The sequence below is a fragment of the Hyperoodon ampullatus genome (assembly GCF_949752795.1).
Source record: "Hyperoodon ampullatus genome assembly, chromosome: 4".
NCBI lineage: Eukaryota > Metazoa > Chordata > Mammalia > Artiodactyla > Ziphiidae > Hyperoodon > Hyperoodon ampullatus.
In genome coordinates, this window is record NC_136917.1 from 139,924,420 (window position 1) to 139,995,538 (window position 71,119).

Sequence of the window (71,119 nt, forward strand, 5' to 3'; positions counted from 1 at the left end):
GTTGTCCGCAAGTCCACTTTTCATATGTCATGAGAATAGGGCTAAAGTTATATAACAGTTAATAGGGAGAGGCAAAGGACAAGATCTCAATTATCTAACTTATCTAACAAAAGGGACTGTAAGGATACCCTGATGTCACCATGGATGCAGAATATCTTCATCCTCAGATAAGAAAGTCTTAGGTAAGGAAAAGGAGTTAGCCATCATAAAAGTTCTAAGGGGAAATAAAGGGTGGTGAATGCAAACAAAAGCCTGGGACAGGACTGGAGCATCTGCTTTAGTGGCACATATAGGATAACTGCTGTTGAGCGTACAGTTTGTGGGGCTTTCCTATGCAATAGAAAAGACTGGGCAAGAAGTGACTGACAACTACCTAAAAAAAATGGATTTTTATGTTATTGGCATTACCTCATCTAATTTTTAAATTGTCATCTTGTCTTGTCTTTGTAATATATGCTCAGTGCTACAACATACTTGCTTTATACATGAGGAAACTGAGGCCCAGAGAAGCTAAATCCCTTACTTACCCAAGACCGCACAGGCATTAAGGGTCTAGGCCAGGATCCAAACCAAAGCTCTGGCCTACTTTGAACCCTACATTCTTTCTCAACACCAAGGAACCACACTTTTTGCTGGCTTCCTTCCCTGACTCCATTATTTTTGCCAACAATCAACAGCATGAATCATTTATTCACGATTGCCTTCATTAGAGCCATTTTCCTCTTTCATTTGGGTGAAGATGTCAGTGTTTTCTTCATTAGCAAGAAGAGAAAATGGTTAAAAAGAGTTTTCTTAACTGAAATGATTCTCAAGATGACAATGGTGAAAAACATTAAGGCTTGCTTAAAATACAGGGTTACAATTAATTTGTGGAGATGTTTCAATCTAACAGTAAAGGAATCATTTTCCCCCCTCTTTTTCATTACTTATATTCATCCTTCATTTGGCTTTAGCACCGTCAGGACTGATTAAAACAATAATTTACACATAAATAATGTCTAGAACTTTGTTGTGCAATGCGGTAGCCACTAGCCACAGGGGGCTATTGAGCACCTGAAACGTGCCTAATCCCAAGTGAGATATGCAGAAAATGTAAAATACACTTTGGATTTTGATTAGTATGAAAAAAGAGAAACTCTCATTAATATCTTTATATTAATTACATGTTGGAATGATACCATTTGGGATCTACTGGGTTAAGTAAACTATATTATGAAAATTAATTTCACCTGTTTCTTTTCACTCGCGTAATGTGCCTTCTAGAAAATTTATAATTACATAAGTGGCTTGCATTTGTGGTTCGCATTATATTTTGATTGGACAGCACTGGTAGAAGATGAAAAGGAGGAGAGTTTCATTGAAAGGTAGGGTATTTTCTTAAAATTTCTGGAGGGGAAGAGAAAAGGGAAGAGAGTAAAGCTTGGTCACAGTGTGACCTACTGTGATAAATATCTACAGTGAATTGAGATGGGCCGGGGTGGGGGGCATTTTTGATTCTGTTCCTACTCCCCTCCCCGCGGCTAACGTAGCAGGTGGCAGAGCAGCTTCCAGAGCCCCCTTCCCGACCAGTCCTTCGGTCTCGCCGGCGCTGGGTCATTGAACACACCTGCGCGCCCACCGAGGTGCGCGTCCGCGAACTCTGGCTCTGGCTCCACGCCCCCTCCCCTCGTATTTTTATTTTCCTGGCATCAACCATCACTGTCTGACTTCTCTCCATAGCACCTCGTGTAGGCCGGGCCCGCCAGGGGTAAGCGCCCCCCTCTGCCCCGAGCCCGGCCCCGGGAACCGACATGCCCTCGCCCGGCCCGAGGCGAGCAGGGCTGTCCAGCGTTCTAGCTACCCCTCTCCCGGCGGCCGGCAGGACCACGGCTGCCGGCCCGCCGCGAACGGGGCCTCCGGGCCGCGGGGGGCCGCTGTGACCCGCCTTCGCCCCCGACGCGCCGAAGGCGGGGGAGCTGGGTTTTGGGGGAGAATCAGAAAGCGGAGGGTAGCCGTGGGGGCCGGGCGCTCCGGTGCGGCGGCTTTGGCGGGTGCTCCAGCTGCCGTCCGCTCCGCCGAAGCGCGGAGGAGCCGAGCAGGGGCCCGCCGCCCTCCTCCTCCATGAGGCCCCAGTGAGCTCGGCGGCGAGAGCCGGCCTGCGACGCCTCTCCCGGCGTCCTCTTCCGAGCGCAGCGGCGGTGGCCCCCGCAGGAGGAGGAGGAGGAGCATGTCGGACGGTTTCGATCGGGCCCCAGGTGCTGGTCGGGGCCGGAGCCGGGGCCTGGGCCTGGGCCTGGGCCGCGGAGGGGGCGGGCCTGAGGGCGGCGGTTTCCCAAGCGGAGCTGGGCCTGCTGAGCGGCCGCGGCACCCGCCGCCGCCGCAGCCCAAAGCCCCGGGCTTCCTGCAGCCGCCGCCGCTGCGCCAGCCCAGGACGGCCCCGCCGCCAGGGGCCCAGTGCGAGGTCCCCGCCGGCCCCCAGAGGCCTCCCCGGCCCGGGGCGCTCCCAGGTACGGAGCCGCTCTAGGGGACCCCGTCCTCCTGGGCCAAACGCTTCCCCACGGCCCTCCGCGCGCGCGCGAGGGCGGCGCTCTGTCTCCTCTTTCCTCCCGGTTCCCCGAAAGCATTCCCCGAGGGGCCCGGTTGTTACGGGGTGGGGACGCGCCCGGAACGGGGTTTGGAAGGTGGCCGCTGGAATCCTTTGTGCGCCCGGGCTGGGGGAGGGGTCCGGTGCGCGGTCTCCCGAGTTCTGTTGTCCCGGGAGGAAGTAAAAATCGCTTCCCCCTCCCCAGTCCCCGAGAGGGAGGCCTTAGGCGGGCAACCATCTCTTTTTAACCGACTTTAAAAAATAAAATTAAATTAAAAAGTGTTTATTCAGGAAACAGGTCTGTTCATAAATGAGCTAAAGCAAGTCTATTGTTCCTTTTTGTAGGCTCTCTGCGCATATCCTGGCGATAACCTTAAATTTCGTGAGGGTTCTTGTTTGACTTAAAAACCATCCCTGCTCAGACGGCTTCTCGGTGTACAGTAAGTTGTTATACAGGGGAATGAATGCATCTAACACCGATTTTTTTTTCCTTTCTCAGAACAAACGAGGCCCCTGAGAGCTCCACCTAGTTCGCAGGATAATAGCCCACAGCAGAATTCGGAGTCAACAATGGCTAAACCCCAGGTGGTTGCAGCTCCTGTGTTAATGTCTAAACTGTCTGTGAACGCCCCTGAATTTTACCCATCAAGTTATTCTTCTAATTATACAGTAAGTACACTTTTATTGCAACCCTAGGTTAATATTATTGGAATAATATGGTTATTGCATCATTTATCAGTATACTGGGGTGCTTTCTGTACCACACATAAAACATTTTATGAATTTATTGAAATCATGAAACAAAATTGATTCAAGAATGTATTTCGTAGTTATTAAATTCAAGATATCATAATGTAAGCTTGAGAGCAGACAGTCTTGTCTATTTTGTTCACTGCTGTATTTCCAGCATCTATAGACTGTCTCTAGGCTAATAAATTTAAGGTGGTCAAGGACATCTTCAGTCTATAAAGCTAAAGTCTGTGTCCTGACTTTATGGACAACCTATAGAATAGTGGCCTGGCAAAGTTAATTTTTGATTTTAGCAGGACAGCTGAATACTCATTGGTAGCTTTAGGGTAAATTATCAGTGGTTTTGCTGCAGACTAATTCAGGTAGGTTTTTGAATGTTGAGAAATACACATCTGGGCTCTGTTATGTTAAAATAGAAGTGTTTCTGGTTCTAATTAACAGTTATGTAAAAATGTAGGGAGTTTTGATGAAGTGTTTTAAACTTTTGATGAAGTGTTTTAAACTTTCAGAGTCATCTTTGTCAATAATGTAAGAATTTTAGAAATCGGTCACACTTAAATGGCAGGAAAAAATGCCAAGCACGATTGGGATATATAGAAAGGAATTTGTTGTGATATGTAAATGCATAGTAATTAATTGTAGATAAGTAGGGCAGGGACCATTCTGGATTGAAGAAATGATAATACTTCAGCATAAGTCCTACTTTTCCTGTATTCATTTTTTGACATGTAATATACAGGATAGTGTACATTAAGTTATCAGCATCCCCAAAGCCCGCTCTGTCCCCTTCTAATCATTACTGCTCTCCAAAGGTAACCGCTATTTTGCTTGAACAATAGTTTTGCCTCTGTTCAAAGTTCATATAAATGGAGTCATATAAAATATATTTTTCTTTCATTCAATATCAAAATTAATCCATACTGTAGCATGTAATTGGAGGTGACTAATTCTCATAGCATTCCATTGTGAATATTTGTCTGTTGATGAGCATTTGGGTAGCTTTCACGTTTGGGCTTTTACGATTAGGGCTGCTATTCTTGTCCATGCCTTGGTGGACATTTGCCCTTGTTTCTGTTTGGTATATACCTAGGAGTGGAGTTGTTGGGGCTTAAGGTAGCCAGCTTTAGTAGAGACTGCCAAATATTTTTCCAAAGAGACTGTTCCAATGTATGCATTGAATACTGTTTGGTTTCCAGTCGCTTTAATTCCTGGTCAGCACTAGGTATTTGCTATTTAAGTTTAGCCATTCTGGTGGATGGGTGTTAGTTTTTTAATTTGAATGTACCTGATCAACTAATGGTGGCACACCTTTTTTTGTTACTTTTGGGGCGAGAATGGGGGGACTTGACTTTCATATTTGATAGAAAGTATGGGAAAGCTTTATTCCATATTTTAGAAACTTCATGCATCTTAGACTGCATTAAGAAGAACTTTGGGGCTGGAGAGGGGAAAATATAAGCATGGTAGGAAGAGCAATTGATTTGGGGTGGAATGGGCCATCAATCAGGTAAAGTAGAAATGAGAGCAGCTGGATTCTTGCCCCAAAACTGTATTTGGCTTAGAGAAGACAGGAACCATTGGAGAGCTGTGAGTAGTTGACTAACTCTTAAGGATACTTACCTTAAGAACCACAAATGGTTCCTCATTTGTTTGTCTTCCTATTGATTTGGGCTATCTTATGGTGGGAGGGATGCAATTTTTTTTTTTTTGCAGTTCTTTACCAACTAGTTTTACACATAGTTCAAGTGATTCCTGAGAGCAGTGTGTTGAGCCATGTTAGTCCACCTCCTTTGAGCCACGGCCATCTTTTAGGTGCTCCTTGGTCTCCTCAGCTCCTGCTGTACTCATTTTGCCAGAAAAGATTGCAAACTGGAAGCCTGTGGCTCACGTGTACCCTGCAGGTGTGTCTTTTTTGGCCCTGAGTTTTTTTTAAAAGGGGCTTTATAATTTACCAGTACTTAAATTAGATATTGCAAATCTGAATTTTTTGGTTTCTCTTGAAATCCATAAGATCTGGCCATACTGGACTGCTGTTTTGATAGAGCAGAGTTGGCTGGAGCTGAATAGAGGCAGCCCCTTTACATGGAATGTGTAAGCTCTAATTTGCTCACTGGCTTACTTCATTTGCCTGTAATCCACCTGGATTCTATAGGTGTTCAAGCTTGCTACCCCTGCCCTGATATATTTTCGGGCCTTACCCTTTTACCCTCTGTCAAAGCTAGGAGTTTTTCTCAATCCAGTTAGTCACAGAACAGCAAAATCCTTGTTTTTCCCGAGTCTTGGGATAAAATCTGGTTATGAGAGAAACTTTTCCTTGTAGTAACCATAATCCAAAGTCACTCACTCATTAAGAAATAGTTGAGGGCTTCCCTGGTGGTGCAGTGGTTAAGAATCTGCCTGCCAGTGCAGGGGATGCGGGTTTGAGCCCTGGTCCGGGAAGATGCGCGGAGCAACTAAGCCCATGTGCCACAACTACTGAGCCTGCGCTCCAGAGCCCGTGAGCCACAACTACTGAGCCCGTGTGCCTAGAGCCCGTGCTGGTAAACAAAGAGAAGCCTCCACAATGAGAAGCCCACGCGCTGCAACGAAGAGTAATCCCCGCTCGCCGCAACTAGAGAAAGCCTGCGTGCAGCAATAAAGACCCAACGCAGCCAAAAATAAAATAAAATAAAATAAAAAAAAGTCGAATGCTTGCCACGAGTCAAGGGCTGGAGATACAGCAGTGGATAAAATGGACAAAAATTCTTGTCTTTGTAGAGCCTCTATTCTAGTGGTCTTCTAGCTGGGTTTCCAGAAATTCCTTGAGTCTGCTTTTGTTATACACATGAGAAGCTATTGCCTGGTATCATTGAGCTGGATCTGCTCTCAAGAATGCATACTTTTAAAATTTTTTCTGATAGTCTTTTGCTGTGTTTTCATAACCCTTTTAAAACTCCAAGCCCTTTTATCTTCAATCCTTCCTCTAATCCCACTGCTAGAATTTTACTGCTTAACATGCCTTCTTACCAATGAGTTGTTGTATCCATCTATTCCTGGCCATTGCATCTTCTCAGGTAAGCCATTACATCTTGAATATTTAATCACGGTTCACTTATGAGAACCAAAAATTCCACATAGGAGTTGATAAAGCATTTATTAAGAGACAACCCCCCCACCCCACCCCCATGTGCACAGAAAAATCCCAGCTTTTGCTAAGAACATCCTCCTTCAACTTACTGCCCAGTTTTTCTTCTGCCTTTCAATAGTGATGTTCTCCAAAATGAAAAATTATTCACTGTTGGCACTACTTTACTTCTCACTGACCGTTCAGACCTCTGCAGACTGATCCTCTTAATTGTACTGATACTATTTTTGTGACAGATGCTGATGTTGTTTGGGTTTTAAAATCTATCGTCCTCTTAAACCTCATCTAAATAGACTTTGTTGACCACAGTATGATCTGTAAGATTTAATTCCCAGTGTGGGTCGTGTTCTAGGTGCCAAGGGTACCTTTTCAGTCTTGCAGTATTTCCTCCTTTTTATAAAAACTGAATACTTAAGATACTGATTTTCTCAGTTGTCTTCTCTGTGTGCATAGTTCTGATTCCTAAGACTCTGCAACCATCATTCTCTCAGATTTTAACCAATGAAATTATTCTGTAGCATTTGCTATTATGAGCACCTCTCCTCATTTACCTTTTCCTTTGGCTTCTGTGGCAGTACTTCATCCTCCCAACTCTGAGACCATTCCTCCTTCCCTCAGACTGCAGGCTCTGAGGTTCTGTCTTCTGTCTGTTTTATTACCTCCCTTAGTGATAATAGAATCCCCTAGAATCTGACCATCACCAACCTGCCTGTTGATAACTCTGGAATCTAATGCTTCCTCTTAACTCCAGGCTTCTGTTTCCATTTGTCTTGACCTCTTCTGAGGATCTCACATTCAAACTCAAGAACGAAAAAGAATTTATCTTTTGCAAACCTCTTCTTATACTTTTATATTCTAACTAGCTGCTCAGGCTAAAAGCTTGTGGTGTATTGACTCACTTTCCTCTTTCACACTCTTGCCCGCTTTCAATCAAGTTAACTAAAATAGTCTCGACTGTCCCACCTAAGTGTTCATTTCCTTTTATCCCCACTGCTTTGGATTAGGTTCTCAGCTCTTGACAGTGTATTCAAAGTACCTACTGGGGGGCTTCCCTGGTGGCACAGTGGCTGAGAGTCCGCCTGCCGATGCAGGGGACACGGGTTCGTGCCCCGGTCCGGGAAGATCCCACATGCCGCTGAGCGGCTGGGCCCGTGAGCCATGGCCGCTGAGCCTGTGCGTCCGGAGCCTGTGCTCCACAACGGGAGAGGCCACAACAGTGAGAGGCCCATGTACCGCAAAAAAAAAAAAAAAAAGGTACCTACTGGGAAGTGAGTTTTCTTTTTTGTTGTTGTTTTGTTTTTTGGTTTTTTTTTAAATTAATAGACTATTTTTTAGAGCAGCTTTAGATTCACAGCGCAGCTGATTGGAGAGTACAGAGAGTTCCCATATACCCCTATCCTCCCATATGTACCGCCTCCCCCCAAAGTGAGTTTTCTAGTTGATGTCCCTCCTAACCTCTTGTCACAGAACTCTTTTTTTTTTTTTTTTTTGCGGTATGCGGGCCTCTCGCTGTTGTGGCCTCTCCCGCTGCGGAGCACAGGCTCCGGACGCGCAGGCCCAGCGGCCATGGCTCACAGGCCCAGCCGCTCCGCGGCACGTGGGATCCTCCCAGACCGGGGCACGAACCCGCGTCCCCTGCATCGGCAGGCAGACTCCCAACCACTGCGCCACCAGGGAAGCCCCAGAACTCTTTCTAAGAAAAATAAAACTTAAATATTCCTCTGCTTGGAAGCCATTTGACTTCACATTGGAGACTGAAGAAATGTATACTTTAAAAAATCTGGTACTAGAGAACTAATACAAGCTTTAATTCAAACACATTGGAGTGCTCATCTGTTCAGAATACTCTGTCTCCCTTTTTGCTTGAAACAACAGGCCCTGAATCCCCTTTTTAGCTTTTTTCAGAACAGCTCTACTTTCCTCTTTTACTTTCACACTTCAGATTCTCTTAAAAGAGTTATGCTTATTTGGGAAAAAAAAGACTGAGATCAGTGTTCTAAACTGCATTTTGCTACAATGAATGACGTTTGATAGGAACAGTTAGGAAATCAGTACCATCAACTGGGACCTGTAGACTTCCTGCTTTTCATTGTCATTAATAGTAGGATACTACAAATCTGTAAAACTCTAAACTGTATATCAGAAACAAACTAGTTTTTAATTGTAAAACTCACACGTTTGTGGTTAACATTAAGTAATTATTTAATATACACACATTTATAATGCTTAACTGCTTTCACAATTTCATAATAAGGGGTCCGTATTTATAACATAAATGTTTCCTCACTCCAGATGTAACTACTATTATCCCTTGTCTATCTTCCCAGAAATTTTTATTGGCTGTAAGTCTCTCTAAAAATTAAATAATACTAAAATATGGTTCTGTGTTCTTTTAATTAAAAGGTTGGGAACTACTTAAAGGTGATAGTGGTATATTTTTTAAAAAATTTTATTGGAGTATAGTTAATTTACAATGTTGTGTTAGTTTCAGCAAAGTGAATCAGTTATACATATATCCACTCTTTTTTAGATTCTTTTCCCATATAGGTCATTACAGAGTATTGAGTAGAGTTCCTTTTGCTATACAGTAGGTCCTTATTAGTTATCTTTTTTATATACAGTAGTGTGTATATGTCAGTCCCATTCTCCCAGTTTATCCCTTCTCCCTCCTTTCCCCCCTGGTAGCCATAAGTTTGTTTTCTACATCTGTGACTCCATTTCTGTTTTGTAAATAAGTTCATTTGTGTCATTTTTTTAGATTCCACATGTAAGTGATATCATGATCTTTGTCTTTCTCTGTCTGACTGACTTCACTTAGTATGATAATCTCTAGGTCTATCCATGTTGCTGCAAATAGCATTATTTCATTCTTTTTTATGACTGAGTAATATTCCATTGTATATAAGTACCACATCTTCTTTATCCATTCATCTGTCGATGGACATTTAGATTGCTTCCGTACCTTGGCTATTGTAAATAATGTTGCTATGAACATTGGGGTGATAGTGATAGATATTAATTGGAAACTGTTGCTACTATCAAGATTGGCTGGAAACTTGGACATAGAAAGTCTCCTACCACTGTACACTATGATATTTTATAGTCACTTAACTGTATATTTATTTCCATGTCCTTGGGGATTGACACATGACAGACTTCTTTTTTCAATATAGAAATTGTCAAATGTCTACAAGGATAGAGAATGGTGAAATGAATGCCCATGGCCTCAATAGTTAGCTACAGGTGGCCATTCTTGTTTCTATATCTCTGGTCCCTCTCCCTCTCCCATTTTGAAACAAATCCTGGATATTATTGTATCTATAAATATTAATTTTGATATTGGTATTATAATGAAATATTGGTTTAAACTTTATTTCTCAGCCATCTTTTAAATCTACCAGAGGTGAGAAGACAATTCTCTACCCAGCTAGATGAAGCCCTTCTATTATAACATTTTGGCTATTGGGCAAGGAAGAAGTGGACTTAACTTTTTGAAGAAAATAACACATTTTATCAGGTTAAGGATTCTTAAAAATATAATTTGAGCTAGAGACATCCCAACTGAAAGCTGCTTCATGTTTTTTTTAGCCAGTTTCATGGATTAATTTTTTTTTAACCTTTTGATCTATAGGAATCCTATGAGGATGGTTGTGAGGATTATCCCACTTTGTCAGAATATGTTCAGGATTTTTTGAATCATCTTACAGAGCAGCCTGGCAGTTTTGAAACTGAAATTGAACAGTTTGCAGAGACACTGAATGGCTGGGTTACAACAGATGATGCTTTGCAAGAACTTGTGGAACTCATCTATCAACAGGTAGGTTGGCTAATAGCATGGGGCAATCACTGGATAGCTTCCTTGCTGCCCGAAGGTGGTGGCTGCTCCTTGAGGGGGGCCAGGTACGTGTTCACCAGCCTCCACACTCCTTGACTCTTTATGGTTCATGAGAGCTTTTAAGTCTCTGTTGTACAGAATTTCTATAGTTAGGGATCCAGGACTAGAGCCAGACTGCAAATTTTCCTGTGTAGCCAAGGCTCTGTACAGGCAGTTGGAAGGAGCTTTGGACACTTCTGAGGACACTACATGAGTATTATGCCTTTTATCCAAACCCCTGTTTTATAAGGATCTGCCATTATTGGAGTAGGGGAGAAAAAAAGTCATGGGAAAACTTTTTTGCCTCATAAATGATTCTTTATTTTTTTTAAAAAAAAAAAAAAAAAAGGACCACAAAACACCTTGATTTGAGTCTTAACATTTCTGCTTGTCTTTAAAAATTTCAAGGATTTACATCTCAATTCCTTTAAAAAATCTAATGTCAATCTAGGTTGTTCACACAAAGTTTAGTTTTAATAATTCTAGCATATTGGTCATTGACACATTAATGCTATTCTAAGGGGGGAAAAATAGACAACACTCAATTCTGAAGACAAATTTGAGGTCAGTGAGGAGACTGGCCAAAAACAGAGTAGGAGATAAATTCCACCAAAGGTTGTATTTCTGTTTCAGTCATTGCTGAAAGAGCAGTTCAAACTTGAAATATATGTAAGGGTGACTTATGATAGCAGGTCGTGTTTTCTTAATCCTACCTAGTGTTTCATTTGACTACTTTTCCAGTTTGTTCTGGATTGTTACTGGACCCCAGTATTACCTGGCCAACTCTTAGATTTCTGAAAATGCCTGAGGTTTTAAGAAGATAGATCTGCTCTATTTGTCCTGATTCCTACTTTTGCCATCTAAATGGATTAAAAAGGAATATTAGATAAGAAAATGGAAGAATTTTACTTTTTTCTTTTTGCTTTTCTGGCTCTATTTAGTTTCAGCTCTTCAATAGGCTGCTTGATTATAGTTCTTATATCAGAATTATATTATTATAGTTCTTATTATGCTCGTATTATATCAGGGTTGGTTAGAAAGGCTCTAACCTAACAAACTACAATTTCTGTGATTGTCTCAAAGCCAACGCTTCAAATATGTACTTAGTATTATTTTAAGTTCTAACATTCTGCGGTCAGTGATATAGATTTACCAACAGTTCTTAAGTTTCATTGAGGGAGTTTACTCATAGCAACTAACGAGAGGAGACCTATTGTTTAAAAAAAAAAAAAAGGCAGATTAAACGTACATATTCAGTTTTGATTCCTCACCAAATACTACTAAAATGACAGTGTGGGGATTTTAGAACACCAAAAGCCCATAAGGACTTATATGGTGAAAGGAGATAGAAGTACCCATTTTGGAGACTAGAACGCAGATGGGTGAGTGGTAACTGACCTGACGGATTTTAAAAAATGTTGAATTCCAAGCCAGTGGGGAAAGTTGAGAATCGCCCTGATTTATGATGCAGAATCTCCAAAAAGGTTCTAGGATAAGGATGGAATGAGGCTAAAAAGACTGCTTGAAAATCTAAAAAAATTAGGCTGTCTAGATCTTTTTGCACTGAGTAACCAGTTTGAAGTTTTATCATAATCCTTCTTGAAGTTATTGAAGGAGATACTCCACCAAAAGGACGATTTAAGGATGAAGACATGGGAACTAGGAAACAGGGAGTTTTACAGGAGAGGCTAAGTGAATCATCCAGATGATGGTGAAGGGAGATCCCAAGATAGTAGCCATGCACATAGTAGGCCTAGAGGTACAAGGCTTCACTGGAATCGGGCAGAATGCTCCAGGAAAGACTTCCCTGGTAAGATGAGCACACTCCCTTATGTTTGAAGATATTAAGAAGAACAAACTAATGAGAAGTCAGTGAGAAATATATTTTAAAAGTAGAAAAAATTAAGTCTAGGGAAAACAAGGTTGTGCAAGAGAGGAGAAATCAGCATAATACATGGTACAGCTGTAAAGGGAAACACAAAACTAATTAAAAAAATCACGGTGTATCTACAGTTATACCATAGTGGAATGAAGTAAGGTTAAACAGGGTGAAAAGTAAATGCTCATCTTCCTTCGTGGGGAGCTAGTAAGAAATGGCTAAACTCAAATCATGGAGCATGGAGATACGGAGGTTAAAACCTTTTCAGCTGAAAGAATTGAAAGTGGTTGTCTGTGGAAGTAAAATTGAGATATAACAGGGAAGCAGGAAACTTTAATGACCAGCCTTGTTGACTTTAAATTTACTTTAAATTTTAAAAGTAAAGGAAAACAGGCAATGCCAATAATGGGAAAAGTATAAATTTTGAATTTCAAGTCTTTGGGGGTACCAGATACACATACATGAATGTCAGGAGAAATCAGTCTTTCTTCCTTGCTGAGAAATGTACAGGGTCCTGTGTGAGCAAGGAAATAATTAGAAATAAAAAGTTCTAACTATAAAGTACTTACTCCATGCCAGGCAATGCTAAACCCTTCACCTGTAGTTAACTCATTTAATCCTCAGTGGTTGCAAGGTATTACTCTTATCCCCATTTTATACATAGCTTAACAGAGGTTAAATGACTTGTCTAAGGTTGCACATGAGTAACTATACCCAACATAGAATTGGAGGGGCATCAGGCCATTTGTTAGATCTAGACTCTGGTTAACTACTACCTTTGTGAGATTGGCCAAGTCCCTTAACCTCGTAATGTGTGTGTTCTATTGTTCTTTAAAAACTGCAGTTAAAGTTAAACTTCCTGAGTACTTCTTTGGCTATGTCACACAGTCTTTGATACTCAGTGTTTTTCCACTGTCTTCTTATTAAAAATAGCTTATTTCTTTTGATTTCCTCTTTTATTACCCCAAGTGTTTGGAGTGTTGTTGAAGTGTTAATCTTTTGCATCAGGTACCATTAATTACCTCTTTAGGAATCAAGAAACTGAAGCTCAGGGAGGTTTAGAGATATCCAGGGTCACAAAACGGGCCTGGGATTCTTGTTCTGGACTGCTAGATGCCAAAGTTGGTGCCATCCTATTCCTGAGAAATGCCATTTGGCAAATATACTTCATAATTGGCACTATGCAACTGGGTACATGTACATATTCTGTGCAAAAATTAGTTGGTGTAAAGAGAGATTTATCTCTTTGCTTTCTGCTAACCTTGGGTAAATGGTGGGGAGAGCTTACCTTAATGTTTTTCTTTGTACTTATTCTGGTTCTTGGTGTAAGGTTGGGAGGGAGAGTTAATATCCTTATGCCTAACAATTACAAATGACTTGTACATTTTTCTGTACAGTTTTGGAGCAGGAATGTTTTTCCTCTTTAGAATATTGCTGTTAAGTGTTTGCATTAATAACTTGATGTGTCTGTGTCATATAAAACTTTTTTCTTTTTGAAAGGCCACATCTATCCCAAATTTCTCTTACATGGGAGCTCGCCTCTGTAATTACCTGTCCCATCATCTGACAATTAGCCCACAGAGTGGCAACTTCCGCCAATTGCTACTTCAAAGGTTAGTGTGTATATATAAAATTAAAGGAAAACTACTTCTAAATGTACTAGAATTTGACCATTCTTCTTTGCTAAAGACTGTTCTTTATAGAAAGTTGCAGGGGAGAATAGGGCAAACCATTCTTCTTTTTTCTTTCTTTTTTTAATTAATTAATTTATTTTTGGCTGCATTGGGTCTTTGTTGCTGTGCAAGGGCTTTCTCTAGTTGCAGTGAGCAGGGGCTACTCTTCATTGTGGTGCACAGGCTTCTCATTGCAGTGGCTTCTCTTGTTGTGGAGCATGGGCTCTAGGCACGCAGGCTTCAGTAGTTGTGGCTCACGGGCTCTAGAGCACAGGCTCAGTAGTTGTGGTGCACAGGCTTAGTTGCTCCGTGACATGTGGGATCTTCCTGGACCAGGGCTTGAACCCATGTCCCCTGCATTGGCAGGTGGATTCTTAACCACCGTGCCACCAGGGAAGCCCGGCAGGTGGATTCTTAACCGCTGCGCCACTGGGGAAGTCCAAGGGCAGACCATTCTTACTTGTATAATATTAAGTTTATAGTCATATATCTGCCTTTTTCTTATGATGGTCTCTCCCTTTGGTTTTGTGCCTAGAAAGGCCTTTTCCTTTTCCAAGATCTTAAAAATGGTCACTTTACATATTTTTTAGTACTTTTGTACTTTTGGCTTGAGTAAGGATCTAATTTCATTTATTGCCACATGTTTAACCAATTTTTCCCATACCATGTTTTTGAATGATCCATTCCTTATTAGAACTGGTGCCTTTATCACACTACATCCTTATATTTGCGTTGATTCTGGACTTTCATTCTATTCCATTCATTACTTGTTCTCTTCCTGTTTTATTACCAGGCTATTAAAAAACTCATTTTTTCACAACTAGTCTAGTTAGTTCCCCATTCGTGTGTGTGTGTGTGTGTAGTCTTCTTTGCTATTCTTGCATGCTTATTTTCTCTGAACTTTAGAATCAGCATGTGAAATTACACAAATGTTGTTGTTATTTATTTATGTTTTGGGATGACATTGAATTAATGAGCTAATGTAGGGAAATGAATTTTCTTATAATCTGAGTGCTTTTATTCAATAACAAGGTTGTCTTTGAGTTTATTAGAGTTTGCCTGTTAGTTCTTTAAAGATACTTTTAATGGTTGCAAAGTATTCCATCGTGTGGTTAGACTGCACTGGAACAGAATAAAGACTCCAAAAGTACACTCCAGAGACACTTGAAAATTAAGCTTTTAATGAAGGTGACACTTCAGATACATAAGTAAAAGACAAATTGTGCTGCTGACAGAACTGGCTAGTTGTTTGGGGGGAAAAAAAACCAAAGATGGGTTCCTGTATCATTCTTTACACCAAAATATACTTCAAATACAAAACTGAAACAGTAAATACTAGGGGAAAAAATGACAAAAATATTAGGTTGGTAAAGCCTTTTTAAGCAAGACATGATACCTACAGGCCCTAAAACAAGAGATTAAACTTAATTTCATATAGATTATAATATTGGAGGGGTCATAAATTTATAAGAAGTGAAGTAAAAATAGGGACATTTGTAACACATGGCAGTGAGCTCATTTATTTAATAAGAAAAGAGGGGCCTCTTAGGAATGAGTAAGAAAAAGGCCAGAAATATTTCTATTTTTAATAGAAGTATTTGTAATGACTCTGGATAGGTGCAGTTTGGAAAAATATAAATGACAGAGTTACAGAAATATCTAACCTTACCTAATAATTAAAGTACAAATTACAGCTTTTGGAAAGACGTGAAAGTTGGCACTTTGAGGAGGTAGGATGGTAGAAAGGCTTGCTTGTCCTCCCTTATGCTACTCACCCCTGGCTCTGCCTTAAGAGTTACCTGGAGGGGCTTCCCTGGTGGCGCAGTGGTTGAGAGTCCGCCTGCCGATGCAGGGGACAAGGGTTCGTGCCCCGGTCTGGGAAGATCCCACATGCCGCTCCGCGGCTGGGCCCATGAGCCATGGCTGCTGAGCCTGCGCGTCCGGAGCCTGTGCTCCACAACGGGAGAGGCCACAACGGTGAGAGGCCCCCGTAGAGCAAAAAAAAAAAAAAAAAAAAGTTACCTGGAGACTTAAAATGGGGCTAAGCCCCCAGTCTTGGAAATTCTGATATAATTAGACTGAAGGAGAACGTGGGCATGGTTTATAAATCTCCCCAAGTGATTCTACTGTGTAGTCATGGTTGAGACTCACTCTTCTGGCTCTTTTGACTCTGTATCCCCTGTGTGTGCTTCTCTAGTACTAGGATACTGTCAAAGCTATCAACATGGAAAAACACTAATCATATAACAAGTGAAAAGTTCATAATTCTGTTAACTTAAAAATGTAGAATACTTTGAAACAGATAGAAGTTACCTTCACAGCAGTTATTTCTGGGCTGCAGTGTCTTTATTCTTTATATTTTTCTGTTTTAACCTTTTTGAAATAGCCATGTATTGCTTTTATAAGTGAAAATCTTTAACTTAAAGTTTTAGAGTCTTTCCTCTCACCTAGATAATCAACCCTGTACAAGGGTAGGGATTTGCATTTGTACATACATTAACATATATTAATATATAATTTAATAGTAATGGCGTTGATAAAACAAAAAGGTCATTTCATCGAAGCTCTTACCTGAAAAGTCATAAAAGGAAAGACAGAAAGGAAAGCAGCCAACAAGGTGCCTGGATAACTGAATTGGCATTAATTAACTGATCCTTTCCATTATTAACTAGTGTTCTATTTATAGATATCCCAACTTTTTTTCTGATGAGGAATTAACTTAATATGTATGAGAAGATAACCAGTATCTTTCTGTCTGACTCAAACAGCAGATGTTGCTCATTTAATATAGCTTGAAAGCATTGGCACATTAATCTAAGCTGGGTTTACGATTGATACATAAACTGAACCAAGGTAAATTCTTGGACAAGAAATGACTTTTTTCTTTAGGTTCTTTTTGAAAATTTTTTTAAATTGGTACCTCAGGTATGAAAGCCATTAAGCCTTCGTAAGCTGTTCCCTTGGTCTTTAATAGGAGAACTATCAAAATCATTTTTATAAAACACATGACTTTTCTAGAATGTTCTTACACCTTATCAATAAAAATTTTAAAATCTTCAACACCAAAATGGTGAGCATTAAAAGTACATTTTAAAAATCCATTTTAGTAACAGTAGCTGACACCATAATTCATTGGTATAGACAATGACAGGCTTATTGTGATTATTTTAGATAATAAGAACTATGTAAGCTCTAAGGTGAATGCACCAAGTCAGGGAGAAATCAAACAAGGGAAAATAAATTGACTCCTTTAGTCTCTATTAGAAACAAAGACCCAAACAAAGACCAGATTAATTGCCTTCTATGTTTCTGTGTGGTTTCAATTGGGGACTTCTCCTCTTACTTCACTTCCCTGATTTGTATAATAGAAATTCTAAGAATAATGGGCTTAATAAGAATTCATTTTCAGCTTAGTTGGATGTTGTCTGTATTTATATATATATTTTAAAGCTCTGTTCAAAGTTTGTATTTCAGCAAGAGCAGAATATTTTAGAGATACTTCGCATAAAAACAGTGCTCTCTTAAAAAGCCTATGAGACAATAAATAAGGTGAGGCAGTGAGGTTTTTTGTTTTGTTTTTTAGTGCCAATATACCACGAACCTCATGAAATCTATGTAGCTGTAACTTGTTACAATTTGTTCTAGTAATAGGTTTATTTTCAACTATTCTTATCAGTTTCTTAAAACTAGGAATCTTTGTATGAAAAGATAATACATATTCTGATCGCTACAATAGACAGGAACACTTTTTATTACAGAAAATCAGAGTGTTGGTGCATTGTACTTGCCTCTGTACTGCTTGTGAACAACCAAACTGACAAATGGTCATCTTGTTTGACTATTTAAAAAACAAAGCAATGTGAGATTACAAAAGGTATGTCTTTATTAGATGTCGGACTGAATATGAAGTTAAAGATCAAGCTGCAAAAGGGGATGAAGTGACTCGAAAACGATTCCATGCATTTGTACTCTTTCTGGGAGAACTTTATCTTAACCTGGAGGTGAGGAGAAATTTTTCTTCTTAGTACTGACAAAGCCTGAGAATATAAATTGATCTCAATAAGGGATTTGTGTTTACTCTTTTATAACATTAAGAGTGAAATGGGAGATAAAGAAAATAGTCTCAGTACCTACTCATGGTAGTATCTGTCCTCAAATGGAACATATGTACCATTTTGTCTTCCTGTTCATGGGCAGTGTTGGGAGATAGTTACTAAGCATTTTAAAGTCTTTATGTACTTTTGGAAAGCCATGATTTACATGTGATTTCAAGCTTTTGGTGTACAGACAGTCACACCTTTTTGAATCCTTGTATCATAAATATTAGCACATTTAGTATGTTGACTTTCAGATGGTGACCCAAAAGCAACTTGCTTACAGAGCATAAAACTTTGAAGAGGGGAGAGACTAGAGTTTCTGTGTTTTTTGTTTGTTTTTTTTCACCTAATTCACCTACAGTAGTTCTTTTTGGTCCTATTTTATATATTAATCTTCTATATAGAATGTATTTATACAAAGTCTACAGCTAAATTGGTAGTATACTTGAGTATATGCTTGTTGGTAGGCAACATAAGTGCTGAATATTACTTTGTAATGGATTTGCTTGATTTTTTTTTTTTTGACTAGTTAGTCCCAGATATCGGTATACCTTCTTAAACTCTGATTTGAGGACTTAGTATTGTAAATACCACTGAAAAGACACATGAATCCACCGTCAAATGTACATCTCAGTCAGTGCATCTAAAAGGTCGTTGTCCAGTCTCGTGCCTAATTTACTATCCCTTTTTACCACAGATGGCCTTAATTTTAAAAAAAAATCTCATGCCTTAATCTTTCTCAGTTTATTTTTGTATAAGCCAAATAAGAGCACCAATATAAAATGTACCTTAAATGAATTGTCACTTTAAGAACGCTGTTGAACTTCCTATGTAGAAGTCATGATGATATGTGTGGTGGGAGTTATAAAGATAAGGCATGGCTCCTGAACCTACAGTTCTTCAAGCCAGAGAGCTGAGATACATATTCTATTCTGATGCAAGTTAGAGTATTTTTAAATAGTATAAAAAGCAGAAAAAAGCTCTGTGTTCCCAAAAAGGTGTTAATAGACTAGAGACTGCTTTATGAAGCAGTAATATTAAAGGAGGCTTAAATTATCCTGACCATATGTTTTTTTTATATATATAAATTTATTTATTTATTTTGGGCTGTGTTGGGTCTTTGTTGCTGTGCGTGGGCTTTCTCTAGTTGCGACGAGCGGGGGCTAGTCTTCGTTTTGGTGCGTTGGCTTCTCATTGTCGTGGCTTCTCTTGTTGCAGAGCACAGGCTCTAGGCGTGCGGGCTTCAGTAGCTGTGGTACGTGGGCTCAGTGGTTGTGGCTTGCGGGCTCTAGAGCGCAGGCTCAGTAGTTGTGGAGCACGAGGTTAGTTGCTCCACGGCATGTGGGATCTTCCCCAGCCAGGGCTCGAACCTGTGTCCCTTGCATTGGCAGGCAGATTCTTAACCACTTCGCCACCAGGGAAGACCCTGACCATATGTTTTGTATTGTTTAACTTAAAACACTTATTTTGCCAGCACTTTGTTAGACCACTTGTATATCTGTGTTATATTTTGGCATAGTTGCTTTTCATTTTCTTTTCCCCAAAAGATCAAAGGAACAAATGGCCAGGTTACAAGGGCAGACATTCTTCAGGTCGGTCTTCGGGAGTTGCTGAATGCCCTCTTTTCTAATCCTATGGATGACAACTTAATTTGTGCAGTAAAATTACTGAAGGTAGGTTTTAATTATTTTTTTCTTAAAATGTAACTGTTTCATCCCTTTAGTGTATAATTTCAAGGAAGGGAAGTACATATAATACACAAATAGATCCAAGAGTAAGTTATTTAAGTTAAATATTGACATTTTACTTTACTCTCGAATTTAATATTGGAAAGGCAATATATACTTATTGTTTAATAAAAGAAGCAAAATTTAAAAGTGAAAAATGGAAGTCCTTCACTCCACCCCATACGTCAAGTCCCTTTCCTTCCCTTCCTCTATCTGCATGTGTGCTCTCGTAAGATCTTACTCGTTGTGGCTTGCTTTTTTACCACCAAATGAAGATCTTGGATTTTTGCATGGCGCTTCTTCAGTAGCTTCCCAGTGTTCCATTGTATGCATGCACATTGTTTAGCCATTCCATCCTTGAACAGTTATTTTCAGTTTAGCCACTGTGGCACTGTCAGTAATCTTTCACTGTATCTTTATATATGCAGTTGTTTATGTAACTTAAATTCTTACCCATAGATTTGGTGGCTCAGTGAGCATGTATACCTTAATTTGATAAGTAATGCCAAATTTCCCTTCCAAATGCTGAACCAGAGTGTGTTCCCACCAACAGTGCATGAGTATACCTCTTTTCCCATATCCTTATCAGTGATGGATAGAATCAATCCTAGGTTTTATTTTGTCATCGTGATGAGTAAAAACAAAAAGCTCATTTTAATTTGCATTTCTGTGACTAAAATCACTAGTGAATTAAAGCCTTTTTTTGTTTGTAAGCCATTTTTTTTAGTTTCTGTGAATTACCTGCTTATATCCTTAACTCATTTTTTCCTGATTGTATTTTTTAAGTTCTGAGTTTCTATAGTTGTTGGATGTTGCATATTTCAAAAAGTGATATGTTGATTAAAATTTTATAGCCTTGGTCATATAGCAAACATGCCATATAGTCATTGGTGTATAAAGCCTATGATTAAACTTCTGCTATAGTTCATTCCTTTTCCCTGTCAAGAAAAAGTATAGCGATTCCTGAATATTAGATGGTAGAAAATAATTAGGAATATTTAACTTGCTAAATTCATCTTGTTTAAAGAATGCTTGAACTGCTACTAGTATCTTTTTAGAATTTCTGTACTTTATTGAATTCTTTATTTTACTGATACTTGCTTTTTTAGTTGACAGGGTCCGTTTTAGAAGATGCCTGGAAGGAGAAAGGAAAGACTGATATGGAAGAAGTTATTCAGAGAATTGAAAATGTTGTCCTAGACGCAAATTGCAGCAGGTAAGAAAAGAAGTAATATAGATAGCCAGTAGATCTCAATTCCTTGCTTTTTCTTTGGGGTTGTTTTTAATCTGTTGTGCTTCATCAGAATACTCTATATAGATCTACAGAAATTTTTTTTTTACCTATGGCTTCTGCTCACCTAGGCACTTTTCTTCAATTATGCTTATGAATGGAAGAAGTTAAGATATTCCTGTGGGAATATGAGTCCATTAAAAAATAAAATGATTAATACTTTTAAGCTCAATAAATATTTGGGTAAAGTACCACTATAAGTCCAGTTGGAGGTATAAAAGTGTTAGCAGGATCGCATTGCCTTTAAGAACCATATATAGCCACAGTTACATGGAATAAATTTCAAGCCTGTCTTAAAAAAAAAAAAAAAAAAAAGACAGCAGGAGCCAGGCAGTGGGGCGCGAGCATGAAGACTTCACCTCAGTGCGTAAGAGAGCACTTCAGACCCTCTGGACAGTGCTGGGAGCCGTTGACCAAGTGTGGCTCTCAGAGGCGAGGACTGTCTCCTCAGTGGGCGGCAGTGAGGGGTCTGGCCTCAGTAAAGCAGAAACTGCTGCCAAGCACAGCGAGGCCCAATGCAGATCTGAAGGCGCTCCTCTGAAGTCCCACTGCCTCCAGTGGAGCCCAGCCGTCCCTTCCACAGCAACATCAGTGAGAATCGAAGGCATGGAGACCTCACTGGAGATTGGCTACCCTCCTGTGAGAGTCTGAAGGATACTATTACCAGAGCTCTGCCCTTTTGGAAGGAAGAAATAGTTTTCCAGATCAAGGAGGGGAAAGGGCCATTAGCAGCAGCCTCCAGGGGCATTGTCAGGCAGAGAGGGTCTCTGAAGAGGTTGTCATGGAGCTGAGCCTGCTGACTATGAATTGGACGAGAACATGAAGCCCATCAAGCCTGTGCAGTTCCTGGGGGATGAGGAGACTGTGTGTAAAGCCATGGACGCTGTGGCTGCCCAGGGCAAGGCCAAGAGGGAGGGCGAGCAGCAGACAAACTACTCCCAAGGACACCCTCCCTGCCCATCCCATTCCTCTGCACGTCTCCCCTACACGTATCAAACTGACCACATCTGTAAGTTGTAGCTCCAGATGGGGACCAGTGGCTCCCAATTTCCTATTAGCCATTTTTTTCTCTTGCACCCACTCCCTTCATGCAGTCTAGTCAGAATGGCACCTCTGGGGCAGGGTTGTCCGTCCAAGCAAGGGAAGACTTGTCCAAGAGGGTGGACAGGAAGTAATTCAGGGGGGTTTGCTAATGCTTTGTCTATTACTAAGGACCTGCTTGAGTAAGGGATGGGGGGAACCATGTTAAGGCGTGACCAATGAGGGAAAACAAGAGAGCCTATTTATGTTCCCAGGGGCCGGTCCTGTATTATTCTGTGGTCAGGTGACTGGGTGGCTGTAGTCATTCCAGTGGAGAATGAGTGTAATATGCGTGGCAATTCAAACAAATATTTCCTCCCTGGCTCCAGAAGATTGGGATCAATCCTGGATGTTTATGTGTTGTATTTACTTTTACAAAAAAGTATATAATTTTTTTTTAATTTTTAATTTTTTTAGCATCTTTATTGGAGTATAATTGCTTTACAATGGTGTGTTAGTTTCTGCTGTATTACAAAGTGAGTCAGCTATACGTATACATATACCCCCATATCCCCTCCCTCTTGCGTCTCCCTCCCACCGTCCGTATCCCACCCCTCTAGGCGGTCACAGAGCACCGAGCTGGTCTCCCTGTGCTATGCGGCTGCTTCCCACCAGCTCTCTATTATGTTACATTTAGCAGTGTGTACATGTCAGTGTTACTCGCACTTCATCCCAGCTTACCCTCCCCCCTCCCCCCTCCCCATGTCCTCAAGTCCATTCTCTACGTCTGTGTCTTTATTCCTGCCCTGCCCCTGGGTTCATCAGAACTTTTTTTTTCTTTTTTTTTTTTAAGGTTCCACATATATGTGTTAGCATATGGTATTTGTTTTTCTCTTTCTGACTTACTTCACTCTGTATGACAGACTCTAGGTCCATCCACCCCACTACAAATAACTCAGTTTCGTTTCTTTTTATGTCCGAGTAATATTCCATTGTATATATGTGCCACATCTTCTTTATCCATTGATCTGTCGACGGACACTTAGATTGCTTCCATGTCCTGGCTATTGTAAATAGTGCTGCAGTGAACATTGTGGTACGTGTCTCTTTTTGAATTATGGTTTTCTTAGGGTATATGCCCAGTAGTGGGATTGCTGGGTCATATGGTAGTTCTATTTTTAGTTTTTTAAGGAACCTCCATACTGTTTTCCATAGTGGCTGTATCAATTTACATTCCCACCAGCAGTGCAGGAGGGTTCCTTTTTCTCCACACTTCTCCAGCATTTATTGTTTGTAGATTAAAAAATTATATAATTAAAAAAAAACCTTCTGGGGTTTCTGATGACTGTTGAAATATTCCCACGTGTGGTCATCAGAAAATAAGCCATTCCTTACACCAACATGGGATAAGCTCCTTGACTTCTAAGGTGTAGGAGTTCATCCTCTCATGTGTGTTAGAATCCCTCCACTGCCTTATTATTTTATGGCAGTGAAATGCCTCTTGATCACGTCCAAGTGTGTCTTTCACTGTGCCAGATTTCTGAATCATGTTCCAGTTGCTTGGCCTGCCACTTGGGCCCAGTACGCATTTGAGCATAACTGTACTAAATCCTTTTTTCCAGATCAGTATAGTAAAGGAGTGATGTACATTTTTTTAAAAAAATAAATGTGTGTTATTATAGGAAATGTCTAGAATATCAAAGCATGTTAAATTTTTGAAACAACGTTTTAGGCATCTGTAATATATTAGAGCACAGTAACACTTGCTCATTTTAACTCATTTTCAACTTTTGTCTGCAGAGATGTAAAACAGATGCTCTTGAAGCTTGTAGAACTCCGGTCAAGTAACTGGGGTAGAGTCCATGCAACTTCAACATACAGGGAAGCAACACCTGAAAATGATCCTAATTATTTTATGGTATGCCAGTGTTTGCATTTTAAATTTGATTATTGCTTGAATTCAATTTTGGCAATTTGTAGATAAGTTACATAAACTTATCTCAGAATTTAATACCTAATAACTCTTTTCACTGGCTTAGAGTCACATGGCAGCCATGGAAGGAATCCTCAGTGAAAGGGTAGACTAGACAAAGAGCCATTCAATGGCAAGGGAAATGAATAAGGCTTGACTTGGACTTGGGTTAGTGTAGGGATTCCTCAGAGCAGTTTTTCCAGAGAATTCGTGATCAAAGGCCTGCATTTCAAACTTTTACTTGGCATTTTGTAGTAAAGTAAATTAAGAAAATGAAAATGGTTACCAGGCCAGTGATGCCCTGAACCTCTTGACAGGATCAAACAGAAAGAAACTATGGAGGAATGCTCTTACAATCCAGCCTTGGAAATACTTAAAGAAAAAAAGGTTTGCAGGGGGTGGGAACCACAACTAAAAATCAGCTGACACTAAATCACAGTGCACGATGCACCAAGTCACCAAGGGTGTGACAGGCGGCAGATGGTGGGGTTAGACCCACAAGAACTTGAGATAATAGAATAGTAATCTGAAGACCATAGACTTTCCCAGTGAAATGAAAATGGCTGCTAGGAATTTAGTTTTTTGTTTGTTTTTGTATTATCAGGTACAGATGAATGAAATCAGCCATGCTCAATTAATGTGCTTTAAAAAATCAATTCTGAAATGATAACATGTTTTAATTGCTCTGATTCCTCCTAGAATGAGCCAACATTTTATACATCTGATGGTGTTCCTTTCACTGCAGCTGATCCAGGTATGTTGTCTCAGTCATTTTCCGACCATTTTTTGGTAAGATAGTAAATTACAGAAAACCATACCCTCACTGGCACAAAGTTGTAGCTTTTTTTTTTTTTTTTTTTTTTTTTTTTGCGGTACGTGGGCCTCTCACTGTTGTGGCCTCTCCCGTTGCGGAGCACAGGCTCCAGACGTGCAGGCCCAGTGGCCATGGCTCACGGGCCCAGCCGCTCCGCGGCATGTGGGATCTTCCCGGACCAGGGCACAAACCCATGTCCCCTGCATCGACAGACGGACTCTCAACCACTGCGCCACCAGGGAAGCCCAAGTTGTAGCTTTTTGAAGAGTTCACATCATTCTAAAATATAGGGTAAAGGTTTGTCTCACTAGAATATTCTTATAGTTACCACTTGGAACCATTTCACGTGGAACATTTGATTCAGTATATAGCGTCTTGTCACCCTAACAATGAAGGATTGGAAGAATCCCTCAGTTAAATGCAAGCATTTTTATTTTATATTTCCTCTAATATTTTGTTTTTATACTCTAAACTTTCAGGTAGTTAAAGCGGAAGGGAAAGATGGTTGTAGTTCACTATATAGTCAGCAACTTTCACTGGTACAGGTTAATACTTGCAGATACTAAGAATTGTGGATCTTATTAATATTTGGTGGGTCATTTAATTAAAATCTAAATCTCTGCACACTTCCCTTCCCAGAAAAGAGCCGTTTATGGAATGAGTGCTTTAATTGTGATAAACAGAACTGCACTGTGAGCAAGAGAACATTTCCCCACTTTGAACAAACTTACAACCAGCTTATCAGAATTTTCCCATTTGTTTCCTCTGGATAGCAGGCACTGACTGTCCTATGCCTCTAGCACAAAGGGGTAGGAAGAAGAACTGCTTAACTTTTCAATTTTAAATTATGAAATATTCAAAAATATAAAAACCACACACAGAAAAGGGCATATTGATTCACTGTCAAGATTGAACCAATTTCACTTATCAATGTTTACTTCGGGTCTTTTCAAAGAAATAAAACCCTTTATAGATAGTAATAACCATTCTCTGTTTCTATAATTGATACCTCACCTTCAAGTCCAGTCCTTCCATAACTTACCCCCCCAGAGGCAATTACTGTCCTGACATTGGTGTCCTTGTGCTGTCTTTTTACTTCATATATGGCTGTAAATGATAGGTATTACCATGCACAGCAGTATTAACCTAAATGGTGGCTTATTGTGCACATCTTTTTGCAACTTATTTTTTATTCAGTATTTTTGGTATTCATGTTGATTGATATATATGTAGCTTTAGTTCATTCATTTTAAATGCCAAATAATAACCTACTCAGAGTAGACCACAGTTTATAGATCCCCTCCCACTTATGGATGGTTGGTTGGTTCACACTTGTTACTACCCACAGTGCTGTGCAAACATCTTTAAGAATCTTTGTGCACATGCAGGAATTTCTTTAGGGTAACCAAGTAGAATTGTTACATTATAGGCTATATGCATCTTCAGCTTCACTAAATGTTGCTAAACTGCTTTCCATCATGATTATACCACTTAATATTCCCACCAGCAACATGTGAAAGTTCCTGTTTCCCATTGTTGGCAACACTTATTGTTACCAGACCTATTTTTCTGTCAGTCTGATTGTATGAAATTGTAAACTTTTATTTCCCTACTAGTGGTAGTGAATTTCTTTTCATGTTTCTATTGACCTCTTGATTTCTTTGTTTGAGAATCACCTGTTTGTGTCCTTTGCCTGTATTTCTGTTGGGTCATTTGTCTTTCTTACTGATTTGTTAATTACTTACATGGCCTGGAAAGTGATCCTTAGTTTCTCCCAGTATGTGCTGTCTTTCCATTTCATGTGTTGTCACATAGAAGCTTTGAGTGTTAAAGTCTTGTTTGTGCTCTCTTGTGACTTAAGTTTCCTTACTATGATCAAATTCCATTGTCTTCTAAACCTTGTTGCTTTTTATATTTAGGTGTTTAATCCATCTGGCTAGTTTTTATATGTGGTAAATGGTAGGACTTAAATATTCTGTAGTTACTCATCTCAGCAACAGGTCATCCTTCCTCTCTTGGACAAAACATCCCTCTGTGTACCATGTAACTCCCTATAGATTTGTGTCTTATTCCTGTGTCCATGAATGTGGATCTTTCTTCTTGTTTGTCTTGACACCAATACTGCATTCTTAATTATTCTTACCTACTGTAAATCTTGCTATGTCTGGTGAGACAAATTTTCCTTCTTCCCTTATTCTTTGATACTACCTTGACTCATTTTGGTTCTTCGATCTTCATCTTTGTCCAATCTGTTTTTCCTACTTATTTCTAGTGACTATTTTATTTATAGAAATTCAGTTTGGTTTTCAAACTGAATTTTGTTTCTGCATTTTGTTCAAAGTATATTGATCTTAAAGTTTTGAGTCCTTTTTTTCTCATCATTCTAAACATGCTTATTTTTGCTTCATATTTTTGTTTTCTTTTAATTCTGACCCTACTGTTACTTCTGATTGTCATATACAAAATGATTTATGTTGTGATCTTTTTTTGCAATCTCATATTTAACTGTCTTTCTTAAACTTTTTTTGTGGAAGTGATTTCAAACTTACAGTAAAGTTATAAAAGTAAAAACTGTGCAAAGAACATCCATCTACCTTTTACTCAGATGTACCTTCAACAGTTTACTCCATTTATCATTTGTTCTCTCCGCACTCACTTTTTTTCTAAATCGTTTGAAGTTAAGTTGCATATACTATGGCCCTTCATGACTGCTCCAGCGTTTTAACTGCCTGTTTGTTTTTGTTTTTGAAAACTTGTGGCTTGGATTGTAGGAACATCTCTCCAAATGGGGGGTTTATATTTGCTTGTGCCAGGAGCCACAGGGGTAATACTGGCTTGGAACAAGTTTCTATTTTCTTGTTGTAGGGATTCTTTACGTGGATAATAGAATTTGAAGTGCAGGCCTATTGTTAAAAAGTCTCTGGGGAACCAGTTTCTTCAGAGTACTTCTGTCCTCACTCCAAACCCAGGCAGAGACAACCAAGCTTCTTTGCCATCTCCCTTTGCCACCGAGGTGTTTTTCGTTCTTCCTTGGTTCGCCTTTTGCTTGCAATACCAGTTCTTTGAATGTTCAGCCTTTGTGTTGGTGAGATGGACTTGGGGCATGAATTCCATCTCTCTGTTTCACATGGACTCAAGGCCTTGCTTTCTGACCTTCTGTGGGTTTTAAAATTGAAGCCCTTTGTTCATAAGACCACCTGGTCTGTCAGCCTCCCAGCTGCAGTAGTTATGTATGGCTTTCAGTTCCCTTCTCGTTTCTGTCATCTGGTGACTTGATTTTGTGTGTGTGTGTGTGTGTGTGTGTGTGTGTGTGAACTCATTCGTACATTTAAAAGAATGTTTTATCTGTTGCCTTAAGTATTTGTTGCAGGAAGGTTTTATAGTTCAAATTGTCTCCAAATTGCCAAGATTGGGTATCAAAATACCACTAACCCTTTAAGCTAGAATTAGAGTTTTATAGAGACTGACAATCTTGGAAAAACATGGTCTCTATCGAGTTAAATGTAATTACATCATCCTCTCGAAATTTGAGGTAGCTGTTTTTCACAAGAAACTAATTGTAAGATAACTAGTTTTAATATACACTGACCCATTTTATTATTCAGAGGTAAGGATACACACATGCTAATCTTAAAAGATACTCAGTAACTCTGCTTAAGACAGTTGGCAGATGGAGAGCTATAATATCACCTGTTATTGCCTTAGAAGAGCCCAACCAAGGGAAAGTTAGTATAGCTGAGACATTTATCAGGTATCTATGTTCCAGGTGTCTCTAAGGAGAGGGAAGAAAAGAAAATCTCCTATGCTCAGAACATTTGCTAGGTTAGCCTCCTCTGATTGAGAAACTTCAAGCAATGATGGCTCTTACCTGCTAGCCAGGTAGCTCACTTTACCTCCTTGGGAAGGAGTAATGGAGGAGCCAGAAACTAGGAGGTTTGATTGAAATCCCTCCTTGTGGAAGGAAAAACAGTAGTATGGAAGAAACATGTTCTTCCCCAACAAGTTAGGACAGTATCTTGTCTGATGGAAAGAAGCAGCAGAGAATGTAAACAGCATGCACACTGGGTGTGAAATGTACTCTGTTATGTTCATAGTGGCTTTGATTTCCATCTTATATTTAGAGGAATATTAAATATACAGTTGACCCCTGAACAACACAGGTTTGAACTGCACAGGTCTGTTTATATGTGGATTTTTTCATTAAATACGTGCTACAGTACTTACACAGGGTTGGTTGAATCGCAAATACAAAGGAAACGTGTGTAAGGAGGGTGGACTAAATTATATGTGGATTTTCGATTGTGTGGAGGGTCAGTGACCCTCAAGGGCCAACTGTATAATTTATGAGCATATTTTGGGGGCGGGGAGAGATAAAGCAAGCCAATTAGAATATAAGTTTTGTAAAAGATATTCTTAAATACGTAATTGGAACCTTACTATTATTTAAATGTATCTGCTTAAATGAAAAACCATAATATTAAAAAAAAATTTAGGGATAACTGGCCATTTCATATGAATATTTTTCAGCATTAAATTTTTTTATGTTTTTGTAGATTACCAAGAGAAATATCAAGAGTTACTTGAAAGAGAAGACTTTTTTCCAGATTATGAAGAAAATGGAACAGATTTATCAGGGGGTGGTGATCCGTAAGTTCTGTTTAGCTGCTTTCTTTTTTGGTTTTTTTTGCGTTGTTTTTAGGGGTTTTTTTTTGGGGGGGGGGGGTTGTTTTGCTTTGTTTGGCCATGGCGTGCGGCTTGCCAGCATGATCTTAGTTCCCCAACCAGGGATTGAACCCGGCCCCCCTGCAGTGGAAGTGTGGAGTCCTAACCACTGGACTGCCAGGGAATTCTCATCTTTAGCTGCTTTCTTTGTGAAATTTCTGTGGCCATAGTTTGTAGATGGAGTTTAGACTAGAAAAGATGATGAAAGAATGTGCATTTTGATTTAATGGTGTTATAGTGGTATATATGTAGTAGTTATTTACCAAAAATTTTCAGAAAATCATATTAGAGAACACTATGGTTCTGAAAACTAAATATAGTTAAGGTGGAAAAACTATTAACGTAGCATATTCAAACAATTAGTTTTTATAAAATAAATACTATTATTATACCTAAGACTTTAAATAAGTAACTCTGATGCTGTAAGATCTTAGGTAAGTTCTGTGTCTGTTTCTCCATCTATTAAATAGGAATAGTAGACCCCTCCTTGAGTTTTTTTGAGAACTAAATGAGATACATAAATACCTGAAACAGCCCCCTGGCACATAGTGAAAAAGGCTCAAAGCTTAGCTGTTAAACGATTAAAATTAAAACACAGATAATTATATAAAAATGTTTGGATTGATAGACATATATAAATTATAGTCCTGTTCTCATCTCTCAATCTTCATCTGCCATTCTTTGTAATAAAATAAACTTTTACTGTATTACTCATTTATCTTTAGATTATACTGCATTTTGTATTTGGAAGGACCAAGAACTTGTGAGGTTTAGTTCCAGTTCTGTTAACAATTCATGTGAATTTGGACAGGCTACTTGGATTCTCCTCTTCATAAGTGGAGGGTGGAAATTAAGTCTGTGACTTCAGTTTTTCTTATCCCATCTCATGTGTTGTAGGTTTAAAAAAAAAATGAACCACCTTTATTCTATCTCTAAGTAGTAACATTTTAATTATAAGTCAGTGTAAGATTTTCTAATGTTAACATACTTTTATGTACTAGTTTAATAGAAAAAAATTACAGGGATGTGCTTCCAAGCACAGTTAGGAGGATTCAGCCCTGCCGAGAGTATACTACTGGAAATTAAAGTTGTCCTTGGCATTGAATTTCAGGTTATCCTCTAAAGTTTTGTTTGGTAAGCATTATATTCTCTTTGCCCTAATGAACTTGTGGCATTTCAACGTATGGCCTTGTACTAGAAATGGGGGAGGAAGAAGGAGAAAGACCCATCAGCAATTGGTAGGATTGGCAAGAGAGTTTTGTCACATGTTGGTAGAAAGGGTCATGGGGGTTGGGGAGACACATACTTACTTTCATGGCGTAGTAGTATCTTAGACATTTTCTGAATTAAAAAACATTAAACTTGTCATATATGCTTCTTTCACAGATACTTGGATGATATTGATGATGAGATGGACCCAGAGATAGAAGAAGCTTATGAAAAGTTTTGTTTGGAATCAGAGCGTAAGCGAAAACAGTAAAATTAAATTTCAGCATATCAATTTTATAAAGCAGTTTAGGTTATGGTGATTTAGCAGAACACAGGAAAGCAAGAAAATGTGTCACACTTATACCAAATTAAGGATGTTGAGTTATGTTACTAATGTATGCAACTTTAATTTTGTTTAACACTCTCTGCCAAAATAAACTTTATTCCCTATAACTTAAAATGTGTATATATATATAATAGTTTATTATGTACAGTTAATTCCACTGTTTTGGCTGCAATAAAATCGATTTTGAAAAAAAATGAAAAATGTCGAAAGTAAATTTTGCTAGCTGGTTAGAAGCTTATCCTTTAAATTCTACTTTTCTTGAGGGAAAAATTCTTAGTCTGGAAATACATATTACTGCAAAATGTAGCATCCTTTTTTAGATATGAGTATTATAGCTTTCACTTAGTTTTACATTCAGTGTCTCAATGAATTGAGTTTCAAATATGAATCAGAATCATGAATATCTTTAGCACTAAAGTCTTAGAATATATCATTAACAACTGATTTACATATCCAGATGCTATTTGAGACCAAGGGCTTTTTAAATGGCATTAAAAAAAAGACTAAGAACTCCCAAGTAAACAACCAAGATTCTTCACTGAGGATTTATTGCAATTCTAGAATTGGTTTTTTCCACCTAACCTCACTACCCTAAAGCCTGGAACATTATTCTGCTTTATTTATATGACTTTCTCATTTTTGTTTTATAGCATGAGTTGCATTGACTTTTTTACTAGAGAATTTTACTAGATCTTTGTCACTCAAGTTTTCATCTGCTTTATAATTGCTATACCTTGAGAATCACTTTTCTAATACTTTTATTACTATAATGTGGTACCACCTCAGCCCTACCTAATTAATATTTTTACCAATGTCAAAAATCTTTTTCCAACTAACTAAAAGTAAAACTTAATGTACAAAAGGATGGCTTGTAAATATGCATGTAAATAGTTCTGTTAATAACCCACTGTTTTACATTTGCTACATCTGTGTCTGCCTATACAATCAGCTTTCTCACTTTTCTGCTTGTTTGTTTGGTCTGGATTAAAATTAGACTTTAAAAATAAAATTTAAATAGTTTTGTTTCCTCTAAGTTTTTGGAGTGGTATCCTGGTATTTTAAAGAGTTCTGTTGAACTTTTTTACATGACATCAGAAAGTTCAGATTTGAAATCAGAGAAACTATACTAGGATAGAAGATATTCTTTGAACAAGAGTTTCAATAACATATACATCTACTCGGAAAAAAACAGCAATTATAAAACATTAAAACTCTTTAGCGTCCTTTTTGTAAAAGGGAAATATATATGTAATTGGGGTTTTTGGAAATTGTAATAGTCAGAATTATTTTTTTCAGAATGGCTCCTAACATGGTGGCTAGTACTTTAATCTGCAGTTCTCTAAAGATTGTGCTCACTGTAAGTCTGAGGGATGGGGGGAGGGGGTGTAGGGAAGGGGCCCGACATTAGACTGGGGCCAAGAATATGCTAACTGAACATACTGTAAACTTTGCCCAGTTGCTCTGTGCATAACCACCCAGTTTTATCTGCTAGCTCATTGTCACCAACTACTGCTGCACTCGAAACAGCTACCAACAGGATCAATATGTTCCAATTACTAGTGCTACTTAAGTAACCACCCAAACTTAGTGTCTTCAAACAATAAGCGTCTTATTATGCTCATGCTTCTGTGACTCAGGAATTTGGACAGGGTACAATAGGGGTGGCTTTTCTCTATCCTGCAGTGTTTTGAGGCCTCGGCTGGGAAAACTAAGGACGAGGGGTGGCCCCAACAGCTGGTGGCTCTAATCGTCTGGAGTCATCTTCACTCACATGGCTGATGACCGGGCTGAGATGACTTGAAGCCATCACTTGACCAGACCCACCTACACAAGGCCTGTCCACATGGCTTGGGCTTCTTGCAACATGGCAGCTGGGTGTTGAGGGGGCATTGCAAAAGACTTGGAAGAAGCTGCCTTGGAAGCTGCACGCAGCATTACTTCTGCTACAGTGTCTTGGTTCTAAGTGAGACGCTTGCTATAAAGCTGTATCAGATAGGAGGCCTTCAAAGAATGTGTGGACATGCTTTAAAACTGCAACAGTACATACTGAAAGGAAGAGTTGGCCATGTGCCACGATAGTTGGCCTTTAGGATTGCCGTATCTTCAACAGAAATATGGATCAGTAAGTCTTTTGTGACAGGGACTATTAGTACAAATCTTTAATGAGCAAGGACACAAAGGTGCCAGTGAATGTTAGTCTTGTGTCTGGTAACAAAGTACAAATATTAGTCTGAACCTGGCAGTTGTGTCATCAACTCAGACCCTCTGTATTGTCAGTGCTCTTCAGCCAAAGACTACCAGGACCACACCTGTACCTGAATGTGCTGGGTTTAGTACTTGTTGTCTGTCGTGAGGCAGAATATACACCATGGGGAACTGTGGGGTATGTCAGTAAGAGGGTGTTCAAAAGAACATAGCATTTGGGCTTTGGTTGGATAATTTGAGAGAGGGCCTAAGAAACTGGAGGTATACTCTAGCTTGGATGCTGTCAGAAAGCAGGGGCAATTCTATGATTAGGTTATTTCATTCAATCTTACCTATAGGGAGGACAGTAGAGTATGGATTAAGTTGTAATTTGTTTAATAAAAAAATCGTCACATTTATCGAGAGAGGACGCTTGGTGTAAAAGAGTAAAAACTGTCCAGGACTGAAGGACTGAAAATTAGCTCATACTGAAAAAGAAGGAAGTAGCCCTGCCTATTAATCAGTCTGGGAGGACAGACACAGGTAAAGCCAGCTGCAAATTTAACAGGAAACATTTTTCCCCAAGTCATGACCACCTCTTTGTGTGACCACTGCTCTGTTAACAATGATGCCTCCAGACCTGCTTTGCTATCCTCACCCATCTTCTACTGGGGATACCCAATTGCTAAACTGCACTCACCTCATGGTAACAGCCAGTCCCTCAGTTAAACCCTGCTTCTAATCCTGTGCAGAAACAGCATCCAACCAGGAAGTGGTCTCTCTTCCCTTTGAGCTTCCTCAGAATTCTTCAGCAGGAACCCAAACCTTACAATGATGTCGCCCTCCGTCCCCTGTGGAGAGCACCATTTGTGTTTCCTCTGAAGTGTGCTTCCTTGCTTACATGTCAAATGTTTTGTCAGACTACAGGCTTGAGCCTGGTGGTCTTTGGCTGACCAGACTTTAGCAGATGTAAATAATTTAAGGTCATGTATGCTACTGCTGTATTGTGTAAGCCTAGCAAAATGCCAGCCCTGGATGAACTGGACACTGCTGCTGCATCCAAGCATCTGGAGGTCATGTTTCTGGTAGGTTTGTACTGCTATAAATTCATAGTCACCGCCTTCATTTAGGCTGTCAGTGCTGCCTGTAATCATACTATTTCTTCATTCTCTTGTTTAATTCAAACCCTCTCTACTCTGCCTGCCCCTTTATTCCCTAAAGACTTGCTTCACTGGGAAAAAAAAAGCCACCAGACAAATGTACACAAATGCATCTGCATGTACATCATTCCTCCTCTTCCTGTATAAGAAGTATCCCTCCACCTATTAAAAACCAGTTATTCAACATGTGCTTGGATCCCACGCCCTCTCACTCTCATGAACTCTATTGTTACTTGGTCTGTAATTTTTTTAAAAATCTTTCTCCATCGGCCCTTTGCATGAGCTGTTGAACATGCCATTCCTCTCATCAAAAGAAATCTGGCCCTTACATTTCTCTCCAATTACAGTCCTATCTTTGCTTCCTAGTCAGACTTCTCAAGTGTTTTCCCATTTTTTTTCCATTTCCTTACCCATTTGCTCTTCAAAACCACTATAGCTTCTGCCACCACTCTATACAACAGACCTCATTAGTCAATAATGACGTCCATGTCATTAAGTTGAATAAACACTTCATTCTTTAGCTTGTTCTCTAGGCAAGACACCAAAATTCAAGACACCCAGGCATCTAGAATACAATAGCTTGCTTTCTAGCTTTTGTGCTGTTTCTCAGTGTTTGGGGGGATTCTTTTCCCTTACCTAATCTGTAAGAACTGGTGTTCCTCAAAGCTCAGTCCTAAGCATTCTTTTCTCATGTCACAATATCCTTGGATTATTTCATCTTTTCCTGAAGCTTCAGTTAGCATCTATCAATCACCATTGACCTCCATATTTATTTCTAATCTCCTGATTCTAGACCTTTACTAACTTGTTTCCACTGGGAGGTCTCACAAAACTTGTCATACTATTCCCTAAATTTACTCTTCTTACATTCCCCTCTCATTGATGGCACTGACACCTACTCACTTTCCCCAATCAGAAACCCCTGGAATTGGTTTTAACTCCTACTCTTAAATCATCCCCAAGACCAAAGAGTTGATCTCCTAAATATTTCTTGGAGCTATGCTCTCCATTCTCACTGTCCAGTCTTGAGTCTTAACTGCCGTCATCTCTCCTGTTGCTCTTTCAAAAGCCTTTTACTGGGCTCCACACGTCTGTTCTCATATCCTACAGTCCACTCTATTCAGCAGTTCCAGGAATTTTTCTAAAGTACAAAAAGCACCACAAAACCCCTCTGTAGTAGACAGAATTTATATATAGGAGGTTCTTATACACTGGAGGGGGAAAAGGTGGGAGCTGGATAGGACCTAAGTTAGCACTGTGTAATAAAACTGATGTTACAGATCAGTGAAAACATGGCTGTCTGAGGATGCCCTTATTACACTTTACATAAGATTGAGGTCAATTTGCATATCAGACTTTTAAAAATGGAGATGAATTTAAGGAGCTATATTTCAATCCCTTAGTACTGCCACCTTTTGCTTAAAGCCCTTGTAATAGTTTACCACTGCTATTAAGATAAAGTCCATAATTCATAAATCTGTACTACCTACCTCTATAGCCCAATTTCAGGCTTCTCTCCCCTAAGAGCCTCTCTCTTCTCTTTAATCATTCTTAAACCAAACTGGCTTTTTTTTTTCAGCCCTTTTAAGGGGCCAGATCTTTCCTTTGGGCCTCAGAGCCTTAACACAAGGCTGTTACCTCTGCTTGAAACACTTTTCCCCTCTACTTGGCTAACACCTACCTAGCCTTTGGATTTCAGTGAAAATATTTCTTCAGTCTAGGTTAGGTCTGCCCACTATATACTCCCACAGACCTCTGTATTTTATCTTAGTAACACTTATCACAACTGTGATCAAATTATTGTTCAGTCGTTTCTTTCCAGTTAATCTCTAGACCCCATCCTCAACCCTGGGTCTCATTCACTGCTTTATCCCCAGCACGCCCAGCACATAAAAGGCTCTCCATAAATACTTGTTTTAATGGAAATAAATAAATATAGCAGACGCATCCACTTGCTATTGTAGAAAAAGATTTAAAAGGTGCAGAGAACTGTTGAAAGACATTTTCTGATACCAAACTAGGAAAAGAAGGTCTCTATCTTTGCCCAATTTTTTAACGGCTTTATTGCCGTAAAATTGCTTAGATTATTTAAATAAGCATTACTCCACTAAATTACACCTCTGTAGCTATCTCAGATAGACCATCAGAATGCGAGTCCCAACCAGGTTTGAACCAACCAGGTCAGACCAGTTCCTTGTGGGGTACCGGAAGTAAAAACCGGAGAGGAGCGGACCAGCTTCCGGACTGGGAGCCCCCGCCTCCCCTACTTCCGGTCACGCCCCCCATGCGAGCGGAGGGCGAGGTCAGGTCGGGACTTCCGGTCTTCATTTGTAAAGTGGGGCGGCTTTTCTATGGTGCGGGAAAGTTTGAATCGCAGCTGTTTGCCTTCGCTTTCTCTCCGGGGTCAGAGCTGTCGTTGCTGCTGCCGCTGCTCCTCCGCTCCTCGGACTCGACGAAAGACCGCCAAATACTCTCCCTGTGGCCTTACTCTTCTCGGTTATGATTGTTTTCTTTCATCGCGAAACATAACTTGCTGGTAATTTGTTAAACTCAAGACAAATTCCTCGAGAAGCAGTCGTGGGCAGGCGCAGACGTTTCTACTCCGACCATTTTGGCAAATTAAAAGCACAAGGGCCGTTGATTGTCCTCATTAACACGACTTTTCAGCTCAGAACTGCTTGCTGTGTGAGTTTAAGACGTTGGTTGTTGTTTTGATGAGGCTTTTTCTGTAACTAGATAGCGCATTTTGAAAAATGAGGTTCCCGTTTATGTCAAGAACAAACTTGTGGCTTTTTGATCGTTAAATATACTCGGACGTAATGTGCTGGGTAGTGAAAACACAAACAGGAATAAGACAGTAGAGATGAGGCTGGAAATTTAGGTTGGAGCTGGATTATTTTTTTTATGATGCCAGGAACTTTAGACATTTCTACTGTTTCTTGTGTGTGCTTGATTGTTTAAATAATCTAAACAACAATTATACCCCAATAAGCTGTTAAAAAAAAAAAAAGAAAACTTGGCTAAAGATAAAGACCTTTTTCCAGTTGTTATCAGAAAATATGTTTTCCAACTGTGTATCTGCACTTGATTTTTTCAGAAATAGCAAGTTGATATCATACATATATATGATACGTATAGCTGCAATATAAATATATTTATTGCTATGAATATTTATTGCCGTTTAACAAGTATGTAGACAAGTGATGTAAAGCGGTTGGTATGGTCGGGTTGTGTAAAGTTACTTGTGAGGGCAGTACTGGAAATGGATTGGAGAGGGGAAAAATTGGAAAAAGTTCCCAGACAGTTTACAGGAATGGAGGGGAAAGTTGAGGCCTGAAATAGGAAAAGGAGGAGCCAGATTTATGGGAGAGACTGACAAAATCAACAGGACTTGTTACTTGGATGTAAAGGGAAACACTGAGAAATCAAATATTGCTAACATTGAGATGCCATTAACTCAAATTGCAAATTCAGGAGGAGCAAGAATTTTAAAATTCACTTATATATTCTTATATATTACTTATATATTTATCATTTTAAAAAATTTATTGCATCCTTATTATTGGCCAAGTATTGTTTTAGATGCCAGGGATAGAACTGTGAATAAGACAGATGAGGGCCCTGCTCTGATTGAGTTTATGTCCTAGTGGGAAAAGACTAAAAGCAAGTAAATAAATAGAATAGTTTTGATAGTAATAGATATTATGAAGAAAAACGATGAAATGGATAAAAAGTGATTGGGAGATGGTTGGGAACAACTTTAACTGGTCAAGTTAGGCCTTTGAGGAAGTTAGATATTTGTGCTGAGATATTAATGGTGCCAAAGAACCAGCCATGTGATGAGCCAGGGAAAGGACATGCTAGGCGGAAGGAACAGTGCAAAGGTTCTGACATGCGATACAGCTTCCTTAAAAAAACATTAAAAAGGCCAACGTAGCTAAGTTGTCCTGAACAAGGAGGAGAGGGTTAGGAGATGACACTGGAGAGGTAGAAGATGACATTGGAGAGATAGATGGGGGCAGGTTGTATGGCTTTCATAGGCTGTGGTTAAGAATTTGAGTTTTGGACTTCCCTGGTGGTGCAGTGGTTAAGAATCCACCTGCCAATGCAGGGGACACGGGTTCGAGCCCTGGTTCGGGAAGATCCCACATGCCAAGGAGCAACTAAGCCCATGCACTGCAACTACTGAGCCTGTGCTCTAGAGCCCGTGAGCCGCAATTACTGAGCCGGCGTGCCACAACTGCTGAAGCCCGCGCTCCTAGAGCCTGTGCTCTGCAACAAGGGAAGCCACCGCAATGAGAAGCCTGTGCACCACAACGAAGAGTAACCCCCGCTCGCTGCAACTAGAGAAAGCCCATGCACACCAAAGAAAACCCAATGCAGCCAAAAATAAATAAATAAAATAAATTAATTTAAAAAAAAAGAATTCGGGTTTTATCTAAGTGCAAATGTTGGGTTGTAAGTCAAGAAGGGTTAGATCTCATTTATTTTAAAAGGTCCCTCTAGCTACTGTTTGTAGACTGGCCTCCAGGGAGTTAAGAGTGAAAGTGAATTAGGGGGTATTACAGAAGTCTGCTTTTGGTGGGAGTGATTAAGTTCCATCTTAGTCATGTGGAGTTTGATGTATCTGTGGAACAGGGACATGAAGAGAGGTCCTGCAGGCAACTGGAAGCTCTGGAGAGAGGTCAGGTAGATTTGGAAGTTCTCTAGAGGAAGAAAATGATTAAAGTTGTGTGAATCTCCTCAGGAGAGATCGTTTAATATTGGTTTAATATTTACTTATATGCTGACATATTCTGCAAAAGATTATAGGCTATATCATATGTAGCTAATTATATACATTGAAAAGGGGTACGATTTTTTTTAAAAAGCAAGGGTGGGCATAAAAGCAACATGAGTGTATCTAGTAAGAAGAGATGAAATGGGGACTAACTAAGGTCAGGTGCTGATGAATCCTTGATTTGAGAGAATGGTGAAGAAAAGGAATGATTAAACTAAAAAAAGCAATAGATATAGAGGGGGTGGTGGAGGAGGGACCATGGCACACCCACCACCGTTTTTTTTTTAAATAAAAGGCAGAGGAAAAGGAAGTTTGGTGCAAGGGAAGATAGACAACATTGTCACACGTTGACCAGTTTAGTAGGGTGAAGACTGAAGTCATTGGGTATAGGAAGATACTGGTGACCGTTGTGAAACAATTTCAGTAGAAAGGTGGAGGAGAAAGCTGGATTGCAATTCATCGAAGATTGTTGGGAGAGAAAGCTGACACTGAGTGGATACTATACCTGAGAAGTTTATTGGTAGGAAATAGAGGTAAACTGGGGAAAGTGGTATCTATGGAAAGTTTTTTTTTCTGACAGGTGAAACTTTATCACCTGAGTAACAGAAGGAGATGATGTCCTAGAAGGGGATGGAGTTAGTTTTAGAAAGAATCATAAAATTTACTGAGCTCCTACAAGGCAACATTCACACTACTGGCACTGTCATACATGTTGTCTCATTTAATCCCCACAACGATCCTGTTTCCCCCATTTTACAAATAAGGAAACAACCAACCCAGCCAACCTGTGGTTTATAGCTATGAGCTAGTGGACTTGGAACCCAGCCCTCCATTCCCCTTGCGTCATACCTATATGGAAAGCGTAAGTGAAAATACAGAGACATTTCAGAGGTAAAGAAGAGGAAATTGAATTCAATGAAATAAGGATGAATCTAAGACACTAGGTGGTTAATTAGCTCTCTGAGTCGTGACATGGATCTACTTCCTTAATGCCAGGCTAGGGGCAAGAATCCAGGTGTTATTTTCCCTTAGGCCTAATAGTTACTTTTGGCCTGCCTTTTACATGTCCTACAAATGATTTGCTGTATTCTTTTTGCAAAGATGGAATTTGCTTGTTGTTTGAAATGAGATACTGAGCATACAGTTTTCAGAAGTTAAACTTCAGAAGTAAAGCTACTAAAATGATAAGAGCATTTATAACTTGGTGGGCCATCTCCCTCTCAGTTATCTTCCACAATGAAGTAGAGCCCTTGGGGTTAATGAAGGCATTCAGATCACATAAGCGTGTATAGCAAGATAATCACTTTTCATTCAACAAAAGTAAATGCAGTGGCAATTTTGTGTTTTGCTTATGTTCATCCACTTATTTTGATAGAACTTTTGTACATGAAGAGAACTATTTGGTGCTACTGTATTTCTTATTTCCTCAGCCTTTGCCTTGGAAGGACATTTTAGCCATAGTCACAATAATGGCGGCTGAAGTGCAAATAGTACTTTATGAAGATGACTCAGTGCAAGTACAATATGTTGATGGTTCCAGATTGCAGCTTTCTCCCTGTGGCTCTGAATTTTTATTTGAAAAAGCACCTCCTATTTCAGCACATCCTTTACAACAACCAGAAAGAATTCGCCAAAGGACACACTTTGTTATTAGCACGTACCGAGTAAGTAAAGATGACACAAAAACTACTCTTTTTAATACTAAAATATTGTTCAGGTGGCCAGAATATGGAAAGTAGTTAGTATTCCAGATTACTGTCATTCTAAGTTGATTTTCAAATCATTTTTTTAAATTACTTTGTATTTCTTTTTGTAGGAGCAGCTACAGCGAGCCCTGGATTTCCGTAACTCCTTTGCTACTTGCCCTTTTTTATCTGAAAGCATCATACCTTCTGAAAGGAAAAAGGTAATATTTTTTAAACTTCATTTTTAAAACAAATATTTGAGGACAAGTAATTACAAACAGGTAGTTTAATATTTAGTCTTCTTCTTCATGACACTTTGAGCATAGACATGTTGCTATAGAACACATAGGCCTATATATTTCCACAGACTAGGGTGTTTTGATATTTTGTACATCGAGACACAGAAGTTATATAGTTTATCTCTCTGCCTTTTTTTTTCCTTTAACATCTTTATTGGAGTATAATTGCTTTACAATGTTGTGTTAGTTTCTGGTGTATAACAAAGTGAATCAGCTATACATATACATATATCCCCATATCCCCTCCCTCTTGCGTCTCCCTACCACCCTCCCTATCCCACCCCTCTAGGTGGTCGTAAAGCACCGAGCTGATCTCCCTGTGCTATGCGGCTGCTTCCCAGTAGCTATCTGTTCTACATTTGGTAGTGTATATATGTCCATGCCGCTCTCTCACTTCGTCCCAGCTTACCGTTCCCCCTCCCTGCATCCTCAAGTCCATTCTCTATGTCTGCATCTTTATTCCTGTCCTGCCCTAGGTTCTTCAGAACCATTTATATGTGTTAGCATATATATGTGTTAGATTCTATATATATTCCATATATATGTGTTAGCATATGGTATTTGTTTTTCTCTTTCTGACTTCACTCTATATGACCGACTCTAGGTCCATCCACCCCACTACAGATAACTCAATTTTGTTTCTTTTTATGGCTGAGTAATATTCCATTGTATATATGTACCACATCTTCTTTATCCATTCGTCTGTCGATGGACACTTAGGTTGCTTCCATGTCCTGGCTATTGTAAATAGTGCTGCCATGAACCTTGGGGTACATGACTCTTTTTTTAAATTTATTTATTTAATTTATTTTATTTTTGGCTGCGTTGGGTCTTCGTTGCTGCGTGCAGACTTTCTCTAGTTGTGGCAAGTGGGGGCTACTCGTTGTTGCGGTGTGCAGGCTTCTCATTGCAGTGGCTTCTCTTGTTGTGGAGCACGGGCTCTAGGTGCATGGGCTTCAGTAGTTGTGGCATGCAGGCTCAGTAGTTGTGGCTCACGGGCTCTAGAGCACAGGCTCAGTAGTTATGGCGCACGGGCTTAGTTGCTCCACGGCATGTGGGATCTTCCTGGACCAGGGCTTGAACCCGTGTCCCCTGTGTTGGCAGGCGGATTCTTAACCACTGCGCCACCAGGGAAGCCCACATGACTCTTTTTGAATTATGGTTTTCTCAGGGTATATGCCCAGTAGTGGGATTGCTGGGTCATATGGTAGTTGTATTTTTAGTTTTTTAAGGAACCTCCATACTGTTCTCCATAGTGGCTGTATCGATTTACATTCCCACCAACAGTGCAAGAGGGTTCCCTTTTCTCCACACCCTCTCCAGCATTTATTGTTTGTAGATTTTTTGATGACTCTCTGCCTTTTTTTTTTTGTAGAAGAGGATTATACTCAGAACTTTACAGATTGGTGACTTTTTGATTCTCAGAGGTGTCAAAATTAACAAATTTTGTGGCCGTTTTAAGTAGCTTATGTGTAGTTATTTGTTAATGTGTAGTAGAGATGTGTAATTACTTACGGGTATACACATTTTATTCTTTCATTCTATTTTGAACTTTTAGGAGTAATAATAACCATCATTTCTTGAGGGTTTACTATGTGCCAAGAACTAGGAATAGTATTAAAAATATTTAATAACACCAGTATGGCATGGGTACCTGTTGATCAAAGTGGATGTCCAAACAATCAAAACCAGGTGTATTGGCTACCTACCAAACCCCTTTTTACAGGTGAGGGAACTAAATCTCAGAGAGTTTACCTAAATTGTCCATGAAAATTTTCTAAGTGGAAAAGTCAGGATCTGAACCCAGTCTATCTGACTCTGAAGACTGTGTCTCTTAAGCACTTTCTGCTACAGTCATGATGCTCGCCTGCTTACTGAGTAATTTTCTGTTGTATTGTCTCATGGCAAAGGAGTCAAGAAAAATTGTAAGCTAATAACTTAGTTTACAAGGCCGTTTTTTTCCATTGTATCTTTTTTTTTTTTTCCCGTCTGCATTGGGTCTTTGTCGCTGCACGTGGGCTTTCTCTAGTTGCGGTGAGCGGGGGCTACTGTTCGTTGTGGTGCACAGGCTTCTCATTGCGGTGGCTTCTCTTGTTGGGGAGCACGGGCTCTAGGCACATGGGCTTCAGTAGTTGCGGCATGTGGCCTCAGTATTTGCAGTGCATGGGCTCTAGGGCATGCTGGCTTCAGTAGTTGTGGCGCACAGTAGTTGTGGCGCACGGGCTTCAGTAGTTGTTGCACACAGGCTCTACAGCACAGGCTCAATAGTTGTGGCGCACAGGCTTAGTTGCTCCACGGCATGTGGGATATTCCCGGACCAGGGATCAAACCTGTGTCCCCTGTATTGGCAGGTGGATTCTTAACCACTGAGCCACCAAGGAAGTCCATCCACTGTATCTTTTGAGTGGTTACGTAGTATTCATTGAAACTACGTAACTCGCTGCTGATGCTGCAGTAGGATCATTAGGTTGTCTAATTCTAGAAAAAAGAATTGTCTGAACCATCCTTATAAAGCAGCTTTGCCATCAATGAATACTGCCCTTAACTTTTTTATAATTTTTTTAATTGAAGTATAGTTGATTTACAATGGCATGCCAATCTGCTGTACAGCAAAGTGACTCAGTTATACACATATAGACATTCTTTTTTTTTTTGCAGTACGTGGGCCTCTCACTGTTGTGGCCTCTCCCATTGCAGAGCACAGGCTCCGAACGTGCAGGCTCAGCGGCCATGACTCACGGGCCCAGCCACTCCGCGGCATGTGGGATCTTCCCGGACTGGGGCATGAACCCTTGTCCCCTGCATTGGCAGGCAGACTCTCAACCACTGCGCCACCAGGGACGCCCGACATTCTTTTTTTTTAATATTCTTTTCCATTACGGTTTATCCCAGGAGATTGGATATAGTTCCCTGTGCTATACAGTAGACCTTGTTGTTTATCCATTCTAAATGTAATAGTTTGCATCTACCAACCCCAAATTCCCAGTCCATCCCTCTCCCTTCCCCCCCCACCCCCTTGGCAACCACAAGTCTGATCTCTATATGTCTGTGAGTCTGTTTCTGTTTTGTAGATAGGTTCATTTGTGCCACATTTTGTTTATTTATATTTATTTATTTATTTGTTTTATTTTTGGCTGTGTTGGGTCTTCATTGCTGCATACGGGCTTTCTCTAGTTGCAGTGAGCAGGGGCTACTCTTCGTTGTGGTGCGTGGGCGTCTCATTGTGGTGGCTTCTCTTGTTGCGGAGCACGGGCCCTAGGCACGCGGGCTTCAGTAGTTGTGGCGTACGGGCTTAGTTGCTCCACGGCATGTGGGATCTTTCCAGACCAGGGCTCAAACCCGTGTCCCCTACATTGGCAGGTGGATTCTTAACCACTGTGCCACCTGGGAAGCCCTGTGCCACATTTTAGATTCCACATATATGTGATATCATATGGTATTTGTCTTTCCCTTTCTGACTTACTTCACTTAGTACAGTAATCTCTAGTTGTATCCATGTTGCTGCAAATGGTATGAATACTTCCCTTAATTTTAGCACACTAATATCTGTACACATAGATAGCACTGTAAATTTACGAGGCTTTCTTGACAGTAGTTTTCGTAAATCTAAGGTTTTATATAAATGGAAGGTGAAATGTGTAGTTTGGCAAGCTTAACTGATTAAAAGACTGTTATGTGACACTTGCCGTTTTTATCTTATATGAAAAGATGCAACAGGCACTGTTACCTATTATGAATCTGTTTGCTGTTGGTCCAGATCAGTTTACCTTTAAGTAATTCAATTTTTTTTTTTTTTTATGGCTGTGTTGGGTCTTCGTTTCTGTGCGAGGGCTTTCTCTAGTTGTGGCAAGTGGGGGCCACTCCTCATCGCGGTGCGCGGGCCTCTCACTATCGCGGCCTCTCTTGTTGCGGAGCACAGGCTCCAGAGGCGCAGGCTCAGTAATTGTGGCTCACGGGGCCAGCTGCTCCGTGGCATGTGGGATCTTCCCAGACCAGGGCTTGAACCCGTGTGTCCTGCATTGGCAGGCGGACTCTCAACCACTGCGCCACCAGGGAAGCCCCAGTAATTCGATTTTTTAAAAAATATTACCCTTTAAGGCACCCGGAATTTATTTTAGTGTGTGCTGTACCTGGTGCTATGTAGGAAGAGTACCTTATACATGTTATCCTATTTAGTCCATGTGATAATCCTTTGAGATAGCATTTCCCAAATGCTGTTCAATAATTTCTGTACCATTTATTAAATATGTAACTCTCCCTTTCCCCCCTTGTTTTGAAAAACTTATGTTATCATATGTAACATTTTGAGACACGGTTGAGTCTGTTTCTATGTTCTCTAAATTGTTCTGTCAGTGATTTTTACGCTGGTTCCATACCATTTAGGTTATGATTGCTTTTCATACAGTAGTGCTGGTGTTCCCTCATTTATATTTTTCAGAATAGACTTTTGGGGAGGGGCTGAAAATCTATTTATCTCTGATTCATTGTACACTTTAAATCAAAATACGTTTAACATTAAATATAACCAAGTTGATTTTTCTTTTTCTTCTTTTCTGTCCTTTTTGTCAGAGAGTGTGTGTGTGTGTTTTATGTCTACTTTTCTAAGAAATAATCTTAACAGTAGCAAGTGTTCTCTGGAAAACCATATATAGGCTGACATTTTTCATTCTTTCTAGGTAGTAGAACACACAACTTTAAGAGCTTTCTTAAGTAATATGTAAGTATCAAATGTATGGAAAAATTGGACTGTTAACAGAAAATACCATCCCTTTTTCTCCCCTCAACTCAGCATATATTCACTGACATCTCAGAAGTCAGATGGCCCGGTCTTGATACTGATGATGGCATGATATGTATGCAGAGTGGCACCGTGAAGATATCATCTTTAGATGGTCATGCATACCTTTGCCTGCCCAAATCTCAGCATGAATTTACAGTACATTTTTTGTGTAAAGTAAGCCAGAAGCCAGACTCATCTATAGTACTGTCAGAAAAAATTAATAAAGCCAAAAAGGACAAACTAGTTGAAAAAGCTGGCAAAATCTGTACATATGGAAGTTTATCAGGACAGAGACTGAAGAATAAAGAAAATGAACTTTATTATCAGATCACGAAACCCAAAGAACCTTTAGAGAAGAGTTGTGTAAATGGAACTGAAGGGAGGGAGGCGCTGTCTTCACCTGGGACAAAAGACACATGTGTATACACATGGGTAAAGCAGTGCTGGTCTGTGGCCTCCTGTCCAGAGGAATGGGAATATCCTTTGTCTTTAGCACTTCGTTTTCATAATAAAATCAGTAATATGTCTGGAACTGATGCAGATATCACCCAGAAGAGAATTTTAACTTCTGACGTTTCTGAGGAAAGAGGAAAAGAAGTTTCTGTTCTTCCCAGGGCCCTGTTACTAAGCTGTCCTGTCCCACACCTGCACAGGTAATGGAAGAATGACTTATTTGTCCTAATGCTTTTGTCAGAACCAGACCTTACCTAAGGATCATTTTTCTTTCTGAATCATCTGATACCATGCATAAGGAAAGTTCAGTTGATCTAAAACTTTGCTTGTAACGGATAGTAAATAATGTCCCCAGCTAATGTGTTGCTTATATTTCTTACTTTACATCCATGCATTGGATGTTGGTGGAAGGCTGACTACACTAGGTACTTTGTTAAGCATGGAGACTGTAGAGATGATTAAGAGTCCCTGCTTTCTAGGAGCTTAGAGTCTAGTAAGGGTCACTATCACTGAAAAGATTGTTAAAGTGTGGTAAGTGACGGCACAGAGCTCTGTGGGAGCGAGCCCTGGGAAGCATCCGCTGCTGCTTAGTGGAAACTGTTAGCTCTTTTGCTGGAGCATGGACCTGACAAGTGTGTGATCATGGGTTCTTTCTTTCATACATAGCCTCAGAGGACACCCTTGTCTTTGGTTAACTGACTGTAAATATGTCCATCTTCAACAGGGATAGACATGGAGAGGCTTCTGGATGGCTAGGTACAAACCTTTTACCTTCACTAAGAAATGAATAGCCTAATGGTTATAGATTTGTAACATGAACTCTGTATAAGTAGTGTAGTAATAATGATAATAGCTAACACAGAGCACTTACTTTGTGCCAGGCATGGTTATACTTTACCTATTTTGTCCTCATAGTAACCCCATGAGGTAAGTACTATTATCAGCCCCATTTTGTAGAGGAACTTGAGACACAGAAATGTTAAATAACCCAAGCACAGTCTCACACCTAGTGCTTGTAGAATTGGGATATGATCCCAGGTAGTCTTCTGAGTACATATTTGTTATTGGAAACAAAAAATGGGAATGATTTTTAGCCTTGTCATGATTATGTAGTTAGAATTGGGAATTCCAGTATTATAAAGTACACATCAAAAGAGATTTATGCTTCTAAATTAACAGTTTTTCAATAACTTGCCACTGGCGTTGATTGAAATCCATTATCCTCAGGCATGGCTTAACAGGCCTTCCGTTACATGGTCTCTTCGTGGGTCTGTAATCCTCACCACTCTTGCCCTTGCTTTCTCTACTCTTGCTAAACTGGACTTCTTGCGGTCCATAGAATTCTCGCCCAAGCTTTCTTTTACCACGGCACCTACTCTTTCCATGCCAGGAACACTCCCTTTATCTCTCTCAGCTCACTAACTTATGCTCATTTCCAGGTCTTAGCATAAATAAGCCTTTCTTCCTTAGGGTCATTATTCTGAAGTCCCTAGATTAGATTAGGCTCTATACAATCCCATAGCATACAGTAATTCTCTTTTCTTTATGTTCAGTATCTACTACTTTATGTCCCTGCTAGATAGAATCTCCATTGAGGGCAGGGACCATGTCTGCTTTCTTGGGTGTCATATCCATAGTGTGTATTGCACAGTGCCTGGCTCACCATAGATATTTCAGTAAATATTTATTGTTTGAATCCTAAATTTTAAAGGTTAGTGAAACTTAATTTATGTATTTATGCTGAGATTCAATAATGAGATTATTAGAAATACTAAGAAAAATACATGGAAAAATAAGATTACAGTTGACTCTTGGACAACATGGATTTGAACTGTGTGGGTCCACTTATACGCAGGGTTTTTTCAATAAATATAGTGCTTGTATTTTTATTTTTCAGATGTTTAAATGAACTAAGTATGGGGTGAAAGTTTGTGTTCGATTAGAGATCACAATTTGGGGAATCAACAGAACTAGGGTTTGAGTCCTGATTTTATCCAAACTGTTTCAGCTTCCTGCCCTTGGGTGAGTCATTTATAAACTCCTTTGTTTTTGAGGCAGAGATAACAGTACTCGGTTTTCTACTGCACTGGGGTTAGTGCCCCCAACCCCCATGTTGTTCAAGGGTCAACTGTAGTTTTAAATTTCATTAATGCACTTTCATATTAATTTTTACTTTTCTTTGATCTAATGACTTCGAGAAATAAATCTTACTACAGTAGCACTGTTCTCTTCACTTCTAAAGGTAATTATGTTAGGCAACCAGAATTAATAGCTTGTATTTTGTCCTTCACAGGTGGAATTTTTGTGATTCACTTTCACAGAGACAGTTTGGTGAAGAAGAATATTCCTATCCTGAACTAGTGAAAGTGGTTTGGTACAAGGGTATTACCTATAGGTAAGGCACTTGTGTTGCATTTGGAGCTATTTAGCAATGTCACAGAGGGTATAGGACTAGCCTTGTGGATAGACTCCCCCGTGAGTACAGTTTTGCCTGGGGCCACCATTCTCCTGTGTTTGGCCCTGAGTTTTACAGATCTCTATGTGTACTAATAAAATTTAATTTAAATTAAATTTAATTAAAACTGAATAAAATTTAATAATTTTATTAGTCCACATAGATGTCTTGTGACTAATTCACATTAACCACATTCACAAGATTTTTGTGACAACGCCAAAGCCAATGAGGGATTAGTTTTGCTTGTGAATGAAGTGTTTTGCCAGTTATTTAGGATACCGCTTCCAAGCAACAGGGGATCTAGTCATCTGAATTAGTCACATCAGAAGGATGCCTGTTGAGCATGGAATTAGAGGAGAAGTTAGCTAGCCTAGGAGAGATTTCAGCCACCATTCATGCCACAAATATTCACTGAATGTCTCCTCTGTGTCTGAACTATTCTATTGAATTATCCCTATTCTACCACAAAGTACCCCTCTCTAATGACTAGTGTTTACTTTTATTTTTAAAAATTTTTTGTTGAAGTATAGTTGATTTACAATGTTGTGTTAGGTTCAGGTGTACAGCAAAGTGATTCAGTTATACATATATATGTATGTGTGTGTGTATGTATATACATATATTCTTTTTCAGATTCTTTTCCCTTAGAGATTATTACAAAATATTGAGTATAGTTCTCTGTGCTATACAGTAGGTCCCCGTTGGTTATCTATTTTATATATAGTCGTGTGTATATGTTAATCCCAAACTCCTAATTTATGCCTCCTGCCCTTTCCCCTTTGGTAACCACAAGTTTGTTTTCTATGTCTGTGGGTCTATTTCCGTTTTACAAATAAGTTCATTTGTTTTGTTTTGTTTTGTTTTTTAAGATTCCACATGTAAGTGATATCATACGATACTTGTCTTTCTCTGTCTGGCTTACTTCACTTAGTATGATAATCTCCGGGTCCATCCATGTTGCTGCAAATGGCATTATTTCATTCTTGTTTAAGGCCAAGTGGTATTCCATTGTATATTATACCACATCTTCTTTATCCATTCATCTGTCAATGGACATTTAGGTTGCTTCTGTGTCTTGGCTATTGTAAATAGTGCTGCTATGAACATTGGGGTGCACGTATCTTTTTGAATTAGACATTTCATCTTTTCTGGATATGTACCCAGGAGTGGGACTGCTGGATCATATGGTAACTCTATTTTTAGTTTTTTAAGGAACCTCCATACTCTTCTCCATAGTGGCTACACCAATTTACATTCCCACCAACAGTGTAGGAGGGTTCCCTTTTCTCCACATCCTCACCAACATTTGTTATTTGTGATCTTTTTGATGATGGCCATTCTGACTGGTGTGAGGTGATACCTCACTGTAGTTTTGATTTGCATTTCTCTAATAATTAGCAATGTTGAGCAGTTTTTCATGTGCCTGTTGGCCATCTGTATGTCTTCTTTGGAGAAATGTCTATTTAGATCTTCTGCCCAGTTTTTAATTGGGTTGTTTGTTTTTTTGATATTGAGCTGTGTGAGCTGTTTATATATTTTGGAAATTAATCCCTGGTCAGTAGCATCATTTGCAGATATATTCTACCGGTCCATAGGTTGCCTTTTCGTTTTGTTTATGGTTTCCTTTGCTGTGCAAAAGCTTTTAAGTTTAATTAGGTTTAGAGAAACTTAGAGAAATTAAAGAAACAATTCCACTTACCATCACATCAAAAAGAATGAAATACCTAGGAATAAACCTACCTAAGGAGACAAAAGACCCGTACTCTGAAAATTGTAAGACACTGATGAAAGAAATTGAAGACGACACAAACAGGTGGAAAGATATACCGTGTTCTTAGATTGGAAACATCGACATTGTTAAAATGACTATACTACCCAAGGCAATCTACAGATTCATTGCAATCCCTATCAAATTACCAATGGCATTTTTCACAGAACTTGAACAAAAAAATCTTAAAATTTGTATGGAGACACAAAAGACCCCAAATAGCCAAAGTAATCTAGAGAAAGAAAAATGGAGCTGGAAGAATCAGGCTCCCTGACTTCAGACTATACTACAAAGCTACAGTAATCAGAGTAGTATGGTACTGGCACAAAAACAGACATATAGATCAATGGAATAGGATAGAAAGTGCTGAAATAAATCCACGCACCTCTGGTCAATTAATCTATGACAAAGGAGACAAGACTATACAATGGAGAAAAAACAGTCTCTTTAATAAGTGGTGCTGGGAAGACTGGAGAGCTACATGTAAAAGAATGAAATTAGAACATTCTCTAACACTATATACAAAAATAAACTCAAAATGGATTAAAGACTTGAATGTAATACTGGGAACCATAAAACTCCTAGAGGAAAATATGGGCAGCACACTCCAAAGAGTGTTCAAAAGATAAGTTGCAGCAATATCTTTTTGGATCTGTTTCCTAGAGTAATGGAAATAAAAACAAAAATAAACAAATGAGACCTAAACCCACCCCCTTCTGACAATATGTTCTTCATATACGTTTCAATAAAATTGACTTGGCTTAAGTTTTTATAAATTATATACCCAATACCTTGACTGTACCTGGCTGCTCCAGGTACAGTCACCTTCTCTTAGGGGTGGCTCCTTTTACACATGGCTAACCTCATCCATCAGGTATTGATTCTACTAGTTTCATTTTTACAGAATAATATTATTTTTAGGTTCTGGAGTTGTCATATTTAACTCCTATGCAGTGGGCGTTGCTTTGATGACTATAATGTACCAGCCACTGTGAGTGGCAGTGGGATACCAGGATGATAAGACAAGATGCCTGACTTCTAGAAGTTGAGCTTAGTTGAAATAGATACATTAACCAATTCTGGGTGTTCTGTTTATTTTTTGCAAAAAAATTAATTTAGCTGGTTGATGTGCAGAGTATGAAATTATCCTTTTTTTTAGATAGGCAAAAAAAACCCTTATACTACCTTTTTTTTTAATATGATTGCCATCATCTATATGTTAATCTCAATGAGAAAAATATTTTTTTAATGATTATTTCTTTTCCTTAGACTTACCCACAAAAATATGAACTCAATAGAGGTTTATCCTGGAGATGGATCTGTTTTCAAATCAGAAGGAGCTTATTTGGGAAACTATTTTACATATTATTCCATTCAAGAAGGATCAGAAGAGGTAAGTTGACAACGAGGTCTCAGCTCAAGAAGATTTTTGGTACATAGCTGTTTCTAAATAATTCTGAATATATATATATATATATATATATATATATGGGAAATTTGATCTTTTATAAAATTTCTTGCTACTACTTCTTAGTCTAGAGAATTAATATAATCTTACTGCCAGTATTGGCACAGTAATTACTAACTGCCTTATTTTTGCTGTATTCTCATCCAGTATTCTGTCATCCATTTGCCTAAGCAGTTTGTGTTTAAATCAGAAGTTAAATTTCTTCTGTCATAGAATTTATCAATAGGAAACACTGAAACCAGCAATATTATTTTGAATCAGTATACTTCTTTGAATTAATATTTGCATATTAAAAAGCACATTCTTTTCTCTCCACATACAATTGCTTGCATATTTAAAACACCTCTTAACTCCTAAATCTTCATATACAATTAGAACATTGAACAGGATCGTTCTGTTGTTGAAAACAGTGAAACATAACATGATCTATTTAATATATCAGACCAAATGTAATCATGTGGAAATTTTGTTAATAGTCTAAATTTGCTTGTTCCCAGTCTGACACTTGAAATCCACCCTTTTATAGGGATTACTATAGTATCACACAACTTTGCTTTGCAGGATGGAACATAATACGTTTTCTTTCTCTATTACAGAGTATTTGAGTGATAAGATTATCAGGGTTGCTAGGAAGGAGACTTAAAACTAGAGCAGATTTTTTTTTAACTAGGGAAAATTTCAAACATATGCAAAAGCAGAAAGACTAGCGTTAACAGACCTTCATGTACCCATTACCCAGCTTGTTCCATCTATACTTCCCACTGCCCCCTCCACTCCCTATTTACTTTTAAGTAAATCCCAAGTATCATTTTATTCATAAATATTTTAGTATATATTAGAGCAGATTCCCTGCTGAAGTCTATTTGTAGGAAAGTATTTATTCAATAAATATTAATTGAACATTCGTAGGCAGGCACTCTTCTAAGCACTGGGTAAAGATGAAGCGTTCTTGCAGTCAAGAGTTCACAGTCTAGTAGTCAGTCAGGCAAACAGGCAAATGAGACGAAAGCATGACCAGTAATAGTAGTGTGTGTGTGTGTGCGCGTGCGTGTGCGTGTGTGCACGCACGCACATGTGTAGTGCATAAGATGATTCAGTAAACAGGCAAATAGAGTGGGTATGCATGTACATCCACATTACTGACTGCTGTGTATCGAGAGTTCAAAAAACTACAAGGCAAATACAGAACATCTTCCTGGAGCTTCAGTTTTACCCAAAGGTGTCATGGGGAGGGGGTGATAATTTTTATACTGAAGCAAACATATCACATGTGCTTTGGAGATAAAACAAAACTTCCAGACAAGTTAGTTGTGCCTTTGTGGTGGACTGCTTTGGGCTTTACACACTCAGACCCCAGTGAGCAACACATTCATTCTCCTCTGTCTACTTGAGTGAAAAGATTTAGAAACAATTGGCTTTCTTTTGGGAGTAAAATTGTTTGCTCCTTACTTTAACCCATATTCCAAAATAAATTCCAGGTGGATTAAAGGGCTAAATGTAAGAAACCAAACTTTATTTTTATTAAAAGAAAATAGAAGGACAGTGTTTATAGTGTTGTGATAGGGAAGGCCTTCTTATGTACAATACAGAAAACCAGAAGGCATAAAGAAAAGTTTGATCAGCTTGAAATTTTTAAATGTATGTTAAATTTTAAATATTTAACTTCTGTTAAATTAGATAAAGTAAAAAAGACAAAGGCCTGGAAGAAAATATTGTACACTATAAATCATTAATAAAAAGACCAAAGAAAAACCTAATAGAAAAATGAGCAAAGGATAAGAATGATTATGCCATGTAACCCATAGTATTTGAAAACATGTTCAACTTTACTACTTGCATCAAAGAAATGCAGATTAAAATAACAATGATATAATATTTTTCACTCATCAAATTGTCAGAAGGTTGATGATATTTACTGCCAGCAAGTGTATGGGGAAAAGGGGTGCTTTCATAGTGTTGATTGGAGTGTAAATTGATTCATGAAGGCCAACTTGATAATATCAAGTAAAATTGGCTAGAAATTCTGCTTCTAAAGTATCTATCCTAGAAAAATATGAGCACATATATACAAAGAAGCATGGCCAAGGATGTGGACTGTGGTCTTGTTTGTAGTAGCGAAAAACTGGAAGTAACCTAAATGTTCATCAGTAGAAAATGGTGAAATAAGCTGTGGTGATCAGGTCGTGGGAATGTTGGAAGCAGTTTAAAAGAATGAGGAAGATGTAGACGCATAGAAAGACAGATATTGAAAGATCTCCAAAATGCTGTTGAGTGAAAAAAAAGTTGCATGAGAAGATGTACAATGATATCTTCTGTGTAAAGAACAAAAAACAAACCCCAAACCCAATTATGTTACTGTATATAATACATGTGTAAATGCACAGGGAAAGATCTGGGCAGATAAAAACTAAACTGAAGTGGTTACTTTTGGGGAGGAATCTGGGATTTTGTGAGGGAGGAAGAGTCAGGAGGGACTGAAATATTTTTGAACTCTTCCCACCAAAATATAGTAATGTACCATTGCTTGTATAATTAAAAATTTAAAGAGGAAAGATTGACAGGGACTGACAGTGTAAGTGCTTCCATAGAGATAAACACTTGGTGCTTTGGGCCCACATAAGGAAGGGTACCTGACCCTGTTTGGGAGGCTCCAGGAAAGCCTTCTGGAGAAAGACATGGCAGGAGGAGTTATGCAAGAGAGGGCTGGATGTTAGAGGAGCATATAGCTAAGGGAACACTGTTCTTGCTCAACTCTTTGCATGGCTGGCCTTTTGTCATTAGAATTTCTATTTAAATGTCACCTCCTCAAGGAAGCTTTTCCTGACTATCCAGATTAAAGAAGCTACCCATGACACTCCCTATCAAGGTACCCTCCTCTTTTTTTCTTCTTGGCATTTAGTACTTTGTGACATTTTCATATTGATCAATGTTTGTTTACTAACTAACCCACCTAGAGGTAAGCCTTGTCTTGTTCAACACACTATTTTGCTAGTGCATAGAACAGTAGATAAATGTCATCTAACTGGAGGCAAGAGTCTGGGGCCAGTATGGAATGTTGAAGGAAATGAAAATGCTGTGGTAGGCTGTAGTAGACTAAAACAGAGGTAGAATGGTGGGGGAAATGTCCACAGAAGAGATTAGACCAAGTTGAGCCAGTTCATTAATGGAGCATGAGAAACCCTATTGCTTTTGGAGAGCCACTGCAGGATTTAAGTAGGGAAGTGACATCATATTTTTGTTAGGTCATTTCAGAGGAAGATGAACTGAGATGGGGAAGCAGTGGCACTTCAAGCTGTAGAACCAGTTAGAAGACATGTATAGTAGTGCAGAGAAGGAAGTATGAGGGCCAGGCAGTGGTAATGAGAATGGAAAGATAAGAATGGACCCAAGAAATATTAAGGAGACAGAGCTAATGACTGAACGGGATAGTGGGGATGAGGAAGGAGTTGAAAATGATGCCAAGTTATTGACTTAATCAGTGAGTGGTGGTACCAGGCACTGGATTAAACCAAAAATTTTTTAAACCTAAACTGTATTGATGATGGCATTTTTTTAACTTACCAAGAGATTTCCATAAAAGATTTAAATTCTATTATAGTTCAGTCCCATCTGCCTGATAGTAATTGAAAGAAACTCTTAATTGTAAGATGCATCTTTATTTAAGAGAGGTTAAATTGTGAAAAATAAGCATTTTAGAATTGATGAAATTAGGCAGTGGAAAAAGACAAGAACCTTCGAGGAACTCAGTATCCAATAGAGAAAGACATAAATAATTAAGGTGCGATATTTTGAGTGCCTACCATGTGACTTAGCCCACTGTGCTAATAAATGCTGAGGATACAGAGGTCAGCAAAACAGATTCAGCCCCTACCTTCACGAAGCTCCATTCTAGCAGAGAAGACCAACATTAAGTATAAAACATTAAATTGAAATTGTAATGGAAACCAAGAAGCAGGAATAGAGGTTTTCTGTGCTTGTAGACATAACTAGGGGATTCACCTAGCGTATGGGACCTCCTTAATGACTTCCCTGATGCTGAAGGAAAAGTAGGAGTTAGTCAGACAAAGGGAGGTGATGGAGGGAGGGAGCTGAGTTCTAGGAAGAGGGAATAACATGTAATGATTGACATACCAGAGGTAAATATGAAGTAGGAGAGAGGGGAAAAAAATGCAGATTTTGAAGGGAAGGTAATTTCATTTTGACATGTTGAAGTTGAAATGTCTTTGTGATATCCGGTAGAGATTTAGATATTCAAGTCTACAGTCCAGGATAAAAGAGGAGAGACTATTTTTTAAGTACCATACTATAGACTAAATTCTGTCCCAACTGCTTTATATATGTATTATTTCATTAATCCTCGGGACAATCTGGATGGTAGGTAGTATCCCCATTTCATAGGTTGTAGGCACTGAAACTTAACACAAGTTTGTATAACCTGCCCATCATTATAGTAGTGAAAGGCACACTTGTGATTTGAATCCAGCTCCGACTTTGAAGCTTATTTTCTCTCACTGATGGTAGAGTATGGGCAACACTCTCTTGTGGTTCAATTCAGACCTCTACTACTACTTAGCCCTCAAGCCTCAGCTTCCTTATCTAAAAATTAGACATTAATAGTTCATATCTCTCAGGATTATTTTGAGGAGTAAATGAGATAATCCTTTGTAAACTACATAGCATAGCACCTAGCACATAGTATCATCTGTTTAATAAATGTTAGTTGTTGCTGTTTTGATATTTATTATGAACACAGTTTTGGACCCTCCTGGGATTACCCAGGAAGAAACCAGGAAATAAGAGAAGGCTGGAGACAGAGTCCTGGTAAACACTAGCATGAAAGAGTCTGAGAAAGAGGAAATTCAGAGGGAATAACAAAACAACATTTTTTTCTAATTCAAGAAGTTGAGCTTGTAAATAATAATATTGTCTTACACAAACTAGCAATTGTTCTTCCATTAATAAAATATAACAAAATGATATAGTCATTCAATTAAAATAGTAATTAAAACAGTTTTTTAAGCCTATTTAGCTGCCTTCTTCTTTTTTTTTTTTCTGTCTAAAGGGAAAAAGGGGCTTATGGTAGGTTTCCTGTTAATGCACAGGGAAATTAGTTTGTTAATTTGAGTACAGCCAAGATTTAAATTGAGCAGTAAGTTATAGGCTATTAGAATGTAATTTTTGAGTAGGATAACTTTTGATAGGAGGAATTCTAGACTTTTAAAAAAAAAGGGAAAATGGAAAAGCATCATAAAATACCTTTTAAAGTTACCTTTTATGAGCTGTTGATTAACTTAAGATAACTGCTTGCCTTTTCACTGTATAAATACATATTTTAAGGAAAAAAATAGCTAAGTAATAATGGCCAAAATTTATTATTGAATCTTTTTTAAACTTTTAAACTAATTTTCAGAGAGAAGAGAAAACTTATTCAGTAAATAACCTTCCTCCAGATAGACCAGGAAGTCCATTTTCTGTTTGTTCTCTAATTAAACAGGCAACCAGGTAAGTGCTTCACGTTCAGCTGAATCAAGTGTTATGTGTCTGAGAAACTTGATACATTTTCTAGTGGTTAGGATAAGATTAAGAATTGGTGGGTACAGTGGAAATGTCTTTAGTAAAATCTGTCAACTTTTCTGGTCTCATCATTTATAAAATAAAGTGATCACAATGTCATTATAAGAGTACTTCTTGGCACTTCCCTGGTGGTCCAGTGGCTACCACACTCCCAATGCAGGGGGGCCCAGGTTCGATCCCTGGTCAGGGAACTAGATCCCACGTGTTGCAACTAAGAGTTCGCATGCCACAACTAAAAGGTCCTGCATGCCGCAGCTAAAGATCCCACATACCACAACGAAAATCCCTTGTTCCACAACTAAGACCCGGCACAGCCAAATAAATAAATAAAGATTAAAACAACAACAACAGCAACAACAAAATCCCAATTATTTTTAAAAAAAAAAGTACTTCTGGCTTTGAAATTTGAAGTTAAATATGGAGAAACATCCGCATATGGCAAGCAACTGCTGCAAGGAAGGAAGTGCCCTTTCTCTAGGTACGTGTGGCATCATTATTGTTCCTTGTAATCAAGTTGAAGATTTTTTTTTTAATTTTATTTATTATTTTTAAATTTATTTATTTATTTTTTTTATGGCTGTGTTGGGTCTTCGTTTCTGTGCAAGGGCTTTCTCTAGTTGCGGCGATTGGGGGCCACTCTTCATCGCGGTGCGCGGGCCTCTCACTATCGCGGCCTCTCTTGTTGCGGAGCACAGGCTCCAGACGCGCAGGCTCAGTAGTTGTGGCGCACGGGCCCAGCTGCTCCACGGCATGTGGGATCCTCCCGGACCGGGGCTCGAACCCGTGTCCCCTGCATTGGCAGACAGATTCTCAACCACTGCGCCACCAGGGAAGCCCCTCAAGTTGAAGATTTGATGATACATTTGAATTTTCATACTTCTTTATTATCCTAGGAGTAATAACGATTTCTGAGAATGAACAGAAGGTGAACTGTAGTTTGGTTCTTTGGTTCATATGTTTTTTAATTCATTAATCAGTCTGTGGCACTGAGAGGAATGAAAGTGGATTGTTGAATTAAATTATTTGTTTTATAAACTTATGTTTAAGCAACTTCTTTTTTTTTAATATATTTTGTGTGTATTTGTTTATATTTCACCTCCAGAAATTGATTGGTTTTAGGTGCTTCTTTTGGGTTTTTTTTTTTTTTTTTTTTAAGATGTTGGGGTAGGAGTTTTATTAATTAATTTATTTATTTTTGCTGTGTTGGGTCTTCGTTTCTGTGCGGGGGCTATCTCCAGTTGTGGCAAGCGGGGGCCACTCTTCATCACGGTGCGCGGGCCTCTCACTATCGCGGCCTCTCTTGTTGAGTAGCACAGGCTCCAGACGCGCAGGATCAGTAGTTGTGGCTCACGGGCCTAGTTGCCCCGCGGCATGTGGGATCCTCCCAGACCAGGGCTCGAACCCGTGTCCCCTGCATTGGTAGGCAGATTCTCAACCACTGCACCACCAGGGAAGCCCTAAGCAACTTCTAAAGTAGATTTGAAGGAGCAGAACTGGTCATTTGATTTTCTAGGGACAGTTGATTCACATCCCCACCACTCTTAGACTATGCTAAACCTTTCAGGTGCTGTGAATCTGTCACTTCTTAAAAAGGAGCAAATTCTGAAAATCCTCTCCATTTGGAGTCATTTCATTGCTAAAAATTAGAGGAATAACCTTAACTATGTAAGATTAGCACAAAGGGAAGCAACAGTAGTAGTTCCCTTCTAGGGGCTTAAGGAAGAAAGAGGTCCAAACGTATTTTTGTGGAAATGAGTTACTTGCCTAAAATGTTGTATAGCAGTGAGAATGGGTTGCTAGAATTGGAAAATGACATTATTTGCAAATGTTTAAGTAGTATTTTTCTTGTTCACAGAATTCTTCAGCATTGTGCCAAGATGAAGCTTTCTTTAAGCCATAACTATCATATATGCTGCTGGAAAATGGTATCTTAAATTATTTTAAAGCAAGATATTTTTAATTGCTTTATTATTTGTATACATACATATAAGTTCAAATTACTTTCATCTAAGTCATGCGAGAAAGTCTTTGTAATATTGATACTGGTTTATTTAAAAAATCCATTTAATAGATAAACACTGAAAAATTGGGCTTTTATGTTATACTTTTACTGTATATAGTTTGTTTTTTCTTTTTTCTTAGAGGGGGAGGGCAGGGGAATTGATTGGATTTGAAGTATGTGAAAAATAGTTATTTTGAAACATATTACAGTATTCATTCTATTTCCATAACTGTAAAAGTAAATTTTTTTTAATGCTGACTTGGAGGAAGTGATTCTCAGACATTGATTTCTGTATCTATACTGCTTTGATTATAAACCTATATGTTGCTGTAGTTCCTAATCTTTGTCTATTTTCTATGTAAAGTTCAGCAGAATGGTGACTTTCCAAAGGTATTAGTACTTAATCTGCTTACAATAGACTCTTTTGGGTAGCCACTTCTGGAAAAGTCAAAACATCCACAAGGGTTCTACAATATTCGACTTCTGAATGAGAATCTGAAGTTGCCTCAGTGTTCATTAATCATTTCAGTCTTATTAGTGCATAACTCTCTTTCCTGCTATTTATATTTTCTGGTTTTAGGTACCTGGGATAAATGATAGCAATATACTGCCTTTGCTTTTGAGAGAATCATTCATACCCAACGTGGGAAGATTTCTTGCATACTCTGATGACAAAGTACATGCTGTCTTTTTAGATGGCATTACTCTAACCCTGAATTGGAATTTCAGCTCTCTTATTGAAAAGAGACAGGTAATTACACTTCAGACTGAAATCTATTATTTACTTATTTATTTTTCATCTGTGGAAATAGTACAAAGAAAATGAAGTACCACAGTATCTCTATTTTTTGAAGTATAAAATCCGTCAAGAGGCTTTACTGATCTCATTGGATTTCCTAGCAGAAATCAGAAAGGTGTGACAAATCATCATTTTTATAAAGGTAACTCATTATAGAGAGAGGGACTAGTATTTTTGTTCTTTTGATAACTATCTATATAAGGGTGGTGGTTGAATAATACCCATATCCCATGTAAAATAAAACTTTTAAGTTAGTCAAAATAAAGTTCTAATGATTCATCTACTTCTTTTTTTTTTTTTTTTTTACTGAAAATTAATTAAAAAGAAGGTGTTGTTTTTCAGTTCTAGAATACTAAAACTTACCTTTCCTCCTTGCTTCTTAAGGTAAATCGAGGTCTCAATTTAGGTTGGTGTAAGTTAACTTTTCCTGATGGACGAAATCAGTTAATTCAGATTCAACACCCTGGACCATATGAAAGGTACTGGAAAGCAATTAAAAAAATAATTTCATGTTAGTAAACAACTTCCTTTTAGACAGAGAGGAAGAATAAAAACATTATTTAAATGTTGTATATATTTTTAGTTTTTCCATGTGGAAAATGTGCATAAAGTCATTTCAGCGGGTTTTAGTAGCTGCAGTGTTTTTGTTTTTGTTTTTGTTTTTTTGGCCACACCGCGTGGCTTGTGGGATCTTAGTTCCCCGACTGGGGATCGAACTCACGCCCCCTGTAGTGGAAGCGCAGAGTCTTAACCACTGGACCTCCAGGGAATTCCTCAGCAGTTTTCAGGGTTTACAGTTATATTGGTCTCTAGCATAACTAAATAGATCAGGTCAGCTTTAATCATTTCCATTTGTATTCTAGTGATTTTTCAAAAGAAATGTGTTATAGATATAACTGGCTTGCTGTGGAGGTTGGACTGTGGTCAGCTGTGTTAACCAGTTAACTAATTAATCCCCTAACCAATTTAAACTAAGGCTTACAGCCACAAATAACTAAATTTATGTATATTTCTGTAAAGTGAAATAAAACAAACTAGCTAATGATTATTCTTAAAATGGAGAAGATTCTTGAAATCAGCTTTTTATGAATATGCTTTTTCTCTTTTGGCTTATATAATTTGTTATAATAATCATTCTCCTTGTGATGTTCTTGACATGTTAGTGATTTTACTTGAGGATGTTCACAAAACAGTTGCTTTTTTTACCTCTTGAATTTATTTTTCTGTTGGGATTTATTGCATTTTGGTTTAAATGCTCCAACATTCATTGCTAGTTTGAATAATTTGCCTCAAAAGATAGTGTCTATTTAGCAAACATTAACTATTTATTTCAGCCAGTCACTCCAAATCATTCATTTTATTGAACTTGATACTTGTTTTGTGTGTTTGATGAGTTATATGTAATTCTGGATGTGTGTGTGTGCATTAATAGGTGTGTTCTGGTTTAAATTTTAGAAAGCAAATGCTCACTTAGTCTTGTGTGTAAAGACATTTTCATGATAAAATTTAATGAAATTCATTTTACTTTGAAAAACTAAAAGGAGAATTTAGACATTAGAACTTTGAATGAAATCCAAGTGTTAACCTGTGTTCTGATTCTTAAATCTCATCTTTATTAATCATATATGTGAGTAAATCATTTTATTCCTGATGAATGAGAAAAACTTGCTTTTTCTTTTTCCAATGAAAGCGATTTAAAAACTTGCCCTACTTTAGAATTTTTTCTTTATTCTTTTTTCCCAAACCGTCTTAATGATTTTTCCAATTTTTAAATGCTTTTATAAATATTCTACAAGTTTGTTTTTCAAATATCTGTCTTAATGTATTCAATCTAGATATGTGACAACAGTAATATCATGGTGCAGAAGACTGACCCAGACTAGTCAGAAAGAAATGCCTACGCATCCTTCATCTTCTGTTCTGGAAGAAAACTGGTATTTGTATTTATTTTAAACTTAATCTGTGTAGAAGAGCCAAGTAATCCTCAAAAATTAAAATGTTAAAAGGTAAACTGACTCTTTTTCCCAAAAAAACTTTCCCTTAGTTAAATATATTTAACTCCTATGATGTTTTGATAGCTTAAATTTTGAAAGTAATTTATCTTTAATTGGATATCTCATTTATTACATTTCATCATAGTATATTTCATCTGAAGATTTGAAAACTTCATATCAAAATGGGTGACTCTTTTAGTGTAATAAATTCATCCTGAAAACTTTATGGAAAAATTTAGAGGATATATATTTTTTTATCTTAGTAATATTAAAGGAAATAAAATGTTGACTAACATAACAAGCTTTCAGAAAAAGTTGATTTTTAAATAATTTCTATTATATTAATTGCCTCCCCCAAATTAATTGATAATCAACAAATAAAGCAAGATTTCAGTCCCTCCTGTGCTCCTTTCAGTGTGTAGGGGACTAGAACTGGGCTCCGAAGGAATATTTAGGGAAATTAAGACATTTTAGGGAGGAAGCAAGGGCAGAGGTAAAAAAAGGGTATTTTGGCTTGTGGAGATAGTAAGAAGTTAGTTTTTATGCAGCAGACACTTACCTGCTTGGGTGTAGTGTGACTTTGATGGATAGGAATAGACCTTGTAATCAATAGAGGAATTCAGACTTCATAGAATTACAAGTTCCTATATGGAAAAATGACAGGAAGAAAGAGCCTTAGGAAGGTTAGTGTCACTGCAAGAGTATAATCTGATTATATTGGAAAAAAAGGATATCAGGAACAATTTAGGAAGCTTTAAATTAAAGTAAGTTGTAAGAGGACTTACCTGGTGGTCCAGCTGTTAAGACTCCGAACTCTCAATGCAGGGGGCCCAGATTGGATCCCAGGTCAGGGAACTAGATCCCACATGCCGTAACTAAGAGCCCACATGCTGCAACTAAAGATCCTGCGTGCCGCAACTAAGACCTGGCACAGCCAAATAAATAAATGAAAAGAATAAAGTAAGCTGTAAGGTGTCTTAGTGCATGGTGCATGGTGAAAAAAAATATATAAACAGTAAGCTTGATTCTTATCACCTTTTCCTAAGTTACTTAGAGAAAGAGGTACAATCAAATCAGTAGATGTTATTTGAATATCCAGATATCTTAAGGATTCAGCTTTCCAGGTCCCTCTCTTCAGCTACAGTTTGGGAGCAGAAAAGTTGCCTTAATAGCTAGCAAAAAACATAGTTGGGAAGAAAGGGAAATTGTACATGGCTATAAAACTGGTTACTTCATCATTGCTCAGCTGGCAAAGTTTGTAAAATGCTAGCCTTTTTATATGAAAGCTTAGAGGAGGATAACTGTCAAGACAAACTGAGAAGTGAGGGGGTAAGAGAAGTACAGATTGGTGAAAGCAGCTATGGGTGGAAGCAATGCGGAGCAGAGGGGAGACAAAGGAATTGAGGAGTGGGGAGGAGAGATACAGCACTTGAACAGCTCCATTCCCCTCTCAAAGCCTAAGACATCTCCACAAGAATCAGATGATTCTTGTTTTCTTGTCAAAGTGGATAGGTTGAAGGGAGAGAAGAGATCACATACTAAACAGCTACCTAAATTGTATTTCAGCTATAAACATAATACAGCTACCTAATTTGTATTTCAATATTTTATTTCCAACTCACCTTATATTATTAGCTTACTCGTTCAACTTTTTAATAGGAATTCTTGTCAAAAAATAGTACAGGAGATATTTCATAAGACGTTGGTTTATCATATGAGTGACAGCATTAAAGGTAGTTTGTATGGTTCTGGGTGTACCCAGAAAATGTGTCTCATGTTTAAAAATGGCAGGGGGAGTGTGTTTTGCAATGATGAAGAGTCGGCGTGTTTTGGAGTAAGTCACATCCAGGTTTTTAGTACAGATGCTTAAAATGAAAGATCTCTTTTATTTTCCGTTCATAGGCTAGAGTACAAGGAAAGAGTGCAGGCTGATGAGGTGCATGTGGTCCATTGCGTATGGTCCATTGTCTGCCAGTAAAGCAGACAAGTCGTATACCCTATTGTGAGCTGTGAAAAGACTTTTCTAGTGACTTGACTAAAGAGATGTTCTAGCATGAATGTCCTCATTATTTTTGCAGAGCTAGTCCAGTTACACTATTTTCTAGTTGTGTGCCACTGCTCATATTTCATCTAGTGATGAGGGAAAACACAAAGAACACACACACATAAGAGGTTCTGCTGGATTTGTGTACATTTAGCCTTCTATCCCACACCAGTTGCCCCAATATCTGTTTCTGTGGAACATGGTAAGGGCTAATGTTCATATATTAACCCTTCAAGTCAAAAAGAGAATGTTTAGTATACTGTGCTTAAGCAAACAATGAAATGATTAGGTAGTCTATTCCAGAGAAATTTAATAGAAAGTAGTTATTATGTTTTGACACCTAATTCAGTCATATAAAAAGTTGGCCCTGGAGACCATCCATTCCCTAAGAGTTCCATATAAATGAGGTCTTACTATATGTGTAAGATCCCTTCTCCTCCAAAGAAACTATCTAGGTATGAAGATCAGAAAATTAAATAGTTCAAGAGAAAGCATTACAAAGAAGTTTATGATTAATTAACATACTGCTGTAGGAATTCAAAGAAGAGAGTATTTCTTTCATAGAAGTGATGAGATTTTAGTAGGTTTTTAAAGTTTTAGTAAACCTTGAGGAGGAAAGTAGAAGATATGCCACATCAGTACTGAGTTGTAGCAGGAAGGCCCATTACCTTCAAACCTCAATACTTAATTCAAAAGTCCTGGAGGTGGAGGACTTTTATTCACTTGCCTTACTCATGAAAGGCACTCAGTAAGCATCAGTTGAGTCAAGGTGATTTGTTGCTCAATAAAGCCAATATAAAGAGAATTCTTAACCTCTAGGTTCTTATGTCAAAAATTCTAATCTTTATGAAAAAAAATTAAGTATGCTCATTTGAAATATTGTGGATATAAAAGAATCAGACAACTAGCATGAGTTTTTTTTTTGCACAGGTCTGTGGCTTCTGAACTTGAAAAGATACAGAAGTTTAACTGTATCCTTTAAACAGAATCTATTGTCCTGCGTAATTTCTCCCTTTCCATTGTAGGCTTAATTCATGACTCTGTACTTTATATTAATCCATTACTTATATATTACAGAGCTTTATTGAATAATATTTAAGATTGTAATTTAAGATGTATCTTGTTTATAGGAGGTACATCATGTTAGCATTTGTACTTTTCATTGGGTTTAACTCAGCAAAGGACAGTGAACTAGGGTTAAGATATCCTATGGAGACTTTCACACTTATATAATTATATTCTAAATTATAACTGAGAACTGTCTCTGACTTCTTTCTTTTGTAAAATTTGTAGGATTTTTATATACTATTATTTGTAAAAAATTTCAGCTTTATTGAGATATAAATGAAAAAATTATAAGATACTTAAATAGTATATCATAGTGACCTGACACACATACACATTGTGAAAGGATCACCCTATCTTGTTAATTAACACATATATCACTTTACATATCTATCTTCCTCCTCTCCTCTATCTCACCACCCCTCCCGGGGGAGGTGGTCGTCTGATTTCCACCCTCCCAACAAACCTCAGTCATAGAACACAGTGTTATCAACTACAGTCACCATGTTATACATTAGATCCTCAGACCTTATTCATCTTATAGCTGAAAGTTCATATGCTTTTACCAACCTCTCCCTCTTTCCCCACCCCCAGCCCCTGGCAACTACCAGTCTACATTCTGTTTCCATGAGTTTGACTTTTTAAAAAATTCCACATATGAGTGACACCATGTAGTATTTGTCTTTCTCTGTCTAGCTTAGTTCACTTAGCAAAATGCCCTCAAGGTCCATCTGTGTTGTTGCAAATGGCAGAATTTCCTTCTTTCTCATGGCTGAGTAGTATTCCATTGTGTGTATGTATATGTACCACATCTTCTTTATCCATTCATCCAACAGTGGACACTTAGGTTGTCTCCATATCTTGGCTATTGTGAGAAATGCTGCAGTGAACGTAAGAGTACAGCTATCTCTTCAACAGACTGTTTTCATTTCTTTTGTTTTGTTTTGGTTTGGTTTTTTTTGCGGTATGTTGGCCTCTCACTGTTGTGGCCTCTCCCGTTGCGGAGCACAGGCTCCGGACACGCAGGTTCAGCGGCCATGGCTTACCGGCCCAGCCACTCTGCAGCATGTGGGATCTTCCCGGACCGGGGCACGAACCCATGTCCCCTGCATTGGCAGGCAGAGTCTCAACCACTGTGCCACCAGGGAAGCCCCAACTGTTTTCTTTTCTTTTGGATATATACCCAGAAGTAAGATTGCTGGATCATATGGTAGTTCTATTTGTAATTTTTTGAGGAAACTTCCATACTGTTTTCCACAGTGGCTGTACTAATTTATATTTCTACCAAGGTACACAAGGGTTCTCTTTTCTCCATATCCTTACCAACACTTGCTATGTCTTTTTTTTTTTTTTGCGGTATGCGGGCCTCTCACTGCTGTGGCCTCTTCCATTGCGGAGCACAGGCTCTGGACGCGCAGGCTCAGCAGGCTCAGTGGCCATGGCTCATGGGTCCAGCCGCTCCGCGGCATGTGGGATCTTCCCGGACCGGGGCACGAACCCATGTCCCCTGCATTGGCAGGCGGACCCTCAACCACTGCGCCACCAGGGAAGCCCCGTCTTTTTTTTTTTTTTTTTTTCTGTACGTGGGCCTCTCACTGTCGTGGCCTCTCCCATTGCGGAGCACAGGCTCCGGACGCGCAGGCTCAGTGGCCATGGCTCACGGGCCCAGCCGCTCCGCGGCATGCAGGATCTTCCCAGACTGGGGCACGAACCCGTGTCCCCCTGCATCGGCAGGTGGACTCTCAACCACTGCGCCACCAGGGAAGCCCCAACCTGTCTTATTCTTTTGATGATAGCCATTCTAATAGGTGTGAGGTGATATCTCATTGGTTTTGATTTGCATTTCCCATGATGATTAGTGATGTTGAGCACCTTTTCATGTACCTGTTGGCCATCTGTATGTCTTTGGAAAAGTACCTATTCAGTTCCTCTGCTCATTTTTAAATTTTTTGTTTTCTGCTATTGAGTTGTAGTAGTTGTTTGAATATCTTGGATATTAACCTCTTATCAGAAATATAATTTGCAATATTTTCTTCCATTCCATAGGTTGCCTTTTCATTTTGTTGAAGGTGTCCTTGGCTGTGCAAAAGCTTTTTAGTTTGACAAGTACCGCTTGTTTATTTTTGCTTTTGTTTTCTTTGCTTTTGGTGTCAAAAAGTCATTGCCAAGACTGATGTCAAGGAGTTTATTACACCCTATGTTTTCTTCTAGGGGTTTTATGGTCTCAGGTCTTACATTCAAGTCTTTAATCCATTTTGAGTTGATTTTTCTGTATGGTGTAAGGTAGAGGTCCAGTTTTCCTGACATCGTTTATTGAAGAGTCTATCCTTTCTCCATTGTATATTTTTGACTGTTTGTTGTAAATTAATTGACCATTACAGACATACGTGACTTTATTTCTGGACTCTTTATTCTGTTCCATTGATCTATATTTCTGTTTTTTGCCATACTGTTTTGTCATACTGTTTTGATTACTATAGTTTGAAATCAGAAAACTTCCAGCATTGTTCTTCTTTCTCAAGTTTGCTTTGGCTATTTGAGGTCTTTTTTGGTTCCATACACATTTCAGTAGTTTGTTCTATTTCTGTGAAAAATGCCATTGGAATTTTGTATTGTTCAATACATTGAATATTGTATTGAATCTGTAGATTGCTTTGCATAGTATGGACATTTTAACAATACTAATTCTTCCAGTTCATGAGTACACAATATCTTTCCATTTATTTGTGTCTTATTCTGTTTCATCTAATGTCTTATAGTTTTCAATGTACAGATCTTTCACCTTTTTGCTTAAATTTATTCCTAGGTATTTTATTCTCTTCGATGTAATTGTAAATGGAATTGTTTTCCTAATTTCTTTTTCTGGTAATTCATTATTTATTTATTTTTATAAATTTACTTTATCTATTTATTTATTTATTTTTGGCTGTGTTGGGTCTTCGTTGCTGCGTGCAGGCTTTCTCTAGTTGCATCAAGTGGGGGTTGCTCTTCGTTGTGGTGTGCGGGCTTCTCGCTGCAGTGGCTTCTCTTGTTGCAGAGGCTTCTCTTGTTGCAGAGCATGGGCTCTAGGCGTGCAGGCTTCAGTAGTTGTGGCACGTGCACTCAGTAGTTGTGGTTCATGTTCTCTAGAGCTCAGGCTCAGTAGTTGTGGTACATGGGCTTAGTTGCTCCATGGCATGTGGGATCTTCCCGAACCAGGGCTCAAACCCACATACCCTGCATTGGCAGGCGGATTCTTTTTTTTTTTTTTGCGATACATGGGCCTCTCACTGTTGTGGCCTCTCCCATTGTGGAGCACAGGCTCCAGACACGCAGGCTTAGCGGCGATGGCTCACGGGCCCAGCTGCTCCACGGCATGTGGGATCTTCCTAGACCAGGGCACGAACTCGTGTCCCCTGCATCGGCAGGTGGACTCAACCACTGCGCCACCAGGGAAGCCCTGGTATTAATTCTTGTTTAAATATTTAGTAGAATTCACCAATGAAACCATTTGTGTTGGGAGGTATTTGATTACTGATTCAATTTCCTTACTAGTAATCAGCCTGGATTCAGTATGTTTCTAGGAATCTAACCATTTCTTTTAGGTTGTCCAATATGTTGGCCTATAATTGTTCATAGTAGTCTCTTATGATCCTTTGTATTGTGTGGTATTGGTTGTGATTTCTCCTCTTTCATTTCTAATTTTATTTGTTTGAGTTCTCTTTTTTTCTTGATAAGTCTAGCTAAAGGTTTATCTATTTTATCTTTGCAAAAACACCCCAGCTCTTTGTTTCACTGATATTTTCTTTTGTGTATAAGCTCCTTCCAGGGAGATAGCAGCAACCTTGAGTAGGCCAGAGAAAGAATGTGGAGATATCATCTGCCAGCCTCCTGAGTCTCCAGGGAGGATCACATTCAGCCCCGAGGCACATGCTAAATTAGAAGCTTTTAAAACATGCAAATAGGCATACCTCAGGCAGCAGCTTTTAAAGTATGCAAATAGCCCTCTTTGAGGGAAAGACTGGGAGCTGGGTGTTTCTGTCTGCTCAGAGCTAGGAGTTTTAGGGGCCTTTTCCACACTTAGAAGTCTTAAAAGTTGGAGCATTAGATCTTGGGTCAAACCGTTTACTCCTCAGGGAGAAGCTGGGAATTGTGAGTTCCCCCCTATTGTGGTAAGGGTGGGGTTTATAGTGAAAGTGTGTCTCAACCTTTCTTACCCATTTAATTGTGGATATTTTCTTATTCACTCAGTGTATAGGAGTCACTCTGGTAGTTCCTGGATTTCTGACAGCAAGAATTTCTCCGTGTGTAGCTGTAGATTCAGTGTCACATTTGTGGGAGGAGGTGAGTTCAGGAACCTCCTACATCACCAGCTTGGACTGGACTCTTCTTTTTCTTATTAAACCTTTTGTTCTGTACATTCCTATCCCACTCATCTAAATTTCTTTTATCCTGTTATTTTTCCATAATCCTATTCAAATAATAAAGTAGCTCTGCAACAGAGGACAGATTCTTTTCACTCTAGATGTTTTAAGTTAAAAATACCCTACACAGGGCTTCCCTGGTGGCGCAGTGGTTGGGAGTCCGCCTGCCGATGCAGGGGACACGGGTTCGTGCCCCGGTCCGGGAGGATCCCATATGCCGTGGAGCGACTGGGCCTGTGAGCCATGGCCGCTGAGCCTGCGCGTCTGGAGCCTGTGCTCCGCAACGGGAGAGGCCACAACGGTGAGAGGCCCGTGTGCCGGGAAAAAAAAAAAATACCCTACACAGATTGTTTATATTCCTCTCACCCCTACTTTGGTTCCCTTTTATTCCCATATCACTTCTTCATTTAAAGAAATGTTACTGAGGTTTTAATTCTTTTATTTCCTCCCTGTCACCAAACTTCCATCCAAATACAGACATACATACTCTCTTTTCCTTTCCCCCTCTTATAGTCTTAACTTGTTTCTTCATCTATAAGGGATAGACTTGATAAGTTCTTAAGTCCCAACTCTATTATGAATCCAAGAGATCTTCCTCCCAATGGAGAAATAATATTTTAATATGAAGGCTAGGCTTTCTGAATTAAAAACAATTACAATGAAAAATATGGGGAAAAAGCTCCTTAACTAAGCAACTTAGTATTATTGGAGAACAGTGGTGTCCTAAGCCAGATTTCTAACAAGAAAAATGAACAGTCTTTGGATCACTGTAAACCAGAATCTTCAGAAACCTTGCTAAAGGAAGTTAATGAAAAGAGTGTATCAGTGGCATTGAAAAAAACCTCTGAAATCCTTCAGGATATTGACTGTCTTCTATCAAACTCTAAAAGGTGAAATATGGAATTATTACAATATATTATTAAACCTTGAGGATGTTATTTCAAGTGACTGGTAGAAAATTACTAGAAAGCCAAGAAATTATATATATGACTTCTGTACAATGATTATATGAGAAATGACATTTAACTTTGGAGGTATTTTACCTAACTTGTAAATTTTAAAATATGTATTTTATTAATAAAGAACTATTTTAAAAATTTGAACAATTTCTTATCTCAGATTTGAGAAAAAAATTTATAAAACTG

The 71,119-nt window shown here is 38.8% G+C and overlaps 2 protein-coding genes across 3 annotated transcripts; both read left to right on the forward strand.

The window, feature by feature from the left end:
- Positions 1 to 2,206: 2,206 nt before the first annotated feature.
- PAIP1 (poly(A) binding protein interacting protein 1) lies at positions 2,207 to 31,217 on the forward strand (the record flags this gene model as incomplete). Of its 2 annotated transcripts, none has more annotated exons than XM_079703351.1 (11): positions 2,207 to 2,486; positions 3,063 to 3,232; positions 10,069 to 10,254; positions 13,691 to 13,803; positions 17,753 to 17,864; positions 19,508 to 19,633; positions 20,797 to 20,903; positions 23,799 to 23,916; positions 24,670 to 24,724; positions 29,338 to 29,431; positions 30,893 to 31,217. In XM_079703351.1, the coding sequence occupies 11 exons, from the start codon at positions 2,207 to 2,209 to the stop codon at positions 30,984 to 30,986; spliced, it is 1,455 nt and encodes a 484-aa protein (XP_079559477.1). In that variant the 3' UTR covers positions 30,987 to 31,217. The 2 variants fall into 2 exon arrangements, with proteins under 2 accessions (XP_079559477.1, XP_079559478.1); XM_079703352.1 differs by having other exon boundaries at positions 2,207 to 2,234.
- Positions 31,218 to 40,592: 9,375 nt separating this feature from the next.
- LOC307052809 (uncharacterized protein C5orf34 homolog) lies at positions 40,593 to 70,868 on the forward strand (the record flags this gene model as incomplete). The annotated part of the gene is made up of 12 exons (XM_079703943.1): positions 40,593 to 40,849; positions 41,002 to 41,091; positions 45,959 to 46,602; positions 48,696 to 48,797; positions 51,895 to 52,018; positions 57,504 to 57,595; positions 59,523 to 59,592; positions 60,250 to 60,420; positions 60,853 to 60,947; positions 62,304 to 62,402; positions 65,437 to 65,477; positions 70,675 to 70,868. The coding sequence occupies exons 1-12, from the start codon at positions 40,655 to 40,657 to the stop codon at positions 70,866 to 70,868; spliced, it is 1,917 nt and encodes a 638-aa protein (XP_079560069.1). The 5' UTR covers positions 40,593 to 40,654.
- Between the last annotated feature and the right edge of the window lie 251 nt (positions 70,869 to 71,119).